Here is a 71586-nt window from a genome sequence, read left to right as displayed (position 1 = left end):
AAACTTTAATGATCTCGTGGGGAAATTTCATCAATGCAGCAGCAAACAGTAGTTACAGCTAAGAGAAATAGTAGATAAATCGATTTATACCTATGAATGATATGTGTACAAAATGTGCATATCCTCTATATCCTAGCTTTATGTCAACTCCTGACTTGACATGTACTGTACACCTACATCTGAGCAGGGTGCACAAGTAGGTGCTTAAGTATTAACACATTAAAAAGCCTACAGTGTATTGTTGAGCATTGCAAAATAGGAACTACACTGCAAAATAAGAAAAGCATCGATCAATGACAGGAATGTCACAGTTCAGAGAACTGAAGCTCAAATTCCTGAGTCATTTGTAATTTCTAGATGGAAAGTGCACGCACAGCTTTATTATGGTGTGGCCAGATTCATAAATCAGATGTATTCAAGCTTGAAAAAGGATATTAAGATAAGGTATGATATTTATAAGAAGAGATATTACAGATAGCAAAGGTATTGGATGATAGCTCCATAGACTTAATTAAAAAATACCTTGACCATTTACAGGATAAGCCCAAACCTACAAACACAGCAAAATCTGGTTTGCAAGTCATGTAATGTGATTACAATCAGCTTGTTTCCTCCAACTGTCTGCCATCAGTTTGGAAAATGATAAAGGAATACCTTGACATTTTGAATGTTAGCTGGTCATTTGTCTTCACCAGACAATTGTCGCAAAAGTTTCTCCATTTGTCCTGCAAACAATGTATCTGTGTTCATTGGTTTCGATGAGGAATGCTAACAATAAGCCAATTTAGGGAAAGTGAAGGGATGTTTTCACCCATTGAGACAAGTGCATGGTGAACAAACATAAACAACAAAAATTCTAAATGTCAATGCATCCCTTTAAACTAAATTGGAAAAAAAGCACAACAACCCACTGCTGGATACAGATGAAGATGATAAAAAGCTGATAGCAATGGAGACATTTGAGATATGTTCTGATTGATGAGACATGGAGCTAAGGTTGGCATGGGTAGTGCAACTTGCCCAGAATGTGCAGAACTTTCGAAAACTAATTACTAAAAAGTCCTCTGCACTTAATTTATTGAAAGAAACAGACCATCCATTTACTCTTAATGAGGTTGGAATAATTAGATTCGCTCAGTGGAGAAGCGACCAATAACTGGAGATCAAGATGAGACTTCAGACACTTAACCTGCTGAGAGTATAAAACCCTGCTCCCGACCATGTATTCATTATTCATTCTTTTGATGATCATAAACTCGCTTAGACGTTGACTTTGGCCTGATTGGTGAGTGGCTGGCCATTAAGTCGGGTGAAGGACATTATCAAAAAATCCTCCAATACAGTTTTATTTCTGGACTGCAGGGAGAGGAAGGGTGCACTGGTTTAATGAGACACACTATGGGGATGAATGAGTCACACATAAATGAATAGTTGGTTTCCTAAGAAGCCTGAAAGCCTCATTTGCCAGGAGACAGAGACAAGGCGTTGTGTGTTTGGCAGAATAAAAACAACTCCCTGCGTTGGACACCCGTCGGCACCGGAGGAGGTGACGTCAACCCCGCAGGCTCATGGGAATTTTCCCATAGAGCCTGGAGGTGGGTGTAGGAGGAGGTGTGAAGCCAGAGGGGCATCAGACAATGAAAAAATGAGACAGAGCGAGAGAGATACACTTTTGCAGAAATGCATTACAGATTTTCACAATTGGTTGCAAGCATTTCTCAATACCCAGTTCACTTTTTCAGAACTCTTCATGCAGAACTTTCTCCTACTGAAGGTTACATGTCCCACAAAGTGAAGAGGTAGGTAGTAAGTTTACTAGTTCAACAAGTTTTCATCGATTCCACCTTTACGAGAATTTTTTTCAGGGATGGGAGGGGGTGAGCGCCACTTTAAAACAGCGAGGGAGGAGACAAGCTAGTTTTAAAACAAGCACAGATCCTGTACAGACCCACGGCGCATGTGTTCAATTCTACACACTGAAGCACTGCGACACAGTTAAATGACCTAATTCCACTAATGTTACTTAAATACCACAAGGTAATAACGTTACCTACCATTAAAGTTTGTAGGGAAGCAGAAGACCTGTCTACAAATCCCGTTACTAACACAGGCGAGTTTGGAGCAAATTGTAGAATGTTAAGTTTCACTTTTGTTTTCACACCGGGAGACTCTGGATTGAGTGTAATGCTGCTGGTCTGTGCGTCTCCAAATGACAAACATGACGTGATGCGCACATCAGCCACATCAGAGATCGATGTAGATCAACTTCTATACACTGACCAACTTTTGATATTGTGCCTCTGTATGGAAACACTGCATGTCACAGTCAAAGACGCCCTCTAGAGGTCATCTGACGAAGTGCATCATCTCACGACACGACAGAGGACTGACTGCCTGACCTGAATTTGCCTTGTGAGGAGCTTCGTTCCGGAGCGGAATTTGACAAGCTTTTGACAATTTGACAAGCTTTACAAAAGAGGTGAAAACAGCAACACAGCTGGCCCACGTGTTTGGATATTGGTTTATATCATCATGTCTCAGTGAAATCTCCACATAGCACACAGTTTCAGGACTGGTTGTAAGGTCTGATATCGCTTAGTGCAGGTTTACTTTCATGCACAAAATGCAGTTATTTTACTTTTGCTTAATAAAGTTATCCATTGATTAATTGATTTGATTCCACTGGTTTTTCACAGTCATGTTTGCTAATTGAATCTGCTTTGTACTTTTCCTTTGTATTTGCATTTCATGCTAATATAAAGCACCTAAGAATTGAAAATGACTCACACACACACACACACACACACACACACACACACACACATCCCGATCCCAGTGCCCACACACACTCAATAGGGTACAACCTTCTATTTGCAGCCACGTGAAAGATCCAGTCAAAACCCTGTAACTATCTCACAGCTTGACAATACTGTCCTTTTCTTCAACAGCTCTCATCATTACCTAGCCATCAGCTCTCCTCTCCCTCTCGACGCCCGGGCTCGCAGCGCCAACCTTCAAAGAGCGAGTCGACATACGCGATGAAGAGCTAAATATAGCGGCTCTGTTATGGTTCACGGACAGACGCATCAGCGGGGCTTGGAGAGCGCCAGCCAGTTCGTTAGCGGGGTCGGCGTGCTGAGACATTCAAAGTCACTGTCTGCTGATTCGCTGCCCAGACGCTTCCTTTGATGTTCAACACCAGCTCTCTTTCATGAGGGAATCAGAGAAAAAAAAAAAAAGACAGAGAGACTTCGGTTTGGCTCGCACGGAAGATGGCGTTGGTGCGCAGTCATTTCGCGAGGGCTTTCTTTCAGGACACAAAGCCGAGTATGCAGGTTTTTATCCCATTCCATGAGTGTTTTCATGGGCAAAAACAACATTATGAAATGGATAGTTGTAGTCCTCACTTTTGATTGGCTGAGTCAGGTTCGAGGCCATTGCGTAATGCTACACTCGCGTCAAGCTTCCTCCTCCAATACTCTTCAGCTCAGCTTTCAGATGGTCAATACTACTAGAAAATACTGTTTATCTTAGCTTTCACATGGTAAATACTATTGGAAATACCATGGCAGGACACAACTACTTGCTGGATTTTTTGTTTGTGGTTTACAACGTTCGATCTGCTGTAAAACCATAAACTCCAATGTGTCACTCCCTAAGTGAATGTGAGTTAAGTGTGAAAAAGCTGATCAGGAGCAACCAAGGTCTACAGAAGACAAGTCATTGCTTTTAACCATCAAGTCGTTGCGGCGGTTATTCCCATGGGACATGAACGCAACACCAGTACCCAATGAGCACACACGTATGATCACAGAACAGTTCATTCAAATGCCAATGCACTAACCGAAAATCGGCACTCATACCATACATGTGTTACATACCAACCACCTGCTGTTCAAAAACTATATTGCTTGGCGGACCAAGGAATTCTTATGTAATTATTACTGATTAAAATTAGGGTTAGTTATTGATCATTTGCATTCTTTTTTTTTTAATACAATGGTGTGTTACTGTTAACTCCTTTGTAAAAGAAATAAACTACTCTTTTTTAGCTGCCTAACAACACACACAGCCTCTCATGGCTTATTGCTTTAAAGAAGCTGTTGCTTAAAAAACCTAATTTTGAGCACTGATAGTACATAGCCATTTGCGATGTTCTGCATCTAATTATGCAAACAAGGAGACCGTTTCTTATTGGACAGAATAGTAAAAGTGGGAGGAGTGCAAATCACTCGGCAGCCCGTCAGCCATGAGAGTGCCTGACTGATACTGCCAATTCCCAATGGAGAAAGGAATGATCAAAGGTCTCGGAAGGTCACGTCATTGGTCTTTATGTCAATTATTCGACCCGAGTCAACTCTCAAGGGTGTCTTTGCTTGAGGGGCTACAGCTGTGATACATGCCAAGGCAAACAGCATGTGAAGGACTACAAATAGAACTGTCCAAGCAAAGATGAGCATTGATTGATGCTCATGGCCTCATCTGGGTTAGACAATTAGACCTAATATATTAATGCATATGCCCAAAACATTAAGAGTTTAACCTTACAGTGTCACTATCATACTATGACTGATGATGTAAATGGGCCAAACCATAATGACAGTAAAGAGCTTAAGAAATAGTAGGAAAAAGTATTTATATCACCATCCTGCTGACATGACACCCTTCATCTCCAAAGACTACCAAACCCTTAAAATTTTAAATTTTAGTTCTCTGAGCTCAAATGAAGTTCAGTTTTTCTTGACCAGACACCTGTCATATTGTGATCAAAAATATTTCTACATTTGCCCTTTACCTAGCTCAATGAGAAACGTGAACAGCGCTGAGAAACGCACCGATCTAGAAACTTTATAGCTCAATGTGACTTTCACAAGCATCCATTGAAGAAAAATAAGCAACTACAACTCAAACTGACAAGGTATCCCTTTTAATACAACTAGTGCAGTGCCCGTTCACCCCGCTGCTGCACAGAGCGCTGTTCGCTTGTTTATTCAAAGTTTATTAATATTGAACGTGTCGCGTGTCCAAATTGCACCAAATCCGACACTGCATGTCCTTGGGTCCCCAGCAATACACCCGCCAAGTGTGAAGTAGATCGGACGAACGGTTCTCGAGATATGCGAAGGACACACATACAGACAGAGATTCCTTGCTTTATAGTATGATAAGCATTCCCACGTCTGTCTGTCCAGTCTAGTAACCGGAAGCCAAAGTGAGTGTTGGGGCCTCACTGCATCCACTATGCATTTTTAATCCAGAAATCAATGCTTCTGGATACAGCAGGTCAGGTCACCCAGGAGGAGAAGGGAGGGGGATATGAAGGGGTGAAATGAGGCCAGCATGCCCCCTTACCTAGTGGTGGGTTTGGCACTGACTACAACAACAAAGTGCATGGCGAGAAATGAGGATGCACGTATTCTTTGGAAGCACTTTCGAGGCATGGCTTCAACAAATCCATCGTAAAAGAGGCAGAAATACCAATTTCTCTACTGATAGTAGCCTCAATAGACCAGAATGCAATGCAGCTACAAGAGTAAGGGATGCGACCGCGATCATAGACACACCCCAGTGTTATGAACTAGTTGGCTTGCTAGCTAGATTTCTATGCCCCATACCCCCACCTTTGATTAAAAGCAAAAGTTCACGCCCCTCTGGGTGTTGTTGAAAGGCATTCTGGGAAATGTAGGAAATCATTAACTGAAGTAGAAGAAGACAAGGCAGGTTGAGGGAAAGTGGGTACACCAAAAAAGTAAATTAAACACTTAGAATGCATTGAACACACAGATTGATGATACTGTATCTAACAGTGTAAGAGGATCCTATGGTGGATTTTTCCTTTAAAGGAAAAAGGCATAAATGACACTTTTCTGAAATTTTTGATTTTTGTATACATTGGTGGTTGTGATGAATTATGATGATCCCCAATTGGAGGTCATAGCTTACCTCCCTTTTTGTTTAACACTACATCACTGCATATACAGAATACACTGTATATAACATTAGTGCTGCTTTACAGTGAAATACTTATTCGCAAGATTCACTGACCAATGCATCCAGTGTTGTGAAAAATACTAATTAATATTCACATAACCCTGTGGCTCATAGGATCCCTAGGTCTTTACAATCTATGTCAATTACAGGGGCAAGTAATGCAAAGGGGAAATGATCTATGGACAGAGATTTTTTTAACTGACAAACATAAGCTTGCTGACAAAGTGGAATAAAATCACTTGAACAACTTTATTCCATAACTTCATAAGGTCACTTTCCCTTTGGTGCTTTCAGAGGAAGGCAAGCCGCATAGTTGTGACACAAGTCAAGTGGACATAAGGTCACCCCACAGCATGATTCAAGCCATGTAGTCTGCTGCTTACTGCTGAAGTAGACAGAAAGATCACCATGAGTCGCCGGCATCAGTGCATGCTTACACACACACACACACACACACACTCACACACACACACACACACACACACACACACACACAAACAAAGGCCTACAGGGAGGAAATGGATGCTTCCATGTCCCCAAAAGTCACCCAGGGGAAGCCTAGACATGCAAACGTGAACACACACGCAGTCTCCTGGCGGGCTGTCGCGTGTCCTGTCATGAACACACGCTTTGTACACCTTGAAACTGACATGCAAATATACTGTATGTTTACTGCAAATCCAGTTAGAGTAGCAACATGAGATTTGCAGATCAGCTGGACACGTCCTTGGTTCAACCCTGCCTCTAGCTGCTGCACGCTGAAATTCAGCACTGACAGCAAGCACACACACACACACACAAACACAGCTCCTGGCACTTAAAGGTGCTATGTGTAGCATTTTAATATCAATAAATCATTACCATATTCATTTTGAGACATTTGTGTAATTACTGCAAACAAAGGAGACCATCACCAAGAAGATTGGCAGCCTCTACCGGTCTCTACACTGCATTTTACATCACAATTTTTAAATCAACAACAGGGTTTATGGGAAATGTAGTCTTAAAGGGGCATCGAGTAATTTTTGAATTTTACCGACCTGTATTGCTGACCAAGGAATTGCAGCAACATTGACAGACAGTTTTCTGGCACAGCTTATGGACAGACATATTAAAGTCACATTTTTCACAATAGAACGAGTAAGCTAGCTAATTAGAGCAGAGAACATCAACAATTCCACTAGTGTGAGATAGAAGGTACCAATCATCTCCCCCATGGTTTCATTTGTTTACGGTAATCACACCAAGATATCACAATTAATGTGACTGATATATTGAAGTTTAAGAATACTACGCATGGCCTTAAATGGCCTGTCACTCATAAGCGTGGTTAGGCTGTGGATGAATGTTATCAGTTCAGATAGTAACTGTGGGCTCTGCTATCAGTAACACTGAGATAATGGAGGAGGAACGCTCATCTCCTCTCAAATCCTCTGCTGCTGCCTAGCAATGCAAGCGCACACTCCAAAACAATAACAGGAGCGACCACAGGGATAGCCTTTAGGAAAGTGAAAGGTGTGTGTGTGTGTGTGTGTCAATTTCAATCTGTGATGTGTGTTTTGTATCTCTACACAGAACAGAACATTAGTGTGTGTTTTGTGGATTTACACATATATATGTATGTGTGTGTGTGTGTGTGTGACAAGTGTGATGACAAGAACTTAAGGTGTCAATCATCTTCCCAGTGGTGCTGTTTTGTCCAGCATGTTTCATAGGAGAAGATCCTTTGACCTATTGAGAGTCTGGCATTTTGGAAGGAGAACAACTTGCCAGAAATAAAATGCATTTTAAATGTTGTTTACCCAACATAAACTAAAATGCAGGTAGGTGTACCTTGTTTACAACCAGATGACCTTTACCTGCGCTCAGCTCTAATTACAGTTCCGCCAGCAGAAAATAAGACGAGACTCACTCAGAATGGCTCTGGTTCTCTTGGGTTAAGTTGATCTATGCGTGACCTTTGTCCATGATGACCAGACGCACTGAAGATCCGATCACCCAAACCGCCTCCAGCACTCAACACATGCATTTGGCCTCATTAACAGCTAAGTGTGAATGCAATGTGTCGGCAATCCACATATCTCAACTACAGAAAAATGGAAATACATTTACGCGTGGACTCAAATCTGCCTCACACTGCAAAAATCTCCATCTTAACAAGTCATTTAGTCTTTTATTTAGTCCTAAAAATTTTAATTTTCTTAAAATAAGTGAAAAAATCTGCCAGTGGGGTTAGATCATTTCACTTGTTTCCAATACAAATCGATTTGTTTCAAGAATTTTGTAGAATCAAGTGTTATTTTCTTGATAGTAGTGCAGTGTATTCTTGACTTGTTTCAAGATATTAACACTCATTTCTAGAAAATTCCTGAAACAAATGAAACTGCATTGGAAACAAGTGGAGTTATCGCTCCTCATTGGCAGAATTTTTCTCTTCATTTATGAAAAATAAGATTTGAAGGCTAAATTATGTTTTTTGCAGTGCAGTGCAACTGGGATAGTAACATACTTGGCAAAAATGGATCATCAGGAGACGCGTTTACAGTCCATGTGTGAGACAAGCGTGAAAGAGAATTCAATTTCAATGTGTATACCACAGACGAATTTTAAAGGCCCATATCATGTAAAACAGGATTCCCCTTGCCTCTTTGATTATAAAGGAGTTGGATGGTCTATCTAAACATGGTGAAAGTATCAAAACGCACGGTCGCCAACTAAATCCACACAATCCGTATTAGAAAAGCGAGCCTCTAAACGAGCCGTTTGGACTTCCGTAACTTTGTGGCGTCACAAAGGTTCGCTCATTATCATTTCTGTAAGAAATAATAGACTAACAAAGTGTTTTTTTCAAAGCGGTTGAGCGGTTGTCATTGTTTATTACCGGAGAGTTTTCCCTACCTGTAGCTGCCGGGCCGCGGCGTCTCACGTTTCACTCTTGAAACGGTTAGCCAATCAGAACAGAGGGGTCGTTAATATTAATGAGCCTTAAAGACACAGCGACAGAAACAGCCTGTTCTTGGTAAGGCTCAGAGAGATGCTGGACAATGAACGTGTAAAAATGGATTGAGAGTGTTTTTGGTACATGACACCACACACACAGCTTTGAATGGACCTCAAGACACAAAATAAAACACTGGAAAGTGGAGAATATGGGACCTCTAATGTCAGGCGTAAATGTAATCCAGGTATCCAGCTGTAATCTAGTCACAATCGGGATACAAGTCTCATGCTAATGCCAGGTGTAAAGGTAAAGGGGGCCCATATCTCAGGCCAATATATAGCTACACCTCCTCAGTTGCAACACTGTCCTTGGCCGGTGAAGACGAACGCAGGCGCTGTCATGAATAAAGTTGAATAACGGTGGCTCTGGTTGGAGTGGATGTGACGAGCGCAGGGCCGCTTGCAGAGAAGGTTAATAGCTTCTAAATAAGGACAGATGCTTGTTGTGGTTTGCTGTGATGGGAGCTCAGCGCGGCCAGCAGCAGCAGGCCGACCAGCCAAGTCCAGTAATGAACAGTCACAAACAATCTGCTGCTGCTCGTCTTCAACCCTACATTCATTTTGTCTTTCTCATCCTTCCAATTTGTCTTCATTCACCCCCCCCCACCCACCCCCCCACCCCCCCACCCCCCCACCCCCAGAAAGACGGGGAAGGCCATTGTTAAAATTTACATTTTCCTAAATTTCCATAAATGTTGTAAATATGACATCTTTGTCTTGTCGTCCAGCACATATTTTATGATTTTTGAGAAACAAATGCATGACCACTGAAATTCACTGAAATAACCAGCTAACTCTGCTTAACAAAACCAGGGCCTGCATTTAGCAACATTGCACACTTTCGAAAAGCAGAATTAATGCCGTCTGCCTAATGAAAGACCACAAAGAAAGACTGGAACAGACAAAATCAAATGAAAATGAATAAATTATTAAATGAAATGAATAGAAAAATGCTTAGGCTGCAGTAGTTGAGACTACAACTACATGTTATACCATTCATAAACAATTTGGACAGTGCATATAATCCAAATATTATCCACCATTTAAGCATACTGGCCCAAATTGGATAATTGACAGTTATTTTAAATACTAGTATAGGTGTGGTAGTCCAGGGTGTAGGCAGTTTAAGATTACAGCTCAATCAAGACTCCATGGCTTTAATGAAAAGCCCTGGTCTCCTGTAGTGATAAACAATCATCATTTAAATGGATTTCTCTAAGCCTAGCACATCAAAATATAGCAAAAGCTACACTTATCAATAAGCCATCCATCCGCAAACAGCTCCTCCCTGGAGGCAGAAGCCCACTGAGCTGTTTGGCACAATGAATGAGTCATGTGTCCCACCCACCCACCAGCCAAATGTGCATAACATATGACTGTTGACACAATTGAATTTGTTGAACGATGGTGCTTTTATGACAATATGTGTTCAGTCGATAGCTCCGATGATGCAGAGAAACAGTATGGATGGTGGAGTCAATGAAATGATGGCATTTGGTCTCACTTTCTAATAGAGAAAGTCCAACCAAAAAAGCTTTGGAGTAGACATTCATCACTCCCATTGAAAAAGTTGTGCGCTCTCTGACACTGTAGAATACACCAAATCCTCCGTCAACACAAGATGAGCCACGCACAGCCTGTTGTCTGTTCCAGTCTTTCTTGGTTGTCTTGCATTAGGTAAATGGCATTAATTCTGCTTTTCCACCACTTGGTGCTGTGGGTAAGCATTGTCAGAGCCGTGCTTAAGTTTACACACATTCACAATTAAGTACAAGTTGTACATACGCAATGTTGATATGATATGCATGTATGAGAATATAGATATTTTTTGGAGAGTTTTGTGTATTTGTAGTAAAGAAAGGGGAACAGAAGCTCTTTTCAACATTGGAGTCTTGGCTGGTTTTGTGACCCAGAATCAAGTCTCTTTTTTTTTTTATTAGGAATTGGATGGAGACATGAATGACTGACCACAATAACACAATAACACAAAGAGCAAAACATAAAAAAGTTTTACAAAGAAGTTAAATTAAAACGTTTTCCATTATCACACTCTTGGAGGACTGAAACAGCCCGCTGCATTGATAGCAAGTCCATAAAGTCCTTCAACCAATTCTCTATACTGACTTTGGCTTACGTTGTTTCCAGTTCATTTAGATAATGCACTTGGCTGATAAGAAGGCCAGTGCCATAACACACTGTTCAAATTGTGATTGTACATTGTCCATTTTCACACCTAGTATACAAGTTACCGGACATGGTTTGATATCTATATTGAGAATACATCCTAAGTTTTCAACAACATGCAACCAAAATCTCTTCAAATCAAGTCACTTTATGGTCGTGCAACTGTCTGACAACAGAAACATGTCAATGCCAACAATTGGATCATATTATACATTTTATTGAAACTCAAAATAAGTGATGACAGTAAGAGATGGCGGAAAGCGGGCTTCTTCAAACCCTTCCTATCCCTCTATTTTTCCTGGGTTGGAGATCTATTTCTGTCTATCCCGCTCTCACTGCGTTGCGTCACAGCACAGTATCTCTCTCTCTCTCTCATCTATAGGGATTGATTGACACATGGAGAGGGCGGGGCGCTGAAGGTCAACCTTTGATTTCTGACACTTGATTGGCATCCAATGATCAGCCCGCAGGGAAAAGTGTCGGGGGGGGGGATGCCAGAAACAGATGAAAGGGAACAAGTGAAGACCGGATTTTAAGAAAAGAAGTGAGTGGAAAAAGGCTGCGGCAGGAAGGCGAGGAAAGCGTGGGGGATTGGAGATATGGCGGAAACAACAGGGGGTGGTGGTGTGACAGAGGGAAAACATGGGATGAGAATGAACTAATGAAGTCCAATGAGGCAGAAGAAGATGTGGCTTAATGACAAAAACATGGACGATAAAAGAAAAATGGACATAAACGTAACAGTGCCACAATATCTGGTAGTATTCCTGTGTTTAAACCTAGTATGCAAATTATGATGTACTGAATTAGAAAAGCTGAAGGGGAATGACAAGTGTCGATAAAAAATCCTCAATAACCCTACAGGCCTTGAAGATGATGAAACGATGTGATAAATAGAACGGAAACGGCAAATAAATATTCACATAGTGACGTTGGTTCGTAAAATATCTTTTCTCTCTCGGACCCAAATCTGAGAATATTTTTATTGTTAGATATGATTTTGTCCAGAATTCCATGACTGTCTGTATTGTAGGTAGAGAGATAACAGTGAAACTATGATCAACACTGTCATTCTTCTACATTCTCTAATTGTGTTAACTTCTTGTAAATGAGGTAATAGTGAAGTTTAACGATTCATCAGTTTTCTGTGGACCCCCTGGAACCCCCTCAAGGACCCCTGGTGGTCCCCGGACCCCACGTTGAGAACCACTGCCCTAGAGGCTACATTGCCATGTTTAAAATATAGCCTGTGCTACACTTATTCTTAGTAACCTCGTATGTAGCCTACATATACTTCTTAAAATGTAATTCTGCTGATCTTTTAATTTGTACTTTATACTTCTTCTTGTTTCACGTGTACAAATGTGCTCTTTTTCTGTTTACGATTTATAATTTTAGTGTTTTTTAAGTAAAATGTTGCGCTGTTTTCAGTACACCTTACTGCAAGCATCTCTTTTCACGTGTACAAATGCGCTCTTTTTATATTTAGGATTTATGATTTTAGTGTTTTTTTTATGTACAATTCTGTGCTGTTTTCAGTACAACTTACTGCAAGCATCTCTTTTCAAGTGTACGAATGTGCTCTTTGTATGTTTACGATTTATGATTTTAGTGTTTTTTAAGTACAATTTTGCGCTGTTTTCAGTACAACTTAGTGCAAGCATGAATTAGTCAAGTCAAGAACTTTCTCAGTATCGTTTTCTCCTGGATGTGTTTTTTCTGACAAAGCTCTACGTCCAGGAAACCTATTCATTCGGTTCAGCCCAGCAGATGGAAACACACCTAATTAACTTGTTTTTTGTATTTTTGGCAACAAAGTTCACTTGAAATTTGCTTGACAGTTGGACGGAAACACAGGAACGAATGCAGGAGGTGTTGGTTCCGACCAGAGAATCTCATTCACACAGCTCCCATCTCATTAGGAGCAACATCTGCTGGAGAGGTAGATGAGCTCTCAGGACAAGGAGAAAGAGAGGAGATGAGAAATTAGAGGAGGAGGCGGAGGAGAGAAAAATAGTCGGCGGCTGCCCCCTCCATCTACCCGCTCTCTCCAACTGCAACCCATCCTGTCCATCAAAAGAGACAGAGAGAGAGAGAGAGAGAGAGAGAGAGGAATGAGCGGATGGTAGATTAGGGGGACGGACAAACAAACGACGCACAGAAGTCAATTTGAGACGGAAACCGCTGACTCGATTTTGAGAAATTGAATTGCAACTGACTATTCATTTCAAATGTCAGCGCTTTGTACCTCAATCTGCCTCCGTGTATTTAGCTGCTGCCTCGCCTGGCTGCGTGTCAGATTCCATCAGATACCTGCTGTGCTGCGGTTTTCTAGTCTTATAATACTTGAAAGGTTAGACTGATAAACTTTTGGCAGAATATTCAGAGGAGTCTAGGTCTAACTTGTCATTTGATATTATAGTGCACCAACCTGGCATTTGAAATAGGCTGGAGGAGTAATGATGGGTGTCATGGTTTTGGTTCTGGAGCCATACAGTAGCTGTTAGTGTTGTCACGATACCAGAATTTTAGGGATAATATATCAAAATTCAGTATAGCGCAATACAAAAATACAATACGACAATACATATCGTGGGACAGACAAATGAATCGCGATATTAGCTCCATTTTATTCTGCTGTAGTAATCACAAATGAGACAGCTTGCAATTTCACAGGCTCTCCATTGAAATTATATTATTTGCATGTTGAAGTTTTTAAATTGTTTACATTCTAGCGAGCCAATGCCATCGCTAGGAAGATTTGTGGCTCTGAAATAAACATAAATCTGCACAGTCAGACTTTGTTGTCATTGAACTTTTATTTATCACATCGTATCGTGGTTATATTGAATCGTGAACTCCATATCGCGTGTTGAATCGTATCGTGAGGCAAGCATATCGTCCCATCCCTACTACCAACACTAGGTATAATATAAAAAAATGTATTGACTTTTGTGTTGACTGCTGCAGTCTATTCCATCTATTCCAATCCTTCTTCTTTGAACTGTTCCAATCCGTTTGCCATCAGCACATATACGCCCTCTGGAGGAAAAGTTGAAGTGAAATTTCAGCTTGCAGAACACATGCGGTGAAAATATTGACAGATTGAGTCATTCATTCATTCTCTTTATCTGCTTATTCCTATTCAAGGTCACGGGGGGTGGCTGGAGCCTATCCCAGCATGCATTGGGACAGGTCACCAGTCCATCACAGAGCTAAGACAAATAGACAAGACACTCACTACGGACGATTTAGAGTCTCACTATGACACATTAAAGTATTCTTCATTAAAGTCTTTTGCAATGGTATCAAAGTAGCATTGAAATCTTGCACTTGTAGACTCTTCATTAGTGACAGAAATATTTACTATATTTCTTTCACTTAAGCTAACAGAGAATACTAACATATAAACCCCTACACTATCCCCCATTCCTTCTCTCACACACTTTCTTTTGCTCTCAGTAACATCTCAGTCTCTGCAGGGTTAAGACCTTTCAGACTTAAAGCTAGGCTAGAGACACGATGAAAGAGACTGACTGACTGACTGACTGACTGATGGAGAGACAGACAGGGTCGATCATTAAACCATTAATCTTCTGGCTCCATCAGATGAAGAGTGACAGAGGCACCTCCGATCAATCAATCCTTATGTAATCTTCCCAGGCAAACTCCCCGAAGCATCGGTTATTACAACCTGCCTTCGCAACAGCCTCCACCCCCTTCCCCTGGCTTAGCCATCCACCCATATGCGCACGCACACACACACACACACACACACACACACACACACACACACCCACCCACACACACACACACCCACTCCACTCCCAACTCCTATCCCCATGAGCTTCCGCCTTCTCCCTGGATGCCAACCTTAATTCCCTTTCTGTTAAATTATTCTCTCTCTTTCGCATACATATGAGCACACACTCACATATGAACACACACACACACACACACACACACAGGAATCATTCATTTGTGTCCCAATGAATAGACAAAATGCAGGGAGAAAAAAACCCCCAATAAAAATATTCAGAAATTCTGCAAGAGCTGACAGTAATCGCAGCATCCAAATTCAAAATCATTCAAATGCGAGGACACCTTTCCCTGTATCTCTACGCTGAACCCGATCTCCGCACGACAGCGCGGTGGAGCCCCTACGGGCCCTGGTTCACCCTCCCCGTGACCCCACCACGTCTCCCCGTGCCTCGGCAGATCAATGGGCACAGCGTGGGGGCGGCGCCATTAGGTTTTTAATTGAGCCATCCAGAGGGCGGCTGATGTTTTAATGAGGCCGGGTCCTGTTTTCATCCTGACCTTTGAGGCTGCGCCCTACAGGTGTCCATCCTCCGACTTAAAAGCGGCGTACGGGCTGCTAGGGCTCCCCCTGCAGGTGTCAAAGACCTCACCAAGCTCCTCTGCGGAGCCTGACATTTCCACCTGAACCAAATACGCCCAGAGGATTTGAGTGAGGTTGTTTTTTTTGTTCTCAGTGTAACACGCCTGGCTACAATGTTCAGGCCTCGAGTTAAATCACCGATTTTCTGTGCGACTGTGAGAGCTGCATCCCCATTTGTAAATCTATTTTGACTCTAGGACAGTCATTCTCAACCTTTTTCATATCAAGGATCCCTAATTTAGTCCACATTAGGTCCACAGACCCCCATTTGATGAGATTTTGTCTCTCGGACGCAAATCTGAGAATATTTTCATTGTTAGATATGATTTTGTTCAGAATTCCATGATTATCTGTATTCTAGGTATCTGGATTATCTGTATTCTAGGTCAAAATAATCATTCTTCTTCATTCTCTAATTGTGTTCACTTCTTGTAAATGAAATGATGTCTAAGTTTAACACTATCGATTTGCTGGGGACCCCCTGGAACCCCCTCAAGGACCCCTGGTGGTCCCCGGACCCCACGTTGAGAACCACTGCTCTAGGAGATAGCATAGACTTTGTAGTGAACTCATATAGTACACAAATACAGCTCAGAGCTTTATATGGCCAGCTGCTGAGGATTTGACGCGACATGTTTGCATAAAATAATTTAAAAGTTGTCAAATTTGCCTCGAAGTGGCGATGGTGCCGAGTGTGTGTGTGTGTGTTTATCTAAAATCTTAACTTGCCTGAAGATGTACAAGAAGCCAAAGAAATGTTTGCTCAGGGATAGCACTTATACTTATCCAAACTCAACCGTAGACATCAAAACTAATATGAAGTGACAGCTTTTGTTTCAGTCATTTGGCTGAAGTTGCTGCTGCATTATAAGCATAAGCTGAGAACAAACTGCCCTCATGAGGGAAATCTGCAATGAAAAATGGCAGGCTTATGCAACAACATGAAATTAAATCTTGCAACGCCGAATGCATCCGAGGCTCATCAGATTTGAAATGATTGAAACGATTGAGCGAATGATGAAAATGACAGTGAAATCCAAAATGACTATCAGCTTTAATACAGAACCTTGTACAAATCCAGAACCATGGAAGTACTCAAAACACAGTTACGGCAGGGAGGTATGGAGGCAAAACATTTAACAAAATTGCAAAAGATTTATACCAATGTAAAGAAGGGAAAACTACACTTAAAATGCGCTCAACCTTTTGGCAAATAAGCTCTCAACTTACTGTTGTGTGATGAGAAGAGCGGTAGCATTTGTTTGGTTTCCTGCAGTGCATGCTAACACTCAGGCACACTGTGTGTAATAAGTGAAGGGTCTAAGTTAATTTAGCATCAACTCTAAAGTGCTAGCCACATAACTTGAATGGATAGAATGGTTTTTCCCATTCAAATCATCGTTCCTGGATGGTCGAAGCGGCGGCCATTTTTATGTGTACTGCTGGGCTAACTTCTGTACAAATTGCTTCTGTCTTTTTAAATAGGTCAAAAGATCTGTGCACAGTAGAAGTGGTTACAGTTGAGTTAACCTCAGTTTCAGCTGAAGTTAACGAATGCCAACTTTTCTTCTCGACTAAAGGTAGGCTACGCTATGTTAGTTCATAGCATTTAAGGGGTTATATTAAGTTAAAGGTAGCTGCTTGATGATGCTTACCAGCTAGGTTTGATACTATGCAGCTGTTGACTAGAAGAGCTAGCGAGAGAAGCACAATCTCTGACAGTGCTACGTTAACCTGTTCCTAAAGTTAACTTTCAGTTGAGTTTTGACAGTTTGCTATGCACTCTGCAACAGACACATCTGCACACTTCTCAAGCCAGTGTGACACTTTTTGGCCCCAAGACTTGTGTTGTCACCATAGAAACTAACCCTTAAAATTACATAGTCACCATTTTATGCTGTACTAGCCAAATTACCATGACAAACAGTGGAAGGACCGTTGTATCCTTTTAAGTTCTGTGGTACTAGCATATGCACTGTAGCTCACCATAACATGCAGAGACTAAACTGCTGTCATTCTTCTCCTTGCACAACAGTAAGTTGATCAAAGCATTCATTGACCAAAAAAGTAAGTGTAGCTGGGTTGAAGTGAATGTCAAAGAACAAAACAAAAACAAAAAATCACTAGAAAAATAGCTTCATATTGTTCTTTCATGTCAGCTAAAATTGGTCATATTTCATACCAAACATACTCCATTATTTATTCGACAAATGTATTCTGATCGTCATTTCTCGCATAATTTCTTTATCAACAAAGTTTTTACGAGATTGGAGAAATTTCATTGAATTTCGTCGTTTCCACACTTTCAATACATCATACCAGTATTGGCAAAAAAAGGAAAAGGAAAACCCAGCTACTGTTATTAAACAAAAAGGAAAATTACACCCTATTCCTTACCGGCAAGCCTCTAAACAAAGCTACTTTTTATTAAACCGCTGCTTTTTCAAATGGTTCATGTCAAATAGTTCCCACCATATTATTTTTCTTCCTCCGTCAGGTGAAATACTGCTCAAAAAAGAAAGCCCAGCAGGAGGGGGAATTTCACAACAGCAGACATACTGTAAAAGCTGCTGTCGTATTGCTTTTAACATTTGATTAAAAAAAAAAGAGGCCCATTTTCTGTAAATGTCAGGCCCAGGTCAGCGTTAAAGGCCTGGCTTTGAGGTGAAGTCGCCCCCATTTTCAGTAGGTGACCCTGTCCTGCAGGTTACTGTGGTTACATCAAAGCAGTCATTATTTCCCCACAGTGGGGAAGCCATACAGCAAAATACCCTGTCTCTTTCTGGATTGTGCGGAGGGTGTGAGTGAGTGTGTGTGGCTGTGTGAGTGTGTGTGTGTCTGTAGGAAGGAAGGAATAACTCAATATGTAATGCCCACCTGGATGTGACCCAAGTGGACAGAAAAGGTTTCACAGGGACGATGAGAGGAGAATGGACTATGAAATCCATGTGAATTTTTTTCCATGTGAAGTTTTCTATTTTGGGATTCTTCTGTTCTATTTTTCCTGGATTCAGGGTTTTCTTCGATTCTGCTACTATTTATACTTACAAGTAGGCTGTACCATCCTTGATTACTGAACAAATGAATGCCAATATATAAGCTATAGTTCCATCTTTACATATACTCTGAACTTGCTTGTGGGCCTATACGTTGGTGAGTGATGCTTCAACATCTTTGCTTCATCATCCCATTACAAACGCTTCAATTTTCTACTGTAAGTACACACAAACACCTCACCCCCCATGCATGCTGCCATACTGCAATACCTTTTTATTTTAGAAAGTAGTCAAAATAACAAATGTTTTACTATTATCTACAACAATTTAACCAAAACATTTCCATGGTATTCCACATCCATATTCTGTGAATCCATTTACTCTTTCAGGAAAATGGAAAACAAAGGGCTTTAGTAGACTTAGGTTAAAATGAAAAGAATAAAACAAACTAATGAAAAACAAGTTGGCACTGTGTGCACAAATTGCAGCTGTTTGGCTCCCTTCTGGTGTGTAGAAAATACTTGGGACAGAATACTAAAAGCACAGATTACTTATTGAAACACTGTCAGAGAATGGCCTTCGATCTTACAACGCAAGAGCATGAAACTGACTGTAAATACACCATGAGTACCATTTTGAAAAGTTGTGTCCACAAGTTCCTCCTCAGATACAACCATTGAGAGAGTGTTGAGGCAGCAGAAGTATGTATTTGGGAAGTCGATATTAACCATTGAAAAGTTTCAGAGTGTGTGTGTGTATTCAGAAGTACATGTCCTGGAAGAGGTTGCGCCCCATCTCGATGTAGGCCTCCTTCTCCTGCGCGCTCATCTGCTCCACCAGCTCCGGCCTCTGGCTCACCTCTCGGTACGAGAATGCCCGGCCTCCCACCATCACCATCGGCTCGTCCCCCACCTCCTCGAACTCGTCGTCGTCGTCCTCTTCCTCGCCCCTGCGCTGAGCGGCGGCGGCGGCGGGGGGAGGAGCCGTGGGGGAGTCGTCGTCCGATTCGCTGGTGTCGCTGTCCGAGTCGCTGGCGTTGGCCGCGGCAGAGGCCAGCGCCCTGGCGGCAGCGCCGGCTCCCCCTCCGCCCGGTCCGGCCGCGCCCCTCTTCTCGTGGATGAGGAGGGCGCGCATCACTTCTTCGTTTTCGTCCGACTGACCCATGCCGAGACCGGCAGCGCCATCCTGGGCCCCTGGTGCGATGTCTCCAGCTGTGGAAGGAAAAAAATTATTTATCAAAAATATAAATATATTCAGTTCTGGAGTATCACTTGCTCTTCTCAAGTAACTGATATTAAGTTGAAGGCTGCCTTTGAACAAGTGAAATATTGTCTTAAAAACAAGCCTGAAATAAAGGCTGTGCAAGAAGAAAAAACAATCTTCTGATGTGGTATGGTAGGTCATTCTAGCTGAGACTAGGGGTGCAAACGGGTGTGCAAACATTAAACAAACCATAAACGATTAAAAAAAATTAAAAATCTAATTGAAATGCGTTTGGAAGGCATAAAATCCACTGTTTATTTTTTCAACATGTTATAAGGTTATGGGTAAGTAGTTCCTACAAAGTTTTGAAGCAGGAGATATTCACTGGTCTGAGTTAGCTATTAGCAATTTGTCAGTGTTCCTCAATATGAAATACAAATGATATGTATGACAGAACTGTAAATCGAGACTCCCCCCATTCAAAGAGATAGGAGTTTTCTCTTGCTACTTGTGAACTTACTGCCCGGCGAGCGTTACAAAGATGGCACGTGAGTGAACCGACTTCCCTTAAAGAGACTTTGCTTCTAGGTTCCTAGAAAGGCTAATGGCCTCATCAAGTACTACTTACTGAAGGACAATGTCTGTGTAAAAACTTAACCATGTCTCCTTCAGATGACATCTCTATTTCCAGGCTCCAAAGGTTTCCAAGATCATTACAGACAGATGCACAGACACACCTTCGAGACAGGACTTTCGGAAGGCATAATTCATGCAATTTCCACAAGACTGGATTTTATTAATGAGCAATCCTTGCTCAGCCATGCACTAATCAAGCCTCTGATTGCTTCAATTTGGCAATTATGGTTCAATGGGAGTCTGGCAAGGCCTGATATCTGCATGCCCTTGGGTGAGGAAACAATGTTAGCTTAAGATGCCTGGGTGAAGGAGCTCTCTGACAGAGGGAGATAACCTGGGCTGACCTGTAATAGCCTGTTTTCACGGCACAGACAGAGAGGAGGGATGGGAATTTAAGGATATGGAACAGCATTGAAAGGGGCGGGTTAGGATCAACAGATGGACTCAGAGGGTTAGATAGCCTACTTAGAAGACAGAAGACATGGGCAAGGAAAGATGTAAAGCAAAGATGCACAAAAAAATGAGAGAAATAGGTGTAATTTGCAAATTATACATACAGACAATCCCGAAATAAAAGCAAATCGACCAAAAATAACGACAAGAAAGAATAAAACAGTACAATAATATAAATAATTACAAATATAAAGAATAATATTTCAAGAGCAAAAAAAGACCAGGTGTAGTGTGAGGAAAACCTCAACTCACGGTTCTTGAGGGCGTCAGGCTCGCTGTAAGCGCCCTGCACGGTGCTCTGGGTCAGCCAGACGGGCCTCTCTTTGGGTGCCTTGCCCTCGCTGGCCTGCTTCCGCTGGTCGTCCTGCTCCTCCATGCTGATAACCACGTTCTGGGTGTACAGGTCGGCGTAGGATGCACCCTTGTTGGACCAGGCCTCACGGTGCGGGCCGCCTGCAGAGGTTCCTGCCAACGCCGCGGCACGCTCACGGCTGGTGAGAGGCAAGGATCCAAAGGTTTAGGGAAAGTAGATGGGTGACAGACGTCATCCCTGCCTAGTTCCCTATAGCTATATTGCTAAGTGGAGGTAATAGGGTGAGATCTGAATGTAGAAAATGATTGAAAAGAATATCCTTGCCTGTTTTAGGTAAAGAAGCTCATACCAAATTAATTCTGCAGAATTCTCAAGTTAAATACTAGTGCATCTCTATGGTGATAACTGTGGTAACTGCAGTAGTGGTTTTTGTGGTGGTGGCTTTTTTATGCCAGTGAAGATAAGATACAGTATTATACGAGGTAGAATATTTTTAAATAAGAATAAACCTGGAGCAGTTTCATTGACAATGAATTTTAGATTGCCTTTGTGGGCCCATAGAATATTTGTTTAAGCTTTTACTGCCAAATAAGCTTTATTCCATTGTGGTACAAACAGTTATCAAGATAAACATGAGCCAATATCCCTGAAAAATCACTGTTAACGGAGTTGGACTACCATCTGTTGTCAATGAAGCAGCTCCAGGATGTGACTCTTCAGGAAGGAAGGTAGGAACTGTAAGTGCTGCTGTGATGTATGCTGTGTGAGGGAAGTGAGTGGTGTATTTCTGCGTGTCTTGGCAGCGACAGACCTCTGTTTGAGGGCGGGGATCTCAGAGGGCTCGGGCTCCAGCAGGTCATGCGACAAGTTAACATCTTCGGTCTCCCGCAGCAGCACGTAGATGGGCTCGATCTGTTCGTTGAAGCGTGCCACCAGCGTCCTGGCGTCCTTCTTGGGCACCACCGACTCGTCCTCCTCTACCTCCGTCTGGCAAAAGGTGCAGCGAAACGTCCCTGAGGGCGAAAGAGGGAAGAGTATGAAGAACAAGTGGGAGGAGGGGATGTCCTGGTGATTTAGCTGGTGGATGTACAGCGCACCAGCTTCCAGTTGGTTGATGCTTGTTGACTTCTATCGTACTGCCTGGTGTACGAGCATACACTGTATTTCCCTTTCCCTTTCCCTGCTCTTAGGGGAATTACGGTATGCACTATTTAGGCAGCGCAGAGCTAAGACCTAAGCACATGGCAAAAAGGTGCTAAAAGACAAAGATGTGGAATGCACTGTTGAGCCTCCTGGAGATGTCGGTGGTTTAATTCAGCAAAACATCAGTGAAGGGAGATGGGAACTTAATAACCTCAATGACATATGCTCATACATTCAATAACATTATAACATTTAGATTAGGTGGCTGGTGAATGGTGCCGCCTGTCTGATGGTCCTGATCCTATGAGGGTGTAGCCTGATGTCCCCTACGGTAACCATCTGTGCGTTAGTACATCATTGTATTAACATCTGAAATGGGCTTCTGTTGTTACATCACATCCTGTGTATTGGTAAATGAGGGGACAGAGATACAAGGAAAGATACAGGATTGGAGGGAGGGGAGGGAAATAGAGTATGATGAGCAGGAGAAAGGAACTTCAAGTGGGTGAGATGAACAAGCGCAAGAGAGCTTGAAGACAAAACAAAGACAGTAGAGGGGAAATAAAATAACAGTACAGATGTCAAGGTTGGGGGAATGAGAAAGAGAGAGAGAGCAGGACACAGAGTCTTGCTGAATAATGCATGGCTTGGCATCCACAGATAAGTCCCTGAACATGCTGTACACAAGGCGCATGGTGGTCAGGTGATTTCTACTCCCTCCCTCCTAACAAAAAACACTATTTACAGGCAAAACAACAAGATGCCATTCTTTCAGCAGTGATAGCCAGGAGCAGGTGTAGGCTACTATTTTCCACAGGGCAGAACACAGCAGACAAGGCTAAAACTTGTGTGTACTGGTCTAGGTAATGTGTGAATTTGTGCAGAACAAATACACCCCAAGACACCAGGCACTGTCAGTGAGACCAGCTTGCCACAGATAACTCTGTGTGTGTGTATGTGTGTGTGTGTGTCCAAATAACTGCAATGTCACCACACTGCTGCTCATTTCATTGATTCATTCCAGAAACTTCATGCTACTCTCTATAGGAGGGCCAGGTCGGCATTCCCAGATAGATGAGTAGGTAGATAATACATACAAAAGAAATACAGTACATATACACAGGTATGGCATACATACTGTATATTGTTTATCTCACCTCCTAACTATAACCCTCCTAACTGCTAAATGGCTATGACTAACTTGACCATATTTCTGACAAATATCCTTTTTTCCATTGTGAGAATCCTTTTCTGATTCTGAGAATCACTTTCTAATAATTGCACTGTATTTGTGAGAGCTTTGGGACCTTGTCTCACACACACACACACACACACACACACACACACACACACACACACACACACACACACACACACACACACACACACACACACACACACACACACACACACACACACACACACACACACACACACACACAGCCTCCTTCCAGTAAGAGAAGGGGATGTAGGACCATCTGCTTCTCTGGCTCTTTTCAGTTTCAATAATGGGAGCCGTTCCAGCATTAGCACAGACCCCATGTCTGCCCTGTGTGTGTGTGTGACTGAGAGAGAGAGAGAGAGAGAGAGAGAGAGAGAGAGAGAGAGAGAGAGAGAGACAAGACATATGCAACAGCGATATACAATAAGAGAAAAAAGGATAGACAGTCACAGCAAGTTAGAATGAAATTTTGTCCTGACAGATCGAGGTGTGACCCAGAGGAAAGGACAGATGACAGAGAGGTAGAAAACAGCTGAGGGAAATGGCAAGCTAACGATTGGCTACATAAGCTATCAAAAAACAGAAACTCTGAGTTATGGGCACTGCTGTTTTGGTGTGGGTCAAACCCTGTACATCTATCAATCTTCTGCCTCCCTGCAAATCATGAATAAAGACTGATTCTCCATTAGCCTATCAAATATGCATCATAATAGCTGAACGCATGTTTTTCATTTATGACTTCACTACATTTCACTGAAAGGTTCAAAAAAGGAATTATTTCCGTCTTCTCACATTCGTTCTGCACATTGAGACTAAAACTTTTGTCAGTTTTCATATTCTCTGTTCCTCTCCCTCAGCTCTTCCTCCATGTCTTTCTCCATTTCCCTGGCACCTGGCCAGTGGACAGGGACTTCAGAAACATTTGTAGTCCTAGACCTAGCTAGCTATTGTTTCTGCTCTTCCTTTCACACACACTGTCTGCTGTTCTGACTGATGCCGTTTGTGTGTATGGAGCCACTGTCAATGCGCTCACAGAACGGGGCAGCGTTAACATTGCTATGTAGCACAAACAGCGTTCTTTGGCCTTCGACATCCTCGATTGCAATGAGGAAAGTGTTTCCCCAAAAGAAAAATCTGAGAAAAGGATGTGTACTGTGGAAGGAAACGCTTGACCGAGTGGGAAACAAAAAACTTGCAACATAAAAACGGCACTGTCTAGCTGCACTGCTAACAGCAATTAACAGATCAATCTGAGCTCTTGATTTGACTGCTTTGCCCATTTTCTCTGTGACAGACAGGAGAGACAAAGAGGCAATTTGACAGAGAGAGCAAAAACAGAAAAACAGTCAAAACAGAGATAAATGCAGTCATATTGTCTGTCGAGGGGAAAGACTCGAAGGCCAATACGGTGTGATTTGTACACATATGACAAGAACATACACACACTGCAAAGAGTTTCAAATGAAACCAATAAAGTCCCACATGAAAGCTGCTCAAATGCAGCCTACAAATCAACAACTTCATGAAAGGATGATCATTTCGCAAACACTACAACACAGTTCTTGCAAAAATATGCAGCCAAACTCTGAACTGAAATGGGCTGCTTTGTCTAAATTGGGCTCCAAATTAACAGCAAAAGTGTTTCGCTGGCATGGTGTGCTCACGACATGAATTTTATCATCTAGTTTAGGATCTCAATTACCATACAAACGCCATTGTGTGTGATGTACTAAATTGTGTCACTAAGTGTTTTTGAGGCAGTGCCACTCATGGGAACAGAGAAAGTGCAATGTTCAATCTCATTTTCCATCGTCAAACTTCTGTTGTGTTGGGAGATTTAACATAATTTGGAAAATGACTAAATGAACACATAAAAGTACAATCTGAATCATTTCCCTGGACAAACACAAACACAGTCACTTGGTATCTCAGTTGCCAAGTCCTTTGGGCCACTGAAGAATGGAGGGCTGCGGTCCTTTGCCACGATACACAGTTACCATTACAGCCTGCAAACCACACTAGTCTTCCTGCTAAATGAGGGACTGACAGCTGGCACCTGGTGATGGGAAATGGCCGGCAGCTATGTCGACAAAGTGGAAAGTTAGAGTGAGTTTATCCGCTGACGCCTCGCTACAGAGGAAGGCAACAGGAATGGACCGAGGTGTCATATTGTCACTACAGCCACACCAGCGTTAGCGAGTACGGGAGACAGGACACGAAGCAGGGTGGAAGGTGATGGCAGGAGGGACGAGCCTTTCTTTCAGTGTCTTGGTTGACCGATTCATCAGAGACAAAATGAGTCACGACAGCCTCCTTCACACGTCTCAGGGGTGAGCTGCCAAACTTGGCTGTGGGTAAACACGCGAAAATGCTGCTATGATCATTTAAGGAGCTTTAGTTTAGAAATATCAAGGCCATAAAAAGACATGAGATGAGAGGAGGGATGGATGGATAGATAGAGGGCAAGGTTTTGGCTCGGAGTTAAAGAGAGAGCCAGAGAGGAGCGGGCAGACTAATTTGTGAGAGAAGAGACCAAAGGACCAGACCGGACCGAAACATCAGGGGAAGACCAGACCCGGGGGGGGGATTTCAGGAGAAGATGGAGAGAGACAGAGATGCACTGAGTAGCAGCAGTCAAACTCTTCAGCTGTCCACACAGCCTTCTCAAGGTGCTGCAGTTGGTATTTTGTGTGAGAGTGATAGAGTGAGAGCGAGAGAGAGAGCGAGGGAGAGAGGTTATGTACGAGACACTTTGTCTGCGTGAACTGGAGCATAGCCGTGTTTTTGCATGCACCAGCAAAAAGAGCTGCATTCCCGTATTTGTAGGCTTGTAGAAAGTAGGTGTGTTTACGGGTGTGCTTGCTTTTTCCAAAATCTAGAAGTAAAATATCCCATTCTTAAGAGAAAAAATGATATTGTCCGTCTTATTTCATAAGATGGACTTCATAATTTCAGGCCAAAAGCCTGCTGCTGTTCAAGCCTCACATAACCATGAAACCCATTTAACTTTCTCCTCCAAAGCTTGACAGTTAGACAACGAGGCTTCGAGGGGGCTTTGATACCAGGCTAAGAGACAAGCTGCAGCTTCTGAAATATGAACACACTGATCCTGTAATGAGGAGAGATTCCGCTATAGATTGGTTTTGTGGGGGCATCACCTTCATGAGGCAGTGCTAAAAATCCACTGGATGGTTGATTGGGATGGCACAGGTAGAATAAATTAGAGACCGTTAATTGTGCCGCTGAGGTAGTCAGACGGAGATGGCGGCGGTTGGAATTTGGCAATTTAACGAGCTGTTTTTGTGCGCATGTGTTAGAAGTTGTGACCTTTGAGTTGAGGTCTTGTTCTTTGTGCTGTCAAAGTTGGTCTGGAAAGTTCTGCAGTCATCTGAGGAAGATAATGCTTCACAATAGCATGTGATTATATGATTGCTACTTTACATTCTACCTGGCTGGTCTCTGTGATGTGAATATAAAGCAGAGAAGAGAAGCCAGCTGAGGTCAGAGCTGTTCTGCTGGGGAAGCACAGGGAAGACGCACTACTCTTTCCGTTCTTGGATTTAACCTTAAGTTTGCTCTGTATTATTGTGAGACAAATGTCAAAAAATATGCTAATAATTGCATTCTTACATGTCTAAAGCAAACCTTAGAGAGCAACGACTAATCAAACACGAAATGCTGGAGGAAAAAATACACTCAGCCAAAAGGTGAGTGACCTTCATGTCAGGTGAAATGAATACATAAATACATGTCTGGACAAAGATGGGAGGGTACACACACAACAAATTGTGAAAATCCAGAGATGGGTTTTTTGTTTTTGGGTCTTCTTTTTTGTGGGTCAGGCTGAGCTGGAACACCTGCAATGCCATCTGTCATTCCCTGTGATGTGGTGTTGAGTGTTGCTGGTCCAGCAGAAGCAACCGACCGACGACTTAATACCATGTGAACCCGAAGTGTTTTCTTTGTCAACCTCTGCCGGGGTGCAGGGTTACTGCCTCCACAGCAAGATTCGATACCCACCAACTGAGACGTGTAAGAAACAAGAGAGATGAGCGCAGAGGAAATGGGAAGAAAATGATGAATTTGTCGCCGGTGGAAATTGCTGATGGTTCCTAAACGGTAACGGGGAGCTGGGAATCTGGTTTCGTCCTCAAAAGGAATTTACACTGGCTATCAAAAGTTTTCATCCCCCTTGACCTTTTGCATTTTCTTGTGCTACAAAATTATTCAAAATCCAAGTGCTATTTTCTATCAAATGGAGTATAAATTCAAGAAATGTATGTTGAAGTATAACATTCCAATGACAGAAAAGGTTGAAGTATTCACCCGTTTATTCAACTGGACTAAATTGCCTCACTAGTAAAGAAAAAATCTATTATCCTCCCTCCATCACTACATATAAAAGAATGCAGTTGTTAGTAGGTTCTTTGGTCCAATTTCTTCATTGTCTTCCATAGTAAAAGTATAGAGGAGAAAGTCCATTGATAGTGCCCTCTCAGTAGTTTAAGACAATCCAAGTGAATAAAGATGTTGAATGCTTTTACAAAACTAGATTCTTCTGTTATTGAATTTTTATGCTTTCACATAAAAGTTTGTTTCCATTTCACTTTAATAGAAAAGGGTAGGCTACTTGGTAGAGATATTAGACTAAAAATCCCAAAACAAATGTATTTTGAACTAATTATTTTGTTGTACAGTTACTGAAATTTGCTCTCTCTCTCTCCCTCCTCTCCTTCAGAATCAATGGTGGTGATGGTACTACGAAGCTGCTGAGAGCAAATCAATGCTGCAGGATGCAACAGAACCGCTAAAAGGAACTTGGTCTGACAGCCTCTACACTTTCAACACAGTGGTGCTGCGAGAATTCTCATTAAAGACGAAGTCATTAGGGATGTGTGATGGGGGGACACAAAGAAGTTGGAGGGCTCCAGTGGAAAGCAATGGTCTGAGGGCATCATCACCTCCGCCATCCATTAGTGGTAGCAAATAGGTTGCTAGACTGACTTGACACCTAGCTAACGCTGACACAAAAGCCCATCTTACTTTTCAAGACATAATTTTTCCTGTTTGCAATTATCAATAAGAGTTGGGGTGAAATAAAAACACCCAGAATACTGTTAGGGGCAGCGGAACACCAGGGCAGCTAATGTTGGAGTTTGACTCCAACTGAAGTCAACCAGCGCTTTAGGGACCATTTTTTAAAGCATTTCTTATGCGCCATAATATTTTAAACTAGATTTGTGTAGCATCATCTGTCTGAGTATCCAAGCAACAGTGCTTGTTGGCCTGACGTCAGTCTGTTGATTGGCAGACAGTGACATGGTGCCTCATCTTGACAAAGACTATCAAGGCTGAAACATGAATGAATGCAGTTTACAGGTAGCCATGGTGTAATAAGACAAAAAAGGGAATGTGGAGGGTTCCAACATAGTTTTTGCTGGAGGGTTTTTTCCATTACTATTCAATGACATGCCATGATAAATATTTGTCACCATCTATGTTCGATTGTACCATCTTTTTGCTCATATAGCTGATTTGAGCATCCCGAAGTCTTGTTTTAGCTCACTAAAACCATTACCAGGAACATTTGTAATTTGGATTATTATTCCTTCCAGGGTGACCATATCCACGCATAGACATGCTTCACATTAAACACAAAAAAGCAAGATTATGAACAAATTCCTAAACGTTTTGGATATGTCCCAGACCTTTAAAGTTCTGGATGATTAAATGATAACCACGCAGATAAGCCGGCATGCATAATTCCTATTCAAATGAGTAAGGATTCGTGACTTAAGCAGAGTGGTCGCGCCTTGGTTTTGTCAATCGATTCATATTTTCATAAAAGCCTGTGTGTATCCCGTGGCCATTGGTTTTTTATCCTCCCCTTAAATTCTGCATATCCCCACCCACACCGCCTGGGATGATTATGACTTTCGGTTTGCCTCGGTTACACACATGCAAAAACAGACACTAATGGATAGCTCCTAGTGATGTGGAGTGATGTAATGGCCATTTTGCAGCAATGCACTCTGGACAGCTGCCAGCCCCTGTTGAGACAGGGTAAGAATGAGAGAGACTGAGAAAGATATTGCTCTACCTTCTTTTGTCAGCAAGTAAAGTCAGCCAACTGGTCAGCAACACTGAAGGCCTCAGGACCTGTACCTGGCCAATCCATCTGCTTCTTCAAACTATCTCATCATTCTGTTTATCACTTTGTTCCTGTGTCACAAATGGAACCCTCCAGCTTGGTTAATATATTTCTTGGCATGCAGACATAGGACCTAAAGACCAGGTGCTGTTAGCTAATCTGCGCTGTGATGAGGAAGCCAAATTTACCCACTGGAAAGTGAATGTTTGGTCTCATGGTGTGAATGCAATTCAGGGAAACAACACATCCCTTAAGAACTGTAGTATGCAAAGTTGCAGAATGGATTGGCATATGTGCTACAAACACTGGTGGATACACAGGTACCAGCATAATTTGAGGTTTAAAGGAATAGTTAACCCAAAAATGGAAATTCTGTCATTATCTACTCACCCTCATGCCAGTTGAAACACAGGTGAAGTTTGTTAGTCCATATAACACACAGAGAGGTTGCCTTCTCCAAAACAACTTAAGTCAGTGGGGACCGGTTCTTTAGAGTTCCAAAAAGATCAACAAATGACCATAAAATGACTCCATACAGCATAATCCAAGTCTTCTGAAGCCAAACGAACACACATTATGAGTGGAAAAATATCTATATTATTTACACCATTATTTAGTGCAAATCTTCACTACAGCCGTTATTTTTGAAAATGTTCACGCTTGTGCAGACACAGACATCGCATGTTCCTGTGAATCTTCCTCACGTCCGTGTTTACACTGCTACGCGTAGGTCTACATCGCACAAACTGAAAGAACTCTGTTCAAGTGCCTTGTTCGGATCCAATGTTACCTTTTCGGTCTTTGGTCTGTTCCCTAGCTGTTGTAGCTTCTCTCCCTAGCGCCGATATTTTATAAATGGTTTGAGTATGTGGTCTCCTGGATGCTAAAGGACTAATGGTGTCCGGACAGGGCCAGTGGCCTCAGCTTCTATTGCCGCTGCTTCATCCATCTGTTCGAGTTCCTCCTCTGTGTATTCTGGTTCAAATAAATTAGGCTGGGCAAAGAACTGTTGTTACTCTTCTATATCGAAGTCGTTGGACATTTTCCTCTTTGATGGAAAGTCTGATAAGTAAGCAGTTAGCGTTATAAACCACTTTCAACAGAGCTATTTCAGTTTGTGTGATGTAGACCTATGCCTAGGAGTGCAAAGCCGGAAGTAGGGAAGATTTGCATGAATGCACAAGGTTTGGGTATGCGCAAGTGTGAACGTTTTCAAAAACAACGGCTGTAGTAAAGACTTGCGCTAAATAACGGTGTAAATATAGGTCTCAGTGTGATCGTTTGGCTTCAGAAGACTTTATGCTGCACAAGCTGTATAGAATAATTCTATGGTCATTTTTGTGCTTTTTAGAACTCTACAGAACCAGACCCCAATGAGTTGTTTTGGAGAAGGCTGCTATGGAGTTGTGCTGGCAACCTCCCTGTGTGTTATATGGACAAAGAAACTTCACCCATGTTTCAACTGGCATCATGGGTGGCAGGGTGAGTAATGACAGAATTTCCATTTTTGGGTAATCCTTTAACAGTCCTGATGGCCTGAACAGAGAGGCAACAAAGGCATTGGAAAATAATGAATCAAGCCAACATCCCACCTCTACCAAAATGACCAGTTTTCACTTCACCTCAAGTGGAAAATTGACAAAATAGTGAGACCAGAGAGACAGATGTGGAAAAACTGTATGTAGACCTAATGAGACGTGTTCATAATAAACTGCCGTCTCTCCTACTCACTGTGCTGTGATGTCTGTCACATCAGGCCTAAATAGAGCCATGGTGCCACAGCCTGCGATATGACTAAGCCCTCCACAGGCTGCACTGTGCTGCAGCTCATAAACTGCTTCATACCCACCTTCATTCCTATTTGCAACCACATCCAAGTGTGCCTAATACATTTTACTGCGACTACGACGAGGCACACACTGTGTGAATGTGGGTAATAAGCTAATCAAGAAGTTTCTGGAACTGTATGAATCACTGTTGACCTTATCCTACCTTTTCAAATCACGATTATCTCGAGTTAAAGCGTATTGTGATCAGACACATATAGCACATACTCCTGCCATTTCGGCATCAGGGAGGCAGGACAGAAACAGCCAACACCCACCAACTAGGGTGGCACTGGAAGCCCTGAACAGCTGACAGTATTCATCCTAATTAAGGAGACACAGCTAACAGCAATCACTCTAATGAGAAATCTCAGAAAGAGGGTAGAAGGCCATGGCTCCTGGCTTAGTTTGGGGTTAAGAGTAAGCGTGTTACCATCTCTTTTTCTGGGCCAGATGTAAGGTTGCCGTAGAATCCCCACTAAAAAGATGCGTACACATGTTCCTGCGTTTCTCTGTACGGACATTTTTTCTCAGATTTATCAAACACCACATACATTTGTCATGATAAATCACAACGTGATTAAAATAAGCGTGGAATTGTGCGCACATGAACGCGCTTAGTGTCCACTCCCACAATCACCCGTAAATGGATTGAAAAACGCCCATTATTAACCTGTAAGCATACAAGTTGTCTCGTTCATCTTCATTTAGACAATGGCGGAGAAAAAAACATGCAAAAAGCGCAACTTTATGAATTGAAGAAATTCAATAAAGGAAGGGCGAATTGATAGCTTCAATTCATACTTGGTAAAACTTATCTTAGGCTTTTCCACACCTGTCACATACACTTGGGAACCAATTATAAATCGACACGGCCTTTATTACCTCATCAGCTGTGTCCGCTGCTGATCTGCAGCCCACCACCACCATCATTATTTTCAGCCCATTGTGGGGTTCTCCTCCCCATTGGGGAATAGCTTCAAATGGAGTCTACACCAAAGTTTTGATCAATGTTTGATTCAATAAAGCCTTTAAAAATTCTAAGCCAAGTCTCTCCTGATTGAAATGCCCACACACCTACTTTTAATTGAAAGCAACAAGTTCACATCCGTTCACTGGACGCTGTCTGAAGTCATTCTGGAAAACGTAAGAAATCACTAATTTAAGTAGAAGTAGACGAGGCAGGTTGAGGGAAAGTGGGTACACCAAAAAACTAAATTACAACACTTCATCACAAAAAAATAGAATGCTCTGAACATTACAAACTGACACACACATCCATAATGACCAGTGTACAGTGGGTGGATTTTTTTTTTTTAGGAAGTAGAAAAACACCCCTGAGAAAGCACCAGTCATGATTTGTGTGCATTTGGATGAGGATGAAATAACCCAGTAATTTTATATGGTCGTCATGTCTCCGTCCCCATCTACCAACCAGCCAGGCTGAGAATTACAGCTAATTCATCTCATTACAGCAGATATTAGTGTGTGAGTGGGAGAAAGATGGGGAGCTATGGCTTTCATTTACACTCTCTCTCTCTTCTTCCCTCTTTTCTTAGCAAATAATTCTGGAACATGGGGAAAGAGAGGGTGTAGGCTGCAGGTTGTATAAATTATAAATGGCAGAGAGCGCTTTAAGGCAAACCGGTGTTACTCAGCACATGCTCAGTATCCTACAGTAGGGGCCTGATGTTTTCCATTTTTGAAGGACACGGATGTCGATACAGAATATAGTATAAAAATGGTACTCGCACAATCACAGGATAGCACAGTATTAGACAGAATAGGAATAATTAAAATTACTCAAACTTTCAAATTCTTGTCATGTTTGCGTCTCTCATCTATGGTATAACTATGATTTGTACGTTTTTTCCATTTTTTCCTAACAAGGTTTTCTTGGGAGTTTTCCTTGTATGCATCAAGGGTCTAAAGATGGTGGTGCCAGGTATGCTAGGCTATGTAGAATAGGTAGGCTTGCTGTGTCTTGCTAACAGAGGTGTGTAAAGGCCCAAAACATAATAACTGCCCGTAATGTAATAAAATCAAACGTAATAGAGCCGATAACATAAAAAAAATCAATAACGTGATAAAATCTTGAACCTGTAACGTAACAACATTTTTCCCCATAATGTAATAACTTATTACTTTATTGCATACATACATTATTTGGCAAAAATATTATTATCAGGCCTGTAATGTAATAAACTAGCAAAGACATAAGGAGTTATTACATTATGGGCAAAAAAGCTATTACATTACAGGTTCAAGATTTGATTACGTTATTGAATTTTTATTCCGTTATGGGCTTTATTACATTTGATTTTATTACATTATGGTCAGTTATTACGTTATGGTAAATTATTATATTTTGGGCCTTTTTGCTAAAACTTGCTATTGTGCGTCTTCTGCTTTCTTTTACTTAAGTTTATGTTACATCATTCTGTTCTATGGTTGATTGTTGATCAGTTAGATCTAGGTAGGCTCTTTCTCTGTAGTCCTTTGAGACATGCTTGTGATGAATGGCTATATAAATAAATGAACTTAATCTTAATATTGTGAATCACAAACACTCCTCAGAATCAGCTCCCACACACGACTGTATATGAATTTTTAATGCCTATTCAATTCATGCTAATTTACATAGGCCTTGCCATTTTGCATTATTAACTGCGACTTGGGTTTTGGATTAATAGACATTTAGAGTGAAGGCGCCACACATCACCGACACTGACTCCTCAGACTCAACTCTCACATGGCAGAATGTTAATTTGCAGTACATTTAATGTCTGCTAGCTCAGACTGGCCTTGCCATTTGGCATCATTAGTCCCCATTAGCGTTTCAATTAGCATTCATTTCCAGCTAATAGTCAACACAGAAGTATTGTTAATTCACTGAAAAACACATTTATTGGGTAGATACGGGAATATAAGTACAATAGTGTCACCACCACATGACAACTGATATCTTGTCATGGAATTCCTCTAATTGCTTGTTTACATAGTCTGTTATGTATGTTTGACAAGAAACTCCAACAATTAGTATGTGATTAGTAATTTTTTTTATTTGAAAAAGTAGTTTAAACCTGAAGTCAGGGAAAATATATAACTAAGAAATAACTAATATAACTAATGTAACAAATTAAAAAAATTGGTCCAAATAAAATGGAAACGGGGGAGAAAAAGGAGAAGACATGAAGCCTGCAGACAGAAAACTGTAGTACACAAAAAATGATATAGGGGAACCATTTTTAAAGTGCTTACTTTTTTTGAAAAGGACATAGGCCCCCGAGCGTCTTTTTAATAAGCAGTGTAGTTTTATGTCATCAGGCATTTGGTGTACTAAATCCAGCTGTTAGCAGTGAATTCCCTTGAGTGTCAAGTCTTAGTGAAGTTTGACTAAGCACCAACTGCCATCTAGTGGTACGCTCCCCAATACAACACACAGGACAAAAACTATACCAGAATACCTCATGTCATTTATCATTTTAAGTTACTGATAAGATTTCTAGGTTGGCACAGACAAGAGGCAATCAATTTTCAATAAATTTTGCTTCTTTCTGAGCTTTCTCCCTAAATCTCCTTTTCCTCCACCCTTCCTCAACCACTCACAATAAATATTTTTTAGTCATCCATCACCTACCTTGTTTAAAAACTAACACATTATTTATCAACAGCAATTAAGTCTACAGAAAGATGTGTTTATATATTCTATGGCCTAAGAAAGTGTAAAACCATTAGAAAGGGTAAAACCGAGTATAGAGTTAGCTCACTTATTTTCTGCAGTATTCAGATGATACTCACCTATCAGCCAAATTTTCAATCTGTATGTAGGAAGGTAGGACCACCCACACCCACCTCCACAACTACTACTACATCACTGGCATTATGCATAAGCCACAGGCCTGCAAATATTAGGCTTAACTTTAATGGAATTTTTTAATGGAAATATCTCAACATTTACAAGCTGTGCAGAAATGGCCTTTCTTGACTTTTCCTAGAATCATCTTTAGAAACTAGTGTTTTGAGATTTTAAAAATCATATCAGGAAAGTGGTGTATGATCGATTTTACCTCGTTTCACCAAGCAGGTGCTATTTGATGAGTCCCTTTTGACAGACAGTTTCCATGGAAACAGGTTCTGACGCTCCATGCTCCAGACTGATTCTCAGGGTTTTTCTAGCAGCCTATAGGCTTAACTTATAAATTTTAAATTATGAAAATGGTATCATAAAAGTACTAATAAAATATTTCACACATTCATTTCTACATCTGTTTTAATAGATTTGATTATCAAATGTTCTCACTCAATTTTTCATTTCAATTGCAACAGCCTATGTTGCCTACTTGTAATAATGTGCTCTTATCCATGCGTCCATGTTTGCCCACAATGAAAGTTAGGTTAATGGCCCATAATTGTGTTGATTTTTTTTTTTTTTAGCAAAGCCGCGCCATTGTAAGAGAAGCTTTATTATAATTTCTATACCCCAAACATACAATTTAATTGTTGATATAAATGAACGAGTGGAGAATTCTCCCATACAAACTATCTCATTTCAATGTCTAAAAGTTTGAGGCTAAAACTGTGAGCTAAGATCAAGAACAGAACCACCACATCTTACACAGGAGTTTTAAAGTGTGCTGAGTGAGTTTATGTTTGAAAGATATTAGTTTGTCATTTATCACACAAATTTACATATTGTTTCTGAGCTAATTAAAGTGCATTAAGTACGACTTTCACTGTGTCATTGCACAAAATGATCAAAATATATCTGCGGGTGATTGACTTTTACTATTACTATTACTTTGCCATGTGCTGAGATTTCTGGCTTCTAAAAACTTACTCTCTCGCCTGTTTTGGAACAAAAACTCCCTGCTCGCCCCCACCTAGTCACATTTTCAATTCAACTCAACTCAAGCTGTATTACTATTCCAGTATTTTGCATGGCGATATATCACCTCTTCACTAGACGTTTTTATTGGATCTTTGCTCTAATTAGCTAGCTTACTCCTCTATGTTGTGTCCACATGATTTGTGTCTGTGCCAGAGCTGTCAATGATTATGTTTACATGCACTGCAATACCCCCATTACTGGGAGTAATCAGTCAATATTTCGATTACAACTTTTAAATGGTTTGAAACCCGGTTTACATGGACTCATGTAAAAATCGGTCTATTACTTGTCACTGTATTACAGATGCTGAGAGCGGCCGTAGTTGCTCATGTATTTTTTTATCTTTTTAATCTTTGTTTAAAAAAGATCATTATCATGAGATAAAAATTTCTGCCCGTCATACCTTGATTAAATGCGTTGATCAATCGTGATCTCTCCTCCTGGGATTGTCAATTCCACTTTAGTCTTTCTACACATTGGTAACACTATCAGGCTACCTAAGGCTTGGCAAAACCATTATTTTGTTATTGCAAGATAACTAAATGAAGTCCGATCTCATGATAACAGGATAAAAAAAAATATGAGAAACCACAGCCATTCTTGGCCTCTGTACTGCAACAAGTTGTTTGTTTTGGAAATACATGTACCAGGTTATTGTATCTGTTGACCAACATGCCGCAATAAACGATAAAATCCAAAGATTGAGCAGATATCTAGCTGTGGTAACTGGGTTATGCTTACTCTGATTATAACCTTACTCCGGTTAAGGTAATCCGACATTTCCATTTAGACACGAGCCAATATCATATGATGGTAAATGGTATAACCACAGTATTAAGCCTTGTTTATCAAAATTAGCTGGGAAAAAAATGATGTCATTAACATGGCATAATGAGACCAGTATACCGCCCTTCCTAACACCTACTTCAATTAACATTCTACCTCACACCTCCTGGTCTACTTGCCTGCATAGCTCCTTCACTTGCTAGTTGGTTTTGCAAGCTAGTTTTGCAAGCTAGTTTTGCAAGCTAGTTTTCCAAAACTGGATTTAGATTAAACCACTAGAAGAAGCTCTAATTCTCAAACTTCAAGCTGTCATTTGCTTGATTGGCTGTTGCTCACAGGATACGTGGACAGCAGTGTTTACAGCCAGACAAGGAAAGTCCCAAGTCTACCTTTAATACACCATGGATCAACAGTTTCATCAAATCAAGTCCAGCAAGCTAGACCAATGAAATATGCTGCTTAACTGTGAGCAGTGGCTTTCCGGACACTGATGGGAGCAAATTATGGGAAAATAGAAATATTGGGACATTTGTGTGTGTGTGTATGTGCAGGCATGCTCTCTTCTCCTACATCCCTTTCTGCCTCTACAACATAAACCATCCTGGTCTCCTTGCCCTCCATCCATACCTCCCTCTCCATCTTTCTCTTCCGACCCCTCCCTGCTGTTTATCAAGACGCTATAGCTTTGGTACCATGGTCATCAAGAGCCAACTTCAAGTCAGTCAGTCAGAGTGAGACACTTCACTCCTCTATACCTGTACGCTATCAAACTTCATCACATTTACAGCACTTGACAAAACCATTTTCTACAAATTATGTTTCACTCAACTGCCACATTCCTCTTCTCATACTCAGACAGAATTAAAGATCACCACTACAAATGCGCTGTGGGACTGTACAGAATCTGCGCTTGTACTCATTGTTACCTGTCATTGGGTCAAACAGCTGGTTGGCCTCCAGGTCGGTGAAGGTGGAGAAGCAGCAGGGGCAGCGGAAGGAGGCTCGGTTGGTGGAGTCTCGCTCGTCTGTCTCGATGCGCCGCCGCATGTGGTCCAGCTTATACTTGACCACGTTGACCAGCAGCCTATAAAATCAGATTGATGAAGTTTTAGAGTGCATTTTTACATGGGACAGTAAATCCTACGTCAATCAGATGAAGGTTTCTATGTCTGGAAAGGAAAGTTGAGAAACACTTTTCTGAGTGTGTCACCTATCTCCTACTGATCTACTAATTTGGAAATTACTGGGTGAGAACCTCTAGCTTACATGTAACCCAAAGTGTAGATGCAGTGTCAGTGTAGTGAAAGTGTATGCAGATCAGTATAGGTCTTAGTAGTCCTTAGCGGGGGACGATTCAATCTACTACTGAGCCTTCTGGAAGTGCTGTGGGCTTAATTCAACCAAACATTCCCGATAAGAGGGGCCAGCTTGATAACCCCAATGACATGCCTGCTGTCACCCACCTGTCCCTGCAAATTCTAAGCCAGGTATGTACATAGAAACTCCCCTTAAGTCAACAGGGAAAACTGTGAACTGGTACATGTATACCGAAGAGGGTAAAAAAAAACACCACAAAACCTGTAGTTGATGAAGTAGTAGTTGTGTCGCGTCGTCTTGCCATCAGGCGCCGTCTCCACCCTCATGCGGCACTTGACAAACTTGTCGCCCTTCAGGGTGTTGAGCACCGAGCGCAGCTGCTTCCGGTCAAACTTGAGCAGCTCCAGCATGTCCTCCTCGCGTACGCAGGGGTTGCGGATGAGCACGTCCAGGGCCAAGGCGTGCTCCACCCCGTAGAAGCCCCGAACGACCTGCTTGGCCAGCCGCTTCAGCGCCGCGGGGACCTCGGTCAGCAGCTCCGGTTCTGTCATCTTCTGCTGGAGCCAGTTGGTTGAACAGGTAGCTGTGGAGACGCTGTGAGGCAGCCTTTTAGGGTGTTCAGAGCTGCTGAGAGAGCAGGGTAGACCTTTAGAGGAACAGTGTTGTGGGAGAGCGACAGAGACTTTTGAGTTGAGTGTAATTAGGTAGGTAGATGATCAAACAAGGCTTAGGAGGGAGACCATATGAAATTTAGTAGAGGAAATTGAAAGAGCTGTTTGGCAGCAAGGATTTGCTAAGGGAAAAGTATGAATAAGAGAAACAATAGGGAGAGGGTCAAAGAAGGGGAATGAGTCTTTTTCTCAATAAGAGGGAGTCAAAGTTGTAAAAGACAGGCCGAGAAACACGGTTCAGCTATCAAATGTAAAACATGTCCCTTTGTATGACTTTGACGTAGGCGATGTGGTAATATTTTTAGAACAACATTGCAAGCTAACTTGATATCTGGGTGGTCGATGGCGACCACCCAAACACATAGAGACAGACAAACTACAGCACGTTGGCTGCAACTACTACTACTAATTAGTTAGTAACGTTAACGTTAGTACAGTATTGTCTCAGCTAGTTACTGAAATGATTAGCACGGTGGTTATGTTACGTTCGCTACTGGCTTGCTAACGCTAACTAAAGTTACCCAGCCAACTTTAGTTTGCCTAAAACCGTTAGCCAGTTAGCTGATGCTCCGTAAGTTTCCCCCATTATGCTAAAGAGGTAGCTACCGTTTTCCTAAATCATTTAAGAGTACAAACTGAATTGGAGGCAAATAAGGATAACACTCACAGGACACATCCACTAGCTAGTGTGCTTCATTACTTCTGGCTTTTCAGCAAGGCAACCTCGGAAATGAAACATGGCCCGACCAATCTCGTATCAATTTCCAGGAAGCGCCGACCTAAACAAAAGGTTTCTTAATTCCAATTGGCTGATATATATCACATGTACATTCAATAGCCAATAGAGGCGAGGGAATTTTTGACTGATATTAAGACGGCCCAATGCCTTTGTAAAACAGGTCTTTCAGTTCAGACGAAGTCGTTATATTGAACCAATTACATAAGAGAACTGCAATTTACAGGCGGGGACTCAATTGTGTTCTTCCGGGACTTGGCGGCTGTCACCAAAAATGGCTTCTCTTGACAGGGTAAAAGTGTTAGTTTTAGGAGATTCAGGTAAGAATGTTTTCTTTTTTTGACAATTCAATCACTCTATGAACATGTCTGCTGTGCGTATTTACATGTGTTTGGTCTAGAAAGCATGCTGCGTTGTGGCCTGGGTGTTTAATGTTGCCTGGCTTATCGGCAGACCTGCATACCTGGTACAACATAATTTAAAACCTTTTACGAATCTTTATGGTGTTATGGTCAATTCGGCATATAGATAACCCTTAAACAGCACTTTGTTTGTTAGAACTTTTAGAATTTCTTCACACCGCTCGCTTCCACCCTCGGTGGTTTATTTTGGTGGAAGAAGACTGTGGAAATAAGAGGTGAATCAATTTTAAAAGTTGAAATTTTATTGAAATGAGTGCTGCTTGGTGTAGTTGATGTTTGCTAATTAAAAAGTGGCACCTAATGAGTCGTTAAAGGTCTTAAGCGATGCTCTACCAGGTGTGTACCGAAAAGCAAGACAACATGAAAGTTGTCACAAGCTTTGGCCTTCAGCAGTTATCCACCTACATCCCTTGTCTTTCGCAGGTGTAGGGAAGTCTTCCCTGGTCCATCTGTTATGTCAGAATCAGGTTTTAGGAAATCCATCATGGACTGTTGGCTGCTCTGTGGATGTACGGGTAAGCAGCTTGAACACCTCTTGTTTACTACAGCCATTCACATTTTCAAGTTACTCTAAATGTAGTGCAATGTAGTCAAAATTTCACAAACTGTAGGATAGGACCTAAAATGACTCCCCAGGTATATTAGTCTGTTTTAATGTCCCTTGGTCCTATACTTGTATAGCTACTTAGGCTGAAAAAGTTAGGAACCATGGTCTGTTCCATGTTTCAAAATGTACTAGGGTTCAACAGATGTAGAAGTTTGAAGGCCAACAGCCAGTATTTAGTGCCGAAATTCAACATCTTTTAATTTGACCATTTTCATGCCAAAAAATTCCCAAAAATATTCAGTCAGTTTTATCCCAGAATGTTATTCCTGTCAAGGTGTTAAATCCTCTGAAACAGCATTTAGACCATGGGACACTAAAGCTCTCCACTGAAACCAATAGTAATAATATATTTATGCATACAAATTAATTAGAATCAATTAAGGGCTTCCCATTGACAACCAGTGTGTAGTGTAGTGTTGATTAATTCTAAAATAACTATGTAATCACACAACTTACTTAAACTTAAATCACATCCATCATATCAGACTAGTGCTGTGGTGATCAGTCTAGGAAATGATTCAATTTCCAGGTTCATGACTATAAGGAGGGAACCCCAGAGGAGAAAACCTACTACATTGAACTCTGGGATGTCGGAGGATCTGTTGGCAGCGCCAGCAGTTTGAAAAGCACCAGAGCTGTCTTCTACAATTCAGTTAATGGTAAAGTAGATTTTAGCAATGTTGGCATTTATTCAAACAAAGCAGAAAATGTATGGATCGCTAGTTTTTGGTATTTATTTTTTGTATTTTTCCAGGCATTATATTGGTACAGGATTTGACGAACAAGAAATCGTCTCAGAATCTCTACCGCTGGTCATTAGAGGCTTTGAACAAAGACTCCTCTCCAACAGGAGTCATCGTCTCAAATGGGTAAGTACAGTAGGCTTGAGTCTGTATATTGATTGTTTTATACACACCTGACCTCACACAATACATTACAGCTCACAAGGACAAGCATTTCATGATTTGCATTCACAGTATTTATATTTATATATAAACAGTATTTTTGTTTATATATGTATATATATATATATATATATATATATATATATATATATATATATATATATATATATATGTGTGTGTGTGTGTATATGTGTGTGTATATATATATATATCACAGTGCTGTGAAAAAATTATGATTTTAAAATTTGATTATTGTCTGAGACCTATACAGTGTTTTCTATTATGCTAAAGTAATGAGAAAATTCTATATATTTTTATGAAGTTAGAAAATTCTAATAAATGAAAAGTGCAAAAGTAAGTGCGCCCCTTGAGCTAAACTGTGTGGGAAAACTAAGAACCCTCTTGCTCTTAGTATTGCTATCACTATCACTATTGCTCTCTCCACCTACATGTAAAACCCTTTCTCTGGGGGTTTCCAAAAGCATTCTGGGAAATGTAGCAAATCACCAACTGGAGTAGAAATGGACAAGACAAGTTTAGGGAAAGTGGGTACAGCAAAAAAGGTAAATTACAACAATTCATCACAAACTTCTGGAACGAACATCACAGACTGATGATATCTAACAGTATAAAAGTATCCGAGGGTGGAATTTTCCTTTTAAGGAGCTGCTAACCCACCTAAACAGTTTCATCTGTACCAGTTTTAGTGTCTCGTGGTCTAAATGCTGTTTCAGAGGCTTCTCCACCCTGAGGATAATAAAAATCTTGGGGAAACACTGAATACTTGGCATGAAAACGGTCACAATTGATAGATATTGAATGTCGATTAAAAAAAAATCAGCTATTGGTGACTTCAGTCTAAAAATATCGGTATAACCTTCAAAAATCCATATTGGTCTAACCCTAGTCTCCATAAACGAATACTTTAGCGGCCGATTCCAATATTTCCACATGCCGCACGGTTATAGACAGCAAACATGTTCTCAACGCGTTTCTTGAATTAGGTTACTTAATTTAGTTTGTTGATGCTGGTTGTTGATCGTAATGATGATGATGATAATGAAGATGATGATGAATGGAGTAGCAGGTGAAGTTGCGATGTAATGAAAAAGAGCCTATGAAATAGGAGTTTTTAGTATATGATAATGACTAAATCAAATAACACAAAGTAACCAAAATAACGAAACAAAGGTTACATTATTTCCGATTGTTTCACAGTTGAAAACTACCACGCTCTTGGCTCCTGGATCAATTTACTGGCAAAAGCTTTGATTGCTCACTTCTTATGTTTCCTGTTTGTGTGTCTGGTGAAAACAGGGACTTGGCCACCAGGTTATGCTATATTCCTCTAAACCAGTGATTCTCAACCTTTTTCATATCGAGGACCCTAATTTAGTCCACATTAGGGCCACGGATCCCCATTTGATGAGATCTTCTCTCTCAAACTGAAATCTGAGAATATTTTTATTGTTAGATATGATTTTGTCCAGAATTCCATGACTATCTGTATTGTAGGTAGAGAGATAACAGTGAAACTATGATCAAAACAGTCATTCTTCTACATTCTCTAATTGTGTTAACTTCTTGTAAATGAAATAATGGTGGAGTTTAACAATTTATCAGTTTATCAAAGGACCCCTGGTGGTCCCCGGACCCCACGTTGAGAACCACTGCTCTAAACTATTCACAGAAAAAGGTAAAGAAAAGAAATGGCTCTAACAAATACAAATGTATTTTGTGGTGTTCTTTTCCCCCTGCAGCGACTACGACAGAGAGCAGTTCGCTGAGAACCCGGTGCCTTTGCTGCTGATTGGCACCAAGTTTGACCAGATCCCCGAGAACAAACGCAACGACGTCCTCACCCGGACCGCCTTCCTGTCTGAAGACTTCAATGCGGAGGAGATCAACCTGGTAGGTCGACTACACCATTTTTACTTTTGGCGGTGGCCGGCCGGGCAAGGGGTTGTGGATTAGAGCAGTGGTTCTCAACGGGGGATCCGGGGACCACCAGGGGTCCTTGAGGGAGTCCCAGGAGGTCCCCAGCAAATTGATGAAGAGTTGTTGTTCATTTACAAGAAGTTAACACAATTAGAGAATGTAGAAGAATGACTGTTTTGATCATAGTTTCACTGTTATCTCTCTACCTACAATACAGATAGTCATGGAATTCTGGACAAAATCATATCTAACAATAAAAATATTCTCAGATTTGGGTCCGAGAGACAAAATTTAGTCAAATGGGGATCCGTTTGGCCGGTGTTGTATTATGGGGTAACCAGTTAGTATGGAGGCATTTTTGTAGCAAAACACCTGAGAACATCCATGATGGAATTTGCACTCACAGAAAATATTCATACATCCATGTTCTACATTTGAAGTCGCAGAAAAGATTTACTAATATAGAAGTCAATATTTGAATGAATTCAATGGCTGGGTAGTCATGTGATACTGATCTAGATTGCTAGGTTTGTGGTTGAATCTCAGTTGAAGGCAGAGTGTGAAAATGCCTAGCAACTCAGTGACATTAATCACATGTTTACTGAGTTTCCAATTCCATACATATCATCTGGAGAGTTTGCGTTATAAAGTGCACCTACAGAAGAGAGAATAGTCCTAAATATGTTTTTTGTCCAACAAAAGTTGCAGTGGAAATTCGTTAGTGTGGTTTAATTCTCTCTTCTGTTCATCACCCAGGAGGAAAAAGCAGTGACATATGTGTTACTTTGAAGCATTCAATGCGAAAAATTCAACCCACTTTCTTTGAGGTTTGTGGCTAAAGTGATATCTTGTTTCCCAGGACTGCACAAACCCCAGATACCTTGCTGCAGGCACATCGAACGCAGTGAAGCTGAGCAGGTTCTTTGACAAGGTGAGAAACCCAGAGTGCAGCCATGCGGCATGCACGTTTATTCTGCCTTTGTTGAAATGGCCCTTAAAGCAATATTCCACTTAGTTTTGACATGGGGGGGTTATTCGGCACTTGACCACCATGAAAACCAGAATATAAACTAATCACCAAGATCGGATGCAGCTGGACGAGTTTGTAGCATTTGGATTTTTACTTTCCATTCATTTGAATGAGGCATGAAAATAGCCTGAAAACTGACATTTAATACGTTTGTGAACAGATTCAACAACAGATCCTGCTTTTAAGATAATAAAGCAGTAACTGGTGATTAGTTTATATTCTGGTTTTCAAGGTGGTCAAGCATTTGAGTGGAGAATTTATTCTAATAAATCCACTTATTGTTCTGTGGTGTGGATCTACTAAGAATTTACCAATACCTGTCACATGAAGTGTGTGCGATTTAATTGTAATCCGGTGCTTGGATAGTGTTCAAAGCATGGCATCACGTTGAAGAAAATGACGTAGCAATTTTTGCAGGCAAATTGAAAGTAGACATGATTAATAACATGCGCAGGGGACAGTTGTAGAGTAAAAACATTCTCCCTCTTTCCCTTTTTCCATATTTGATTATTAATTTTGAAGTATTTTTGTCAGGTAGGCCTTTTTCTTTCTGTTTTAGTTTAATTTAACTAATGAATAGGCTATTTAATGAGTTATGTAACAATATTTAGTAAAAAAATAATTATTGCTCAAATTGCCTGACATGCTAAATGACATAAGGTTTGAACTAGTCTACTGTAATAAGAAGTTGCACTTGCATTGAATTTTGCCTTGTTTAGTGTTGAATTGATACCTTTTGAACCTTTAGGGCCTTGGCTATTTCTGCAATGGGATTGATCCCTGTCCCAAAATTTGCCATGAGAAAAAATTCAGATGTCCCTCTCCCCTCTCTCGTGTCTTCCATTCCCCACCTGGAGGTGCATCTCCTCCTCCTCATACCCCTGTCTATTCTCTTCAGTCCCCCACACAATTCAATGTACAGTATAATATGCTGCAGACAACATGCCTGTAGGCTCATTTGGCACATGATGAGAAGTGATCTGCTTTCTCTTGGCACTAAGTGGGAGTGAAATTTGTGCTGTCTGGTAAATCACGCAGGGAGGGTCATTTGAAAAATCACTTCAACTGTTTTTATACCTTACAACTGGCACCCCCTAAAATCCATATTCATTACAATTAGTTGTTAAAAGCACAAGATGTTTAAGGCCCAGTTCCTTATAAATTTGAAATGCTCATGAGCCTCGTTAGTAGATTAAAATGTTCCATTCTGACATTTAACAGGTCATAGAAAAGAGATACTTCACAAGAGATCCAAGTCAGGTAAGTTTTACCTTGCCACTCTTTCATCTCTGTTATAAACAATACAATTAACAAATGATGTTATCATGGTCATTTTTGGTTAAAGGAATATAATACCCCAGCAGTTAATGAGCAGTTAATGACTGAAGTTTAATTTTGGGGCGCACTACTCCTTTATTGCAAAAGCTATCTCTTTCACTTTCCCTGCAGATGACGGGTTTCACAGACAGGAAACGGTTCAACTTCAAAAGTTTGCACTACGACTGACAAGCCATGAACACAACAGCGGCAGTCTGTGGTTCCATCTGTATCTCTGTGGCCGTTTACACCACAAGTCAACCATCACACTTATTAACACACTTTCAATATCTGCTCTCCTTTGCCCACCTCTTTGTCTCACTGCCATTTCTCCTTTATGTACAATCTACTCAACATGTGTACTGACTCTGTATTCTGGAAGTTTTTCATCTGCAAATATGTAGTTGAGACAATTGAGACATGGATTGCGCAAATGGGAGTGCAGCACAAAGTTAGGTAGGTGATCCTGATAATTTGGACACTCTTGCAAGTCCTACAAGATGGACTGAAACAGAGCTAAGGGCAGATGTCAGGAATATACAAAGTGAATGAGTAAATGATTAGAAATGAACAGAATACAATGTTTTTATTCCAGATGTTTATTAATTTTTGCTATATTAGTAAATTAATTGTTTACTTTTGTGTGTGCATATTTTTCACATGTCAAAGATTCACAAATCCGCTTCAAAAGCATTAATTTACTAAACATGCATTGCATTACTCCACAATATTTAATAAGCAAGTGACAAAAGGGCAATATTCTTGGCCTCTTCAATGGTGGCCCATGCAACATACCCTTATCCTTGCATCACCGTCTTAATCCAGGGGAGAAAGAAATGGATTTTCATGAAGACATGCGGATACTTGGGGTCATCACAACCCTTGTCGTCTTTTTCATTTTTATTTTTAGTAAATGTTGATATCCCCTGAGGCTTGGTGTTACAGATTAGCGGTCCACCGGAATCACCCTAGGATAAAAAGGCAACATGAAGAGTTTATTGAGTGGTTTAAACAAAACTAGGTAGCCTACTGTTTTTTATGAATGAAGGGGAAAAAATGCTCATTTTCCCATTAAAACTCATATATTTGAAATTACACATCGGGCTGTTAAACAACTTTCAATTGTCGAAGGTTCAAGAAACTCAGTCCATATCAACAGTGTTATCGGTGTATCAAAGTACTTCAGTCGTATTGAATGGCACTTGGCTACTTATTTGTTGATCTGATTCAAATACATTTCTGTTTGATTACCTGGCAAATCCCCCCCTTCTTTCTGTCAGAGTGGGTGCATATCATTTGGTCACTAGAGAAATATGTGCCCCACTTATGGTCGCACTCAAAGTTGAATTGCATCTTCACTGTCGTCTCCCTCAGAACATCAGAGCCGAGCGTCTCAGGTCCAGTTCGTCCCCAGCCAGCCACAGAGCACTTAATGTTGGCTGGGATTTTCCCATCCTTCTTGGGTAGTCCAATGACCTTCACATACCGATTCAATTTGGCATTCCTCTTTAACTGTGAAACAGGACAGAGCAGCACTCAGTTTGGCCCTTTCCAAGTGGGAAGTCACAGAGCAGCCATCTTAATTTGCCTCATTTGTCATTCTGCAGCTGTGCCACTGCATAAAAATATCTACCCGTCTATCAGTTATCAGTTATATCTTAAAGTTGCACTAGATAAAATTGTTATGTGAAAATCCAGTTGTTTCATCAGCCTAAATCACCAAGTGGGGCTGCAACAGAGAAGAGCGTCCCGTCCCCCTAAATGAGACGCTGTAGATTTGCCCTATTTGCCTAAATAAAATTCTGGTGTCGCCCACAACAATTGACTGTTTTTCATGTAAAAAAGTAAAAACATCGGGATTTTGTTATAAAAAAACAAGAAAACAAAAATGTTGTAATTTTTTGGGGCATTTATTGTTAAATATATACAGTATATTATGGCATGAAAAATTGGTAAATCAAATGTAATCAAAAAAGCATTTATTTCATTGTGACTAACTCTACAAAGGACTGACAGAATAATGGAACAAAGCTGCAGAGGGTAAAGTATGTTGTATTTTTAGTTTTAACAGACTGAGAATTTGAGAGTTTTAAAGACTGATAATAATAACATTATCAGCTAATAGTATTGTACAAATACATTCCAGAGAAATTGACTTCAATTTGTGTTTGCTTTTCTTTAGATGAGCAGCTAAGTGCAGTTTTAATCTTCGTTTACCTTGAGCAGCATAATGTCATTACGGAACTGGCCAGTGTAGTTAGGATTCTGATAGAACTTAGCCACCGGGATCCATTGCTGACTTTTCTCCTTCTTAGTTATGTTATGTGCTCCAAGTACCACCGTCATGTCCTCAGACCTGAGTAAATAATAAATACATTTAAAATAATTATATTTATTTATATATATAGCACTTTTCCCAACAATTACAAACAAGGGATTGAACAAGGGGCAGGTCAAGAACAATTATTAAAAGGTTATTACATAAATGCAGGTTTATCAAAATGTGTTTTAAGAACTGATTTAAATAGATGATACTGATTTAGCAGCCAAAGCTCTCATCATGTGGACCCCAGGAAGACTAGCTGTGCTTTAGGGCAAAGCTAATGGGGATCCTAACAAATAAACAAATAAACAAATCATCTCTTGGTTTTTTTTTATGAATGAAAATACTACAGTCTCTTAGCAAGATCAGCACATGTGATGCTTGCATAAAAAAATAATTCTGTAGCTTCAGCGCTTTAGGTTTACATGCAGTCAGATGTCACTGTGTCCTGTAAATATGTAAAATATACTCACATTTTGCAGTGTGCTGACGTTAAAACAAAGTCCTTCCGAATGAGCATCCCTCCACAAACATGGTGTCCTCGGACCTGGAGAGACACCATGTAGGGTCTGGAATGAGGCTTGGCCACCTTTCCGCTCACTATGCCACTCTCAGTGGCCTCTTACATGAAGAGAAGAGGGACAATTAATGGTCAGTGGACCAAGTCCAGGTGTGACCAAGTCAACTTTACTCAAGTCCCAAGTCACTCTCAAGTCTTGAGGCACAAGTCTCAGGTCAAGTTAAATCTAAGTCAAGTCCATGTCATTAATGTCAAGTCTCAAATCTAAATGTCAGAACAAATCAAGAGTCCAGTATCAATTTAACATCTTAAAGAAAACTAAATATTTTCAATGCAATATGGTTTTAATAGGATAAAAACTTGGTAAGATCATCATGAGTTTCAACTTCAATAAATTCAATCATTCCATACAAATTCAGAAAACAGAATTTAAATTCAGTCGTCTGCTGGAACAAATCTCATCACTTTCAGTCTAAGTCATTTACACAAACACAAGATCTCAAGTCAAGACTTTAGAAACCTTTTCAAGTCATCAAAGTACAAGTCAAAGTCAAGTCCCAAGTCACCAGAACCCAAGTCAAGTCAAGTCTCAAGTCTTCTCTTCATGCTTCAAGTCAAGTCTCAAGCAATTCAAATTGTGACTCCAGTCAAGTCCAAGTCATGCGACTCGAGTCCCCAACTCTGTCAGTGGATTATGTAGAAGATACAGCATCATAAATGCCCCAGCCAGATGATACTGTGACTGTGATTTTGCCTTGCTTACAAATCAACAAAAGCAGAATTCAAAGTATTTATGAAGGGCTTAATTCCAACATGATATACTACAGTATAGCCATTTTGGAAAATGTTGGCCTCTAGATATTCTTTGGTCAATATTTCCAAGAACAGCTGCTATTACGCTTAAGAAGGCTATTGACTATAAGCAAACTTTAAAGACTACCAATAACTTAAACCCATAAAGCACTTTACTTCTATGCCAGTAGTCATTTTGAATGCTACTCTTCATGCCCAAGCTGTACTTTAGAGAGGGGTTGTTGTAAAAATGTGAGATCTTACCAGTGAGGGAGAGCAGCTGAAAGAGAAATATAATGCAGTATTGCATCATGGTAGCTGTGCAGGAGTTAAAATCTGAACAGTCTTGCTAGCAATGCTCTCTCTGCCACTTTTTGTACCCTCCAGCTCCCACACCGGAAACTTTGGGTGGGGGGGGGGGGGGGGGGGGGGGTCTGCATCATCAAAATGATTCTTGCACAGAGGAGGTGTTTCACTGCAGCATGTCTATGTGAGACCATCTTTTGAAATAAATAATATTGTCACAAATAAGATAAACCAGCCTATTGTGTGGATTTATTGAAAGAACTTGGTGTAGGTGCATTACTGTTAAACCATCAATAACCTAATGCTTTTTTGCACTTCACGGTATTATTACTCTGCATTATATATCAGCAAAAACAATGTGTGGTAATACATGTGTGTAATGACACAGGGCAGCTTTAAAATGTTGAAAGTATTTTCAAATTACATTTAAGGCTATAGTGAACTGCTCAGAAACTAAAAGTCCTGAATATTGGCCCCATGTACTGCTTGGCTAAAAGTCAGACATTTTGCCATAAACAAACCCATGAACATTGATATCTAGATGTTCACAATTATTATTTAAGTGTCTGTGAAGTAGTACAAATACCCCTGCGCTTGGCTGATTCTTTTTCACTGTATATTTAACCTAAACCAAAGGAAGAGAGTAAAGGTGGGACATAAGCGGGCCGATGGAAACTATATCAGCTTCACATTGACCACAATGTGGGGGGATTCACACTTTACACACGTACCTGCAAACACACACATAATGCTGAACCATGACAACCTTTCAAAACACCCTTGCCAATCTGTTCATTCATATTTTATTTTACTAGCTGTCCCATGTAGATTCATAAGGTACCATATGCTTTAGATATTTTTTCCTGCTGTGTCTTTGTGAGTCTTTGCCTCATGTTGTTGGACTGCCAGAGTTAATCTAAATTTCTAAAAGAAGAGAGAATGCCATGTTAGCATTGTGCTTTACACTAGAGCTGAGAGACTTGTGAACTTCTGTACCAATACTCTTCATTTGCCCAGGGCTTGTGTTGTGTTGTTTTGCATCTCGTGGGCATTGAATAGTTTAGAATCTTGGTTTAATAATCTGAAAGTAGATAAGACATCATTTTAATCTGTTAAAGTAGTTTGGAATCTGCTGAAAGGGATTTTGGACAATGTAGACTGTCCCGATTTTACCACTACTTTTACTAGTGGTGTTTGTAAAACTTTCTCAGCAAACAGTGACCCAGAATTCAGGGTCTTCATTCACTTAAAGAGATGATTCTCACTAAAGGTATACCTTAAATGGCCAATAAGTAAGATTATTATAGCACAAAATGACCATAATATATCTGTGGGGGGTTGATATGGTTGTTCAATCAATACCAATGATCAATACCAATGACTAAGCGATTACTTTGCCAGGTACTGACATTTCACAAACTCACCTTTGGGTCTGTACAGTTATAGAATAAAAACTCCCCACCCATTGAGTGTCAAGACACCACCACCCACCCATCTGCTGGTATTTTCCATTGCTCAACGATGTAGAATGGTGCTACGAATGAAGTGGGTCTGTTGTGAAATGCAAACTAACCTTGAGGATACAACTAGCAGCTAAATATATTTGGCATATAGGCTAGAAATATGCATTCTATGAACAAGGCCAGTCTAGCAACAAAAAACAGTCTACTATAAAGCATAGGCTAGCTTAGGCTTTAACTTCTTATATTGTCTATTCTAGAAATTCTGTGCATATGTGTAATAGAGTAGTGACATATTTAGTGAAAGGTATTGTAAAATATAACTGCAGTCATCAATTATGCAAAGCAACTTGTGATTCAAAGCAATATAAGTGGCCTGATCAGTGAATACTGATGATCCAAAGGGCAAGATATTCAGTTTATGGATCAGATAAGGGATGAGAGAGTGCACAGACCCAAAGAAATAAGGTGAGAAGTGTAAAAAAAATCAAATGCCAAATGCCATCAAATTATTTCATTGGCAAGTTCTATATACATGATTAAAAAACTAACTCCCGATGTGTTTCGGCGTCTTGCCTTCCTCTGGGAGTTTAAACAAAACTCAATGGTAAAAACATACATAAAGGAAAGACAAAGGTTCTCAGTTAGTTTTTTTGCATTAGGTGCAAAATGGCGGCTGTACAAAGAAGCCCTCGCTCTTTGATTCTGTGGGAGTGACACCAAAACCTGACATTTACTGTTGATGTTTTAGATAGTTTTTGCCATCAAACCCCATTGTAGCTGCTGGAAATATCTTGAAAATTTGTGAATGTGTAAAGAGATTTGTAGTTGCCAGCACAGGCAGAAATTACTATGCAAGATTGCTGTGGAGCTGGCTTGTGGTGAGCCTCATACAGTGACATGCAGCCTATTTTTTCTGTAATGCTTATTGTCCACTAGATGGAGGTATATGCATATGCTTATAAGCACCTAAATACAGTATGTGCTGCTGAAAGAAAATAGTGAAGACAAAGTGTCATAGTAAGAAGCATGCAGGCATCTGGTAAAATGTTAATGTTAAATTGTAGGTATTTGCAGCTGTTACATCTACACCTCCCAGAGGGTATGTTGTTATTGCTAATACCACTAAGTCTTATGAAGAAACACTTTGACCCAGCCAGTTCTTAATAAGAAATATAATTGGAACACCAGTTTTGCATAAAACATAAAAGAGCTGTCACATGTTTGTTAAGCAAAACCTGCAGCGTGTTCTTAATCTGATTATCTACGCTGTTTTGTGGCTTTCAATTCATGTGCAACTTTTAGATTACGGCTTGTTTTTTTTGATAAGCTTGACAGTTACTCATAATTGACTGGTAATCATATTATTATCTAATACTAATAATACATTATGGATCAAATGCTGATATTTTGCCAATGAAAAGTGAGTATACTCTCCAATTAAAACTAGCAAACACTTTGGTCCCCAATGACTGGAGATGTGCAGTGGACCTATGGATTCCAGTGAGAAGTGAAAAACTGAACAAAAAAAATTATCATTGAAATTGAGCATGTAATGTTTGTGACTCATGTCATGTGCAAGTGTTGGATTATGGATATTATCATCTATTTTGTTGTTGTTTTGTTGCTCACTCCACTTACCCACTCCACTCAGGTGAAGCCATACTCAGCAGAGGTACAACTCCACTCTTCAAGGACCAAAGATTTTATGTATTAGCTGGACATTGTACTCAGTTATTACTGACATGGCAGAAACATTTGAATAACAAATTATTATTTAATAATAAACTGATAACAAACCGATACCATACCATAAACCATAATCTAAAAGTTGCACAAGAGTTGAAAGTGACAGCTCTTTTATGTTTTATGTAAAACTGCTGTTCCAATTATTTATGTAGCATTTATGTGTTCAGGAGTGCAGTCTAACACAAGGTAGATACACTGTATGAAAAATAGACAATATCCCTGAGGCTGAAAAGTGGCAGAATGTGCCATGTGTCAAGAGGTTACATTGTGAGTAGTGCAAGATTGTGCAAATACCAATTGGGTAATGCTAATTAGTATGGTAACAGACAGTACAGAGGTATAGGTTTATAAACAGGTCTACTAGCTTGTTTGGAGTAAGAGTCTTAGTAGGGTGACAGCTCCAGGGAGGAAGCTGTTATGGTGATAGGAGGTTTTGGTCTTCATGAACCACTAATATTTGAGGAATGTTTTTGGAACAGGTGGTTGCCTGGCCCTTTTTTTCTCCCTGACATCATGCAGTGTCTTTATGGAGGGGAGTTTACAGGCTCAGCAGTGCAGACAACATGCTGGAGCTGGTCCTTAGGTGGAGGTGGAGCTGAACCAGGCTGTGATGGAGGATTTGAGGTTGATTTCTGTTATTGACATAAAATGGGACCTGTGAAGAATTGCACTTCCTCAGTTGCCATAGGAGGAACATCCTGTCGGGCCCTCTTGACAAGGCAGGAGGTGGCCTCATCTCATTTGAGTGTGTTGGTGATGGTATTCCCCAGCAGCTTGAATGGCTTGGCTGGTTTCACAATTGAGCCATTGATTTCCAGGGGAGATGAGCAGGCGGGCGCCTTTGGCAGTCAGTCCTCATCTCATCAGTTCTGAGTGTGTACAGTTTATAATTTGTGCAGAGCTGCACAATTCATTTGGTTTTATTTTGAGTTAATGAGTTGGAATTCGTCCATTCAGTGATGTCAAGTGAAGGACATTTAATCCATGTATTGTCAAATGCATCTTAGTGAAATGATGAAAAAGAAAAAATTAAAGTCTAAAGTCTCATAAATGGATACTGAAAAAATTGTAACACTTTCTCTGGAGTATTTCTGTATATTAGCTTATGCATGGAGTTTTAATCAATCAATCAATTTATATAGCTAATACAAATAGATGTATCATGACAGCTAGAATACCTATAGTAATTTGTAAGTGGGTGAAAACAATTTTATGTTTATGTATATAATATAACTCCTGTTTGAAAACACATAAAACCTCTGAGTTACAGAGCCACATTGTGACTATGAATGTAGTGAATTGCAGAGTTTCATGAGCCAATATTCATGCATTCTTGTCCTCTTGAATAGAAAATAGAAATACTTGAATAGAACTACTTTGTCACGTAAGTCACAATTCATGTATCTTTGTCCACAGTGTTATACTGTATCCACCCTGTCTTTCTGTTTTGAGTCTGCTCACTTACGGGCTGCTTTCTATAAACATCAAGGGCAAGATAATTAGCTGTTAAATGATGCATCCAAGTTGACACACAGCTTCGGTATGAAAGCAAACCCGCAGCCGCCTGAGGTTAGAAAGAACTATGACTGGAAGGTCACTGGTTCAAAGCCCTGCATCACTTTGGAAACAACAGTGAAAACGTATTGCTCCCTGTTTGCCTTTATGTACCCGAGGGTAAGCTCCCTAAAACTACTGCTCATTGGTAAACCATGACAGTGTTTGTATTTGTCAGCTCCCAGGTGTTAGTGTATGTGGTCTTTCCTTCACCTGCAACTATTCCCACATGCCGTTGCTATAAAGAAAATGTGTTCTCTGTCAAATGCTCATGTAGGTACACTGGAGAATTGGCTGCACAGAATTAATGGTTAAATATACCAGGCTAGAAAAAGAGATGTACCTGAAAAGGATTCAAGTCATGGGTGCACTAGCTAACAGTGTATAGTCTTATAAGGTAGATTTGTTTAGAAATTTAGATTACTTTAGCCCTCGTGTGTAGGCTACTCCAAAACACTCTGAGTTGTAGCTTAAGAGTCAGCTCAGTTAACCTGAACAAATAGTTGTTTTTTGGCTTTGTTAGCTAGCTAACCAGCTAATAGTATTACTAGCTACTATTGTTAGCTATTGTGCAAATCAGACATGTCAACAACAAGAGACTGATGGTTAGCTGACCAGATACTTTGGTTAGCTAGCTAAGAAGCTGACTATCAGTTAGATTTATCAGTGATGAAATGATCAGTTTAGAAATGCAGTCGGCTGTTCTCAGGAACTGTTGCCAAGAGCTGATAGGAGGACCTCCAACATTGCCGACCACTGAAAGCCCTCTATTCCAAGAATAGTCAATGCAGCCGGTAAAATCTGTTGGACCAAGTGTAAGGACATCTCATTACTGTAGAACAATAAAAATACCACAGTAGCCTACCATAGATACCCACTGACCAAACAGATCCAGTAAAACCTTTTTTCCCTACAACCATAGGACTGCTTAACAAAAGGACTCCAGTCAGAGAAATGTCAAATACAAAGTGAGGAAGGGTTTAAAGTGTAGGTCTACTCAAGAATATGTCTCAAATTTGTCATCTACACCAATGGAAATTCTCATAAAAATATGACATAAAGTACTGTGACAATAAGGTAAAATGGTATTGCACTGATGGCCTAGGATAGGCCAAAACGTTTGCCCTTTTGCACTTAATACAATAAATATGTCCAGAAGAATATGATCTTGTGAAGAATTTGGATTTGAGTGCGGGTCCTATGCATTTTTAAGCCTATTGGATTTTTGTACCTGCGTACAAGGACAAACAAAGCAAAGGAGCAGTGAGTCACATTTGATACCTTGAATATGGTAAAAAAGAAAATCAAATTTTATTTGATTGAAAGTAAACACAGTTTGTTTTGCAGGGAATGCCCTAATCATTGTCAGCAGCATGTTATCCATTTATGTTAAGGCAATGTAGCAATGACAATCTTGAGATTATACACACACACACATGAACACACACACATAGCACAGCAGTTTTCAAATCTCAATCTGGTATTTCCTTCAACCTCCAGTATCCACTTCATGACGTAATTTTCAAATCTTAATGAACACCACATACACAGCACAGCAGTTTTCAAATCTCAATCTGGTTTTTCCTTCAACCCCCATTATCCACTTCATTACGTAATTTACAAAGCTTAATGGACGCCACATTACAAACACTACTCTCGCTTCCTTTTGGCAGTTGCCTTCCTGCAGCACTTGCGGACGCAAAACGAGCAGCATTTAAGTGTCACCCATATAACGGTTATAAGAATGACAGTGAAGAAGCCGAAGACATCCAGGCTGTGATACTGTATCCAGTTCAAGTCGTGGGCTGCCGACCTCAGATGCGCGGCTCCTTTGTGTCGCATGACAAACTCGGTCCAGAATACAGCCAGGTCCAGGGGTTCAATGGGCCGGTCCAGGTGTATCGCAGACAGCGTCATCATCTTCTCTTTGTAGCTGGGGAGCAGTGATGTAGCGATAAATAAGGGTTAGCCTATAACCTCCAGTCAGTGATCATCAGCAAACAACATCAGCACTGTGTACAAAAATCTGCTATATTTTCAGAAGAACATCCATTTATGCTTTTCCCTCTTCAAAGAATCTATCCTTATGTAACTTACATCAGTTTGATACCATTTGCAAGGATGTATACTATGAATTTATGTTAAAAAAAGATAGCCTACAAAAATGGTAAACTCTATTCTGCAAATAAAAACATGGTAAACTGAGTTAAGGTGAGTTTTCCCTCCACTACATCTTACTGGGAAGCACGTAAGCAACAATGACAACAGTTATTGCTATTTAACTTCAAACTTCAACTTTTCATTTTTTGTATTAATTCATCTACAACAAAATGCATAAAAGATCCCAAACTATCTAATTAATAAATGAAATTTTTGCAGTTGGTTGTTATATTCTTTTCATACTTGAGTTTGTCATCATTTAGTTGCTGTTATCCAATTCAGTTATGTCTGTTTGTCATCTTGATTTTTTTCTTGATTTTTTTTTTCTTTGGAGGTGAGATGTTTCTGTAAGCTGCTTGAAATTTCTTGATCTCACCTGCCTACTTTGTAACTTTTTCGTTTTTTCTCATTGTTTTATCATTTAGTTTTACCACTAAACTAATATGCTCTTGAGTTAACATCCTGCCTTCTTACCTTTTGTCATTGATGACCTTATTGAGCGCCTCTAGCAATTTCTCAGTGGTCACATCAAACACACTGAGTTTCACTGCCACACCGCGGGCCACCATGCGATGTACGTTACTTCCCTGGTCCCCAAACAGTGGCATCATCAACATGGGCACACCATTACAGATACCCTCGTAGATGCCGTGGGTACCGCCATGAGTGATGAAGGCCTTGGCCTTGGGGTGACCTGTGAGGCATGGGAGAAGCCACAATTATTGGTCCAGTTCAAAGTAAATGCAGCAATGGCATTATGCTCATTTAATACCATAAGTCAGTAGTGTAACAGTATCTTTTTGAAACTACATTGTTTTCTCTAGACCATGGATCAAGTCCAAATTACTGAATGTCAGGTTAAATTTGTCTAAAACAGACAAAACAGTGTGGTGACATTTTAAAATTAAGTTTCTCCGTCACCTCAGCCAATAAAAGGTGGGTGTTAGTTGTTGTGGTTGATTTCATGGTTTTGAATGCTTTAGTTCAATGCCAATACCTAAAATAAATCAATTTCAGGTATGACCATAAGAATCTATTTGGGCTAGTTTGACATGGAAATAGCATGATTTTATGACATAACATGATAGTAGCACCTCTTATATTTGACTGAATAAAACTAAACACACCTAGGAGGTCATTCTGAGGTAGCCACTTCATAAGTTTGACATTCTTGGGCGCATCTTCAGGTACAACTCCAGTATATCTCCACACAACCTGAAACATAAACAGCATTTATCATTAAAGGAGAAGGCTGCTATGGAGTTGTGCCGGCAACCTCCCTGTGTGTTATGTGGACAAAGAAACTTCACCTGTGTTTCAAATGGCATGAGGGTGAGTAGATAATGACAGAATTTTCATTTTTGGGTGAACTATTCCTTTAACATCTGATGTTTGCATCAGAGTGTTAGGCATTTTTAGAGCCGGGCAAAGCAGGGGACAAAGTTCTGTGGGTCAAACTGGCGCAGGATTACGGCTAAAGCCTATATGCTGAGTGTGAAAATCTCTATTGACTAATGTGTGAATGTTTGCAGTGCTGCTGAAGTGAAGTAACTAATTTCAAGAACTTAATTTCAATTGTGGGCAAGTTAATAATCAGTAGACTCTATTTGCATAGATTGATTGATAGATGTGGGTTGATTGAATCTAGGCAAATTGATTGAATCCAGTAAAGCTTTTCTTACCCTTTGAGGAATTTTCCTGAAGGCATCAAAGAAATGTTTGGCCTTCTCCTCGGGCATCTGGGACACCATGGAGCCCAAGGTAAAGATAATAAAGCCATCGTCCCCTGAGCTGTCCACAAACTCCTGCAAGTCCTGCAGGGACATTGGAGAAACAATGTAAAACAGACTTGCACATTGTTTACAGATGTATAACTATGTTCATAGTAAACGGTTCTGGCAATCTAGTGGGCAACTGACAAGATGTGATCAAAACTTGTATTCCTATACACAAAACAAGAAAATGGCTCAATATCTGGAGACAAGTTCCATGGAATAGCTGAATTTGGACCTTTTTTGCTGCAGTCCATTTTAAAGCACTTAGAATATCCAATCCTGAATCATTTAGTGAGGCTAACATTGTGAGATTAGCCCATGCACAGCAGCTCCAGTGTAGAACGGCCATCTGAAAACCACAGGTGCCACTTTCACAACCAGTAGTGCATCGGCTAGTCCACGTCTTGTCTGTCTAAGAAATAGGAAGAATGCAACAACTGACCACCAATGTGCATCAGCTTTCATCTTAACACAGCAATCATAGCACTTCCACACCACATAATGCGGCCTAATCCCAACATTTTCAGCCAACATGCATTCTCCACTTGCTTATTAAGACAAATTCCACTGAATCTGTGCAATAGAACAATTACTTATTTTGTTATAAAACCAGTATAACAAAAACGCCAGCACCCTCGCCCAACATGCTCTCTCTCTCTCCATATAGGTTGCCAGGCCACCATTAAAGTATCAAAAGACTGCTGTGATGTATTCATTGAAATGATGTTTTGAACTGAATTGAATTGAGAAAGTATACGGATACTGTAGATTAGTGTAGATTCACACAATAAATGGTTCATTAAAAATCAACGCACAATCGTATGTAGGCCTATATCAACAAAACCCTCCACTTTTGTAGGGTATTTGGTGCCTGCTAACACAAAAGGGCCCCTCAGTTCCTTTCTTGGATTACATTGGCCAGAGTCCAGGATACTGCTTTCCTGGTTCAGATTTCACTCACTGCTTTGAATGCTTCCAGAAGACAAGAGCAGGGGAAGCACACCCTCTCTCACAATTTTTACCATTTTATTAACCAGCTCAACAAACAGCTATACCGGTCCTGATAGTCATTTCAGCACTGGCATTGTGCCCTCTTGACAGTCTTCCTGCAACCTATTTATCAGCCTACTAAAGTTCATAAGTGCTTTTTGTTAAGTACATACATTTTCGCGTCCTGAACAGCATGTTTACTGTGGGCCATAACGCTGGCTTATATAACACTGAAAGTATGTTTGGCAAGTCACCAGAATACTGATTATGAAATAAGACAAGAAAACGGTGTTGCTTGTCTTGGCTTACATCAAAAAAGGGAAAGATTTTAGGGCATGTACTGTGTGTCTCTGCATGCAAGCAAGACTGAGTTAGGAAGTGTGTCAAGAAAAACATTTTACTTGCAAAAGTTGTTTCAAATACAAGGAAAAGCTAAGTGAATTAAGTAATTTCTATCTTTTGAGCCATGGACAACTTGATAAGACGTGCAGTTCACATTTAAAATGTAAAGAAATAGAAGTTGAACTTTCTAAGCCTGTAATGTGCGCACTCTTTCGAAGAATTCTATGTAATATGACACTGAGAACGTCTGGTTTTCAGTGTGGTTCCATGCTTTTTTCCTCACATAAAAGTTTTAGAGCCTGGCTGTGGCTTCAAAACAAAGCCAGTCTCTTAAATTTGCTTGAAGTGAATCCAGACACGGTACATGCCTGTTTATACTAGCACACACTCTTCAAACACTCACCGCTGGTAGAGGACCTCTCTTTGCACAGTTGATACCTCCAATATGGACCATGTTGGGCATTAGAGGTTTTGGCCATTCAAAGGTGAAGTCATATCTGAGGAGCCAGATAGCACCTTGACCAATAAGATCCTTATAGGTCATGTCGTTCCCCAAATATCTGCTGATCAGCCCATCGAAGGGGGCATAGATTAAGTGGCACATGTAGGACTCCACCATGGTCATGAACATGTTCTTGACTCTCTGTGGGAAGTTCATGTTGTCCGTGTTGTCAGAGAAGTACACCGGGACGTAGGAAGGAGGAGTGGGGCACTGGACAGCCTTTGTATCCAGGTCACAAGGGAGTCCACGCAGGAAATAAACAGCCGGGATGGAAAAGACGTGGGCCAAGATGGAGCCGCAGGGAAGGAAGGGGTCCGTGAGCACGAGGTCGAAGCCTTCTCCCCGCAGGCGATCCATGAGAGGCTGGCTGTGCAGCAAACTCTCACAACCTGTCACCTGAAGGGAAGTGAAGCTAACTAGCCGCTCCACATTGACAAACATATCTGTAATTTCCGGCGTCTTGATGAACACTCCATCCTTGAGCTCGGTGAACTTCGCATCCAGTTCAGCCTTGGTGTAGGGCACCTGGAAGACCTCGGTCCTGTGGTTCTCTGAGCTCTGGATCAACAGGCTGGTTTCAGGCACCAGGACCACCACGTCGTGTCCTCTGAGGGAGAGCTCGTTCACCAGTAACTTCATGCTGAGCCAGTGGCTCCCGTCCACAGGCACGACCAGCACCTTCCCCCCTTGAACAGGCCCCAGAGTGAGGCAGCACAGCCAGACTAGCAGCCCCAGCGCAGGAACCCACACCCCCCTGCCCATTGCCTCCTCTCTGCACTGCATGCTGGCTTGTTGTGAAAGGCGGACTACTTCCTTGAGAGCTGGTTGTGGGTGTTGTTAAGAGGCGGCTGGGCTTTGCAGTCTGAGGTTTATCTGTGTGTGTGTGTGTGTGTGTGTGTGTGTGTGAGTCTTTAAGTTGTGCAGGAAGCTCAAACTGCATTTTGCAGGTAGGTTATTATATAACCCGGGGAAGATAGAGAGCGATTCCCACTGGGATTTGGGGTAAAGTCTAGCAGTCAGTTTGTCTCCAGTTAATCATTCTCATGTGGGCATTTGGTATGTTTTCTATATGATCTATTGTTTAGTTTAGTTTAGTTTATTGAGTTTATTTATATCAGGGACCATGTACAAAATACATTAATCTCAAACAAAGAGAGAAGATGCTTTGTACCAGATTTAGCTGCTAGCTAATTTCCATCTGTAGTCCATCTGTTTCATTCTCTTGGTATAGTCATTTACACTCAGAAAGTCTGTGCTTTTTTTAAAGGTCAGTAAGACGAGCAAGTCATGGTGGCCATGCATACAGGTTGGATTACCTCATGTTTCGTGCAAAATCTGGTCCATTAACTTCCCTTTCTCCTCCCACTGAAACAGTGAGACACGCACACATGGTAATGGGCCATTGCAAATGCCCTTTTGCCCCAATTCTCTCTCTTTATCTTGCTCCTCTCCCTCTCTGTAGTCACTCACACACGCACACATATACCTACACCCATTGTAAATAGACCAGTAGCGTGCGAAGCCGGCTGTAATAAGAAACAAACACCCACACCTCTCCTTGGGAGGGCGATAACATCAAATCAGTGATATAATGCGTGGAATTTCACCCTTGGTTACAACTTGCATCACCTTAGGCAAACCCCCTAAGAGAGTAATTAGATGGACTAGTTGTAAGATTTAACAACGGCAAGTTATTAACCCATTCAACTCTATGCGGAGCAACCAGCATGGAAATAGCAGATAATAAATAAATAATAATGCCTGAGGAGGTTAGACTGGCTAAATCACTGTGCTCCTTCAAATCACGTCTCGAGACCCATTTGTACAAAATGGCCTTTTCATAATTTTACTTATTGAATTTAATTATTTTATCATTGCTATTAACGTTACTTTATTTCCCTTTCTTGCCATGTTCTTTTTACTGCCTGTCTGTCTATTTGTCACTTTGTCTATTTTGAAAAGTGCTATATAAATTAAGTTAATTATTATTATATTATGACCCAGCATTACTCCACAATTATCCACAAATTGTGCATTTTAAACAGATGCAGGGTGAAATGACTTATCATCAGCAGCATGTGGTTTTCAAACTACTCAGGTGGAACCCACTATTAGATTTTTTTTTTTTTTACTTTAAGCACTGGAAGTGGGAACACGCAATGCTCTTAATCTGATATATGCTGTTTCCGTGTTTGTTTTCACATCCATCATGGGTGCACAGTGTAAACATCTGGATGTGGAATGCAGCCAGGGCCCAACACAGATTCTATTACTTTGAGGTCGGTGAACGACCATCCATTCTCCCTGACAAGACAGACCTAAAGAGTATAGAGAGGGACCCAACAAGAACATACAATTACTAGTGTCGAATCCACATGTAGACCTCTGCTTTTTTTTAAGGCTTGGTAAGGCTGCTCTAACTCTGGGTTGAGGATTATGAGCTGTATTTTTTTTCTCTTGTTGTGTAAACACTAGTACTTTTGTGAGCATAAGACAGAGTGGGGTTTTGTCACTCCGATGCAGTTCAAAGGCTTAGGTTCGAAATGGGTTGTGCCTACTAAAGCTTTAATGAGTGTGGGTAAATGGGTGTAAGACCAATCGCAACAACAGAGTATTTACAACCAAATGAAAAGGCAAAGTCTTCTGCCATGATTTTCGCTTTTTAGTCCTAACTATTATGTTGTGTTCATGTGCTGGTGGGAAAATCCACCATCCATGATTCTCAGGTCAGCAGCTAAAAAGCATTGCATTCACATGCTATTTTGTCAGAAAAACAAAACCCACAAAACAGTTGTTCAGCATTGGCAGAGGTTCTACACATTTTTTTTTACATATTTTTTACATAGGTTTTACATATTTCTTGTCACACACCAACCCAGCAAAGTCAAGCAGTATTCAACCAATTTTAAATGAATAAATCTCACATTTCCGGTTATTCAGTAAAAATGCCAAAGAATTGTCAATTTATTACAACCAATTTTAAGTTCAGGATTAGTTTTGACCACAGGAATTTGCGTGAACATTCTTGAAGAGCAGGACAAGTAGAAAGAGAATGAGCTCCTTACAGCTTTCTATGCCATTGCCACGAAACACAGATCTATTATCATAAACATTTTCAACTTCAAAATGTATTTTGACAACGTGTTGCTGCAAACTTCAACATCTTCTTTTAGCAAAGATGTCTCATGATAACATAAGGAAAAAAAGCTCAGTAGCTGAATATTGATGAAAAAATAAACTATTCATGAGAGCCAAACACCCAACTAAGCGTGGCGAAGAACAAGTAGTGAGCATGACAACCTGTTGACAACCTGTTGACAGCCTGTAACGCTGTACTGCTTTTGCAAAGAGGGAGACATCTGTTGTTCATCAGTTTGCTGACAAGCTGGTGCCTGTACATATAATAGAATACCTGTTATTACAAACAAAAAAATTCTCTTTTAAGTAATTCTTTGCAGATTAATCCTGCAGTATAAAACAGGATTTCTCAAATTCTGTGTGGGGCTAAAATGTTCCGTTGCAAAAGGATTCAAATAGCTTCCTGCTATTCGACACTACATGTGACTTCAGAGATGACGCAGATGCACTGTGGAAAAATGCACACTAGGAGAGTCTGGTGAACCTGGAATGCTATTCAATGGGGGATTTTGTGACAAGTTTTAACTGTGCAGAAAATGTGTGCTTAATATTTTGAGCATGTCATGAGGAAGTGTTTTCATTCACAGTAGGATTTAATTAACATGTTCAGACATGGACAAAATCTGACTTCTGCTTTGAAGACAGCAGTAAAAGAAAATTAGCCTTTTTGGCAAATCTAGTACATTTAGAGTAATGTGTTTTGACTGTGAAATATACAGTATATTGCTGCAAAACTCTGTGACTATCCTTTTCAACCAGATGGTGGTGCCAAAGTCCTAAAAATACCTCCATCAGTAGCTTTTCTATTGGTTTATGATTCAAAGGTTCTTTTCCTTGTACAAGTCTTTTCAGTGAACATATTTTTCAGTGGACAAATGTTTTCAGCAGTGGTGGAAAGAGTACTAGAGTCCTACTCAAGTAAAAGTACTGTTACTTTGCTAATATTTGACTTAAGTAGAAGTAAAGTAGTGTAAAAATCGACTCATGTAAACTTAAAAAGTAGCTCATTTAAAATGTACTCAGAGTAAAAGTTACTGAGGTACTTTTTAGAAAAGTGAGCGTTGTTAGATCTGATCTTTTCCATGTGATTCTAAAAGCACGAGAGGACAGAGTTCAAACCAGATTCTTTTAATTGGAAAAATTGGAAATTGCAAAATGGAGTGCAAAAACAAAGTTAAGCCAGATTTCTCTTCTCACTGTGAATGGCTGCACAATTTGTCAATTTATGGTTGTCTACTTTCTGACGCTTATGCAGAGCCACAAAATCTGTCCTCTGTAATGGATGTGATTTAAAATGTAGCTAAGTGCAATACTTCAGTAAAAATGTACTTAAGTAAAAGTAAAAGTAAAAGTACAGAGAGAAGTGAAGCCCAGAGTGAAGCCCTGCTCATCAGCTCTGGCATGGTTGTCTCCCTTAGCAGGTATTATGAAGCCAGCTCATTAAGGAATACAGGTACTGTCAGGACAAAGGCTTCAGGGCCTTCAGCCTGCAGGAAGTTGATAGTTCTCTCACCCAACACTTATGCAGTCTGTCTGCAGGGGCAGACTTAGTGATTTGGGGGCCCTAGGCAAAGGCAAGCATGGTCCCCCCTGAATCCCAACTCTCTCGCTTTTAATCCACCCTTTCTATATATACAGTTAGGTAGCTATGGTTATTTTATTTTTTGAACTTCTCTCTCTAATGCACTAGCCAGGAAAATTAGCTTAAAGAGTAACTAAACCCCAAACCCAAATCTGTGGTGAAGCCTGACATCTAATGGTGAAAAGTAGGGTACTGAACTGGCCATCTGCTATTGGCTGGTCTTTGGTGCCAGGTGATGTCACCACCTGTTGTACTCTATAGAAGGTGACATCACCTGGCACCAAAGACCAGCCAAGAGCAGATGGCAGTTTCAGTAACATGCTTTTTATCATTATATGTCAGGCTTTACACAGATTTGGGTTTGGGGTTTAGTTGCTCTTTAAAGTGAAGTGGCAAAATCTCACTAGAAGCTGTAAAGCCCACTATAGCCTGACTGAGTAGAGGGGTCACCATGACTCAAGATTGAAAAAAAGGGTAACCCTTCATTTTTACAGGTCCCTAACAACATATGAACTATTTCTAATTAGACCATAACAAAAAAAACAATTACACAGTAACGTGGCTAATAATTATAAAACAACATAACCCGAAGCTGACATGGGCATGGCCAACGTTAGCTGGAGACATGCATGGAACCCCGGGCGTGGAAGATTAATTTACGCACAACGAACGCAGGCACATGACTGGAAGCTAATATGGCCAAGCGCTGTAGAAAAGTTAGCCATGTTAGCTCCCAGGCGGGTGCTAAAGTTTGTACCATGCATAATCTTTCACTCACCGGGATAGCCTAAAGCTAGAGAGCATCTCAATATTTGTAAAATTGATCCCCCGGCATGGTCTGTATGGAATGTTAGCTGCTGTCCTGACCATTTAAATGCCAATAAACATGGTCACATTGTATGATTTATTGTCCAATTACACCCGCATCACTTTACAGGTCCGGTACCATGTAAATACATATGAATTACTATTGAATTGTAGAAAATAGACCCGCTTCACTTTACAGGTCTGGTACAATGTAAATACATAGGAATTACTATTGAATTGTAGAAAATAGAGACACTTCATATTACAGGTCCGGTACTATGTAAATACACAGGAACGCAAACATGTTGTTGTATAATTATATACAAATAACGCAGTCACGTTACTGTGCAATAGTTTTATTTGTTACTGTCTAATTAGGAATAGTTCATACGTTGTTAGGGACCTGGAAAATGAAGGGTTACCAAAAAATGTATTGCAACAAAACATGGGGTTTTTCAAGTAAATTTATTTTTAATTGATTCAAAATAAGTAAACATTAGTTCTATTCTTATCTTTTGTGGGGCCCTCTGGCTGCCGGTGCCCAAGGCAGCCACATGTCTTTGCCTAACAGTAAGACCGCCCCTGTCTGTGTGCTGAGAGAAAGCATTGGGCACAATAGGATGCTGGTTGTGGGCACGTTGTGGCTTGGTAATCGACACCACAGGGCAGAGTGTTCTGAATGTAGATGGCGGCCAGTTTCAGACGAGCTTCGACGATGACAGGTTCAAACGGGTCAGCGAGGACGGCGTCAGCCTGCCAACATCTGAGGATGTGCATCAGCTCCCTGTTGCGCGGGAGACTCTCACAGGCGGTCCTTGCGAAGTCCCTGAGAACCTCTAGAGCGAGGGTGTCAAACCGTGTGCCGCGGCGGGCCGAGAGCAGGGGCGGACCGGCCATCTGGAGCAGCGGGGGGTTTCCCGTTGGGCCGGTCGACCTGCGGGCCGCCGGTGAGTCCGGCAACACCGATACGAGAAACATAATAATAGCCCCATGCTGTTTGATTGCTCTGCTGCAGACAGGCCGGCTCCATACAGGTGTGTGTGTGTGTGGGGGAAGGGGGGTCATAAGTTCATCGAGTCCATCTTTCTCCCGCCGCCAACTTCACTTAGCCTACATTGTACCTTTCGTACACTGAGCTGACAGAGACAGACTGGTTGTATTGTTGCATAAATTTGTAGCCCAGTCAATCTAGCAAATGCTGCCTTCAAGGTGTTGTTGGAAATATCAGAATTAGGAGTTGAGCGTGCATTAACGATGTAAACAAGGGGGTAAATATGTCACGCAATGTTGGGATTTTCTATTATCCCCAAGTTGCTGAGGTGTGATGTTTATGGGCAGAGAACAGAGAGTGAAAATCTTGTCAACAAAAGTAAAAGTGATGTTTGTTTTTTTAATTATATTTTGAATTAAAATATATCACCCCCATATATAAAATCCCAACTTCATTTTAAAGATTCTTAAAAAAGGCTATATCTCTAATAATACTTTGTTCTATTGTGAGAAGCAGGGTGATTGGTGGAGTATCCGTGGGTCAATTAAGGCTGCAGGGCCGTTTTTTTTTTTTTTTTTTAATTATCCCAGGCCACCACTGGCTGACAGTATGCAGGTTTTCATTCCAACCAATGACTAAACCAAGTGATTTCACTGATTAGTTCCTCCTCTCTGGTTGAGTGTTGTGCTTGCTGGGCCTCGGTTACAGCTTTGTACTTTGTACTTGAATAAAGCAGGCTTTTAAACAAATAAAAGGTCAATATATCAGTCTAACCCCAAGTCTTTTGCATTTAGTTTAACCTGGTTGGCGAACCAGACGGTGGCGGTTTACCACATCAGCACAACTCAGATGGTGTCAGTTACAAGCCCCTTACAAGTCATTTGCAGCTTGATAGGATAAAACAAACCGTAAAAAGTATTTGCAAATACTACCAACCCATGTGTGTGGAATAGAGACTGCTGAACAGGGTTTGCTGTTTACAGATGGTGTGGCTGTGACGTTTTTGGTGCGCAGAAAAAAAAGGAGTGTGCCAGGCATGACTGTGCACACACAGCAGATGCTTTCTCTGCTTCTCCAGCTTCGACCCATATACTGTATGTCTTGGGTTAAATGTTGGGTTAGTCAAGAATGTGGAGAGCTGGGTATTCCAGTTTATGAATGGTGTCAACCCATTGCAGTTACATCTCAGAAAAGATGATAAAATCTGTAATAAAACCTGCCTATTTGTAATATTTACCTAGGCTATTTACAATATTTAAATACTAACTATTTAACTCTAACATCACCCATTTACCTTCTGCTAATATTAAGCAAACTATGCTCCATTGAATATCAAGTGTTCCCAAGCCATATTTTTGAGAAAATGGCCTTTAAAGTTTGCAGTCATTTCCAAAGTGTTTCATGTTTTCCCCCATTTGATATAGGCAATTTAGCACAAATGAACACACATATAAAACAGTATGTACTTAATATGAAATGCAATTATTTCTACTCTCAGGAGATGGTAAATATGAGAGAGTGACATCCTAGAGTGAAAAAGGATGAAAATCGTCATGGGGAAAGCAAATTGAAGATCTTTAATTTGTTGGTGGTGTTTTAATGGCACTCATGTATGACCATTCCCACAAAAAGCATTGAAAAGCACACTGTGGCTTCTAATAGAGTGAAATAGTAAGGAGATACCCGCACACTGAATTGATACTGCCTCGGTGGTTTAATCTGCAACATTTTGTTCTGAACGGGTCTTCTTCTGTTTCATCGCTTCACCTTTTGTATCAAGTACCTGGTCGGGATTTTTGGATGTACCTACACTGCTTCTAATAGAATGAGCCTTCAGTCAGGGATGTAATAATTATTCACTTGGAGAGTTGTCAGTTTCTGTCACAACCTTTAAAACTTAAACGTACAGTGTAGTTTACACTGAATAATTTCCTTGTTTTTAATGAAAATGCAATGAGCATAAGCCTTTAAAATGATGATGGACACTGTTTATGGTGCTGATCAGAATGGAGATGTACAGTAACTGACATAGGAAAACATGACTATACTTATGACCCTAAAATACTTGCAGTACTCACGCAGATGGCAAATGAAAGGCTTGTTGGGGGTAAACAACTGTAGATAGGATTGCACCAAATCATCTCATTATGTTTTGACACAAGATATTAATCTTGCTAACAGTAAAAATCTGATAGAAAACAACCATATACATACAGCCTTTTAAACTGAAGGATAGCACTCTGTTATTGCGTAAGTATGAACAGATTTGCCATGAATCGTAAATAAGCAGCAAATAATAGTATAGCTGCAAACTCCTCTTATGGAAAGCGAGATGTCTGGCTTGAACCACATGGTGGTGCCAAAGCCACATAAATCCCTATGAGTCCAACCTTTGTCCACAACAGAAACCACTTCTGCCATTGCACAGCCATCAGCACAATGTTGTTGACCTTTTGGTGTCTTTGGTGTGTGCTCAGCAAGCGGTCAGGACTGCTACATCAGCCACTTCTCAAATGAATAAAGACCACAGACCATTGTGATTTTTATTAGGAGTAATACATAAAAAAAAAATGTCCCTGCCAAAATCCTTGTGTTTGCAAGTGGGAAGGCATGCTTTTGTAAATTCAAATAAAAAATGAAGTTGTGTTGTTTTGTTTTTTTTTGCATTTGCAGTCATCTTGCAATTCTTCAATATTTATTCTATATACCGTCTAATGATCTCAATTCACAGGAAGGTGCAGGAAGAGTATCCAATTTATTCTATACTGTCGCTTGGATCATGCCCATAACAGGCAGTTATCTCTTTAAAGTAGTTAGGTTACCTCTCTTACACAGTTTACAAGCGCTGGGGTGAATATTTGCTCCCACTAAACCATTAAACCGCCGTTAAAGCACAACGCAACCTGCCATAGCTGCTGTACAAATGTGTGATTCCAGGTAGCCGACGCGTCGCAAGGGTTAAAAAAACGTGGACGTACCACTGAACAAAACTTGAAAACAGTGTCATCGAGCCTCTTACTTGCCTCCTAGAATGGGGGAATTCGACTTTTAAAGGCAGATCTTGGCTCTGGCTCTCTCCACGGATGCGCGCCGACCTTGGAGTCTCCAGACGCGCAGCGGAGGATGATGCGCACTGAAGTCAAGTAGAGCTGAGCAGAGCAGAGCGCGCAGCGAGAGAGGACCGCTGTCTGCAGCCCCGGCCACCGGCAGACGGACTCACTCGGTGACACTGCACGCAGAAAGTGAGCATCCCGATCTTGTTATGGCATCGGGGTGAAAAAGAAGGAAAACGACAGATACCCAGCAGTTTATTTCGGTTCGGCTTGATGCGCAACTTAGGAGCTTTGTTTCACTCGAGCCGCTGAAGGTAGCCGTTACGCATTCTTTGTAGAGAAGTGTCTCTTCAGCTCAGGGAGAATTCACTAAACAAGCCGAGAGACGGAGACGTTTGGGAGGATTTTAGCCGAAAGTGGATGGAACGAGGAGATTTCAACGGCCTTACCCGACTAAGTGAGGTATTACCTTTGGAAGAGGGTAAGGAAAAAGTTGTCCGTTTTCTCCCCCCCCCCCCCCCCCCCCCCCAACTCATTCCCCCCCTCCCCCTGTCTAGGCTTCTCCCAAATTGAACGCATGATTCCATCTCCAATGTTTCCCACTTTTTCCTCCCAGGTGATCACAGCAATGCTCCAGCAGCATGCGGATCTGCTTCTGCCCAAATCTTCCAGAGAGGATTTAAACGCCGCTCATCTTGAATAAGTCGAGAAGTCTTCGAAGATGAGAGCTCTGCAAACACTCTTGTTCCTTTTCCTCCTGCACCAGGTGAGGCGGGACGCTATGCGAAGACGCGGATAGAAAATGCAAACAGCAAAAAAATATTGTTTATTGCTGAGCAGCCTTTCATGGAGGGAGTTACAGCCCGCGTGGCTTATGGCGCTTTTATGTTACTGTTATATTGTTGGCTGCACTCGAAGTTATATTACTATTATTACTGGTATTCTGTTGTTCACTGTAGACCTGCGTTATATTATGCTATAGTAGTCTAACATCATGCCAAATGACATTTAAACTCGATTCCTGGCATGCAATAAAAAGTTGATGCAGTTATCATAATCATTGGTCGACATAAACTCCTTTTATTATCATTTTATTATCTATCTTATAGGCTAGAGCATATTTGTTTCCATGATATTTGAACATGCAGGCTATTTAATGAAATACCAACCATCTGAATGAATATGATGTTTCGACAATTCTTAATTAGGACACCTAAACACCTATCCAAATGTGATAATTTTTTTGTTTAATTTCTGTATTTAACAGAGCTATTTCAGAAACTGAAATAATAATTTTAACCCTGGTTGATTGGATTTCATTTTGCAGAACAGCTAGAGACTTTGTCAATAGCCATGATGTATTATACAATATGCAATTAATTTCTTTAATTGCATCTGAATG

At 40.8% G+C, this 71586-nt stretch overlaps 5 protein-coding genes across 8 annotated transcripts in view; 2 read left to right on the top strand and 3 right to left on the bottom strand.

Moving 5' to 3' along the window:
- Positions 1-17951: 17951 nt before the first annotated feature.
- Positions 17952-39929, bottom strand: gtf2e1 (general transcription factor IIE, polypeptide 1, alpha). Of its 3 annotated transcripts, none has more exons than XM_071914588.2 (6): positions 39853-39929; positions 38776-39141; positions 38124-38281; positions 21990-22191; positions 21118-21356; positions 17952-19784 (listed from the first exon to the last, which is right to left on the bottom strand). In XM_071914588.2, the coding sequence occupies exons 2-6, from the start codon at positions 39063-39065 to the stop codon at positions 19333-19335; spliced, it is 1341 nt and encodes a 446-aa protein (XP_071770689.1). In that variant the 5' UTR covers positions 39066-39141; positions 39853-39929; the 3' UTR covers positions 17952-19332. The 3 variants fall into 3 exon arrangements, with proteins under 3 accessions (XP_071770689.1, XP_071770685.1, XP_071770686.1); XM_071914584.2 differs by having other exon boundaries at positions 38776-39160; positions 39853-39903; XM_071914585.2 differs by having other exon boundaries at positions 38776-39138; positions 39853-39897.
- Positions 39930-40152: 223 nt separating this feature from the next.
- Positions 40153-46776, top strand: rabl3 (RAB, member of RAS oncogene family-like 3). The gene is made up of 8 exons (XM_071920115.2): positions 40153-40241; positions 40767-40858; positions 41480-41609; positions 41705-41819; positions 43616-43766; positions 44653-44724; positions 46045-46083; positions 46273-46776. The coding sequence occupies exons 1-8, from the start codon at positions 40196-40198 to the stop codon at positions 46327-46329; spliced, it is 702 nt and encodes a 233-aa protein (XP_071776216.1). The 5' UTR covers positions 40153-40195; the 3' UTR covers positions 46330-46776.
- Positions 46777-46795: 19 nt separating this feature from the next.
- Positions 46796-50134, bottom strand: LOC139927833 (granzyme B-like). Its single transcript, XM_071920114.2, has 5 exons — positions 50040-50134; positions 48937-49084; positions 48358-48496; positions 47392-47652; positions 46796-47108 (listed from the first exon to the last, which is right to left on the bottom strand). The coding sequence occupies exons 1-5, from the start codon at positions 50086-50088 to the stop codon at positions 46938-46940; spliced, it is 768 nt and encodes a 255-aa protein (XP_071776215.2). The 5' UTR covers positions 50089-50134; the 3' UTR covers positions 46796-46937.
- A 5997-nt stretch (positions 50135-56131) lies between these two features.
- Positions 56132-61462, bottom strand: LOC139924478 (UDP-glucuronosyltransferase-like). Of its 2 annotated transcripts, XR_013505148.1 has the most exons (6): positions 60515-61462; positions 58687-58818; positions 58132-58219; positions 57479-57698; positions 56436-56777; positions 56132-56338 (listed from the first exon to the last, which is right to left on the bottom strand). XR_013505148.1 is itself a non-coding variant. In XM_078286216.1 (5 exons), exons 1-5 carry the CDS (start codon positions 61394-61396, stop codon positions 56495-56497), a joined length of 1605 nt encoding a protein of 534 aa, XP_078142342.1. In that variant the 5' UTR covers positions 61397-61461; the 3' UTR covers positions 56132-56494. The 2 variants fall into 2 exon arrangements, 1 of the variants encoding a protein (XP_078142342.1); XM_078286216.1 differs by having other exon boundaries at positions 56132-56777; positions 60515-61461.
- Positions 61463-66855: 5393 nt separating this feature from the next.
- nxph2a (neurexophilin 2a) overlaps positions 66856-71586 on the top strand; it is a 20330-nt gene continuing 15599 nt past the window's right edge. The window contains exon 1 of the mRNA XM_071915855.2: positions 66856-67087. Coding sequence (XP_071771956.2) covers positions 66856-67087 — 232 coding nt within the window. The remainder of the gene's footprint in view (positions 67088-71586) is intronic.

Source organism: Centroberyx gerrardi, chromosome 10 (assembly GCF_048128805.1).
Source record: "Centroberyx gerrardi isolate f3 chromosome 10, fCenGer3.hap1.cur.20231027, whole genome shotgun sequence".
NCBI classification, from domain to species: domain Eukaryota; kingdom Metazoa; phylum Chordata; class Actinopteri; order Beryciformes; family Berycidae; genus Centroberyx; species Centroberyx gerrardi.
Note: the sequence above shows the minus strand (reverse complement) of the source record. Positions and strands in the feature narration are given on the sequence as shown.

Excerpts from the sequence above, each read along its gene's own strand:
- gtf2e1 (XM_071914588.2), bottom strand. The coding sequence starts at position 39,065 with ATGACAGAACCGGAGCTGCTGACCGAGGTCCCCGCGGCGCTGAAGCGG. Across the intron at positions 21,357-21,989 it reads ATCCCCGCCCTCAAACAGAG|CCGTGAGCGTGCCGCGGCGT; the intron begins GTCTGTCGCTGC and ends GCCTCTCACCAG. Across the intron at positions 19,785-21,117 it reads GCCTGACGCCCTCAAGAACC|CTGGAGACATCGCACCAGGG; the intron begins GTGAGTTGAGGT and ends TTCCTTCCACAG.
- rabl3 (XM_071920115.2), top strand. The coding sequence starts at position 40,196 with ATGGCTTCTCTTGACAGGGTAAAAGTGTTAGTTTTAGGAGATTCAG. Across the intron at positions 40,859-41,479 it reads GCTGCTCTGTGGATGTACGG|GTTCATGACTATAAGGAGGG; the intron begins GTAAGCAGCTTG and ends TTCAATTTCCAG. Across the intron at positions 44,725-46,044 it reads TGAGCAGGTTCTTTGACAAG|GTCATAGAAAAGAGATACTT; the intron begins GTGAGAAACCCA and ends GACATTTAACAG.
- LOC139927833 (XM_071920114.2), bottom strand. The coding sequence starts at position 50,088 with ATGATGCAATACTGCATTATATTTCTCTTTCAGCTGCTCTCCCTCACT. Across the intron at positions 49,085-50,039 it reads TCAGCTGCTCTCCCTCACTG|AGGCCACTGAGAGTGGCATA; the intron begins GTAAGATCTCAC and ends TCTTCATGTAAG. Across the intron at positions 48,497-48,936 it reads ACGTCAGCACACTGCAAAAT|GTCTGAGGACATGACGGTGG; the intron begins GTGAGTATATTT and ends TTATTTACTCAG.
- LOC139924478 (XM_078286216.1), bottom strand. The coding sequence starts at position 61,396 with ATGCAGTGCAGAGAGGAGGCAATGGGCAGGGGGGTGTGGGTTCCTGCG. Across the intron at positions 58,819-60,514 it reads AGAGAGGTCCTCTACCAGCG|GACTTGCAGGAGTTTGTGGA; the intron begins GTGAGTGTTTGA and ends ATGTCCCTGCAG. Across the intron at positions 57,699-58,131 it reads ACCTCAGAATGACCTCCTAG|GTCACCCCAAGGCCAAGGCC; the intron begins GTGTGTTTAGTT and ends CATGCCTCACAG.